Source organism: Gallinula chloropus (genome assembly GCF_964237585.1).
Source record: "Gallinula chloropus genome assembly, chromosome: 8".
In the NCBI taxonomy this organism is placed as follows: Eukaryota; Metazoa; Chordata; class Aves; order Gruiformes; family Rallidae; genus Gallinula; species Gallinula chloropus.
In genome coordinates this window covers 22,925,776-22,997,517 of record NC_140093.1, presented here as the reverse complement: position 1 = coordinate 22,997,517, position 71,742 = coordinate 22,925,776, and the positions used below count along the sequence as shown (strand labels likewise).

Sequence of the window (71,742 nt, the reverse complement as noted above, 5' to 3'; positions counted from 1 at the left end):
TATAGCCATTGTATAGGATATTAAGCATATTCTTAGCGATGTTACAATACCAAGGCACTATTTGCTGAAGGCAAGCAATACCCCTGTCAGTTCAGATCAAGACCAAGCTTATGTTGTTTGTAGATTTATTTTTCCTCACACTGACAGACTCAATTTTTTGTAATGACTGAGATATTTATGAGAGAAATGTCTTCTTTTGCTATACCTATTATTTTCAATGTAAGTTGCCTTTCAAGAATTTTTGTTCTCAGAAAGGCATAAACTTTTTTACTCCAGGTCATTATGATTATGCAAGTAGTGTGCAAGAAATCTTTCCTCTACTTAGGGTAGCAGAGATGTAGATCTTTAATTCACTGAAAAGCAAATGAGAAATGATGGCTACACAGTGTGCTTACTGATTTCAAACTGTCATGAGGAAAGGCTGAGAGAACCAGGTCTGTTTAGCCTGGGGAAGACTCAGAGGGGATCTTAATACTCATATCTAAAGGGTGGATTTCAAGAGGATGAAGCCAGACATTTTTTGATTGTGCCCTGTGACAGGACAAGAGGCAACAGACACAAACGGGAACACAGGAAGTTCCATCTCAATGAGGAAAAACTTCGTCACTTTGAGGGTGCTGTAACATTGGAACAGGCTGCCCTGAGAGGTTGTGGAGTCATCCTCTATGGAGATATTCAGAACTTGCCTGGCAATGCTGTGCAACCTGCTTGAGGTGATCCTACTTCAGCAGGACATTGTATCCTCCAGGTCCCTTCCCCACTTCACTTCTCTGTCAATCTGTGTTATTATGTGAAAAGAAAAAATAATAGAAGACATCGACATTTCTCAAGAATTCCTTCAGTACACTCTGGATTAGCAGTGAAAGAACAGTTCTCTCTCCAGCACTGCAGCCAGGAATAAAATATGGGCATTAGATGCAGGAGAAGTGTAATCTTTGGAAGTGGGAATCTTCTCTCAGCTCTACTACACAGATGAAAGGCAAAGAACTGGTTTCCTTACCACACATAATGCCTACAAAACTTATACATGACAAGTAGTCAATTTTGGCTAATTGAACCTGGGTTGGAAGAGTCTGGCTGGCTCTGAACCATAAAGCAGTGTGTGGCTAAAATCAAACCTATATTTTATTTTTATGTTTATAATTGATAGCACTCAGGGTTCCACCTGAGTTTATGTACTTCTTATGCCTAGATGTCTCACTGTTTTCTATACAGTGGTCATGGATCTCTACCTTCTGTTCAGCATTTGCTCTTATTTCTCTGCTTTTCTATAGTTGACATGACTGTAGGAGTGATGCTGAGGAACAGGAGTTTTTTCAGGTCAAAGTACCTTGTACTTTAAATCAGAAGTCAAAAGCAGACTCAGGGCTTCTCATGCTTTGTTCAAAAGGTGTTGAGTCAGATTAATGGAGATTGAAAGAATGTTTGCTCAGATTCCATCATATCTATTTGTAAAGAAGCAGATTGTAAAAGCAATTCAGTGGTTCAACTCATTGAGTACACAATATAGCCATCTTCCACAAGTCAAGAAAACGTATTTAAGAAAGAGTCTACAGTGTAGAAGATAATCAGGTAATTAAATCTAATTATTTTCAAGCAATTCCCAAGCACCCCAATAGTCTACACTAGTGACTGAGTCATAACTACCACAAAATCCTTAACTGAGATGAAAAATTTGATGCTTTAACTGATTTTCTACTAGTTGTACTCTCAAAGACTCCAAAAATTAATTTATCTGTTCAGGTTGGAAGAGAAAACATATATAGAAATACATTAAAATAATCTCTCATTATTCAATAATTGAAAAGATTTATTTCCTCGAGGTCTTCCAAGCTTCAACTCTGGAGAGAAAGGCAAATTTCATTAGTCATAGCTTTTAGCCTTTGCACTTATGAAGGAAAACTTAACTTCAGGGAAGTGTAAGTACCATACACATACACCTGTGAGGTAAAAAAAAATAATCTTTAAAAAACTGTTAAACCAGTATCATGAATTTTAGGAGAGACATGTACCTTAATTGATGTAGTTTGCCGGGGTTTGACAGTTACACATAAAGAATAATTGCTACTTTATATGCAACTGAAATGCGATTGCAGCATTAAATATGCCTGCTGCAAGTGAGCCATGGGGCCCGTTGGCCTGGATGATAGTTCAGTCAGCTTCTAGTTGCCCCAAATTGAATATTCCAGGCTGTCTTCATCTACCTCAGGATTCTTTCACTGTCTACCTCAGCTTCTGCTCTCACCTACAATTCTTGCTCCTAGCTCAGTTCTCACTGCTTTGGCTTCACTTCAGTCCAGTCTCAGCAATTTGTTCCAAGACCTGACCTATTTTGTGAGGTGTTACTCTAACCACCAGTCATGATGGTTATCCTGCTCCAGCTGTTTGCGTTGTAGTGATAAATTTCATCATGCTAGATAACGCTGTTTTGACAGTTATGTTGATAAAGATATTTTTACTTTTTAGGTTTATTCCTTCTTTTTAGGATGCAAATCAAACAAATAAGTATTAACCATATGGTGTGCATATTTCTTTTCCAAAACTATTGGTAGTTATGTTGATATTGTTTCACCTGGTTGTAGTAGCCATCTCCTTGTTCCTTTCGTCCCATCCTGGGTATCTTCAGATGAGATTTTTATAATTGAGTTCAGCTATATCATCTCACTTGTATATGTATTAAAACCCAGGAAAAATGTCAGGGAAAAGGGCAGCAGCTGCTAATAACATGCATTACTTTCAATTTTCATTTACCCACTGTAGAATTTAAACTGTGACTTTCAACCAAATCCAATAAGTTATGTCTAACAGTCATAATACAAGTATTCATTATATCAGCCTTAAACTAAACCTTAATTATCATCCTTATATTCTAATCTTTTTATAAGTAGTAATCCATTTTCCAATTTTATAATTCATTTTGTACCATAAATATTAGCATGAACTGCTCTGCAGCAGTTTCTCATTGCATCTCAGTGGCATCCTTAGAACCATTTCAGTCAGTGGATAATTTATGATTTATTAAATCTAGTGAATTTTTGATCCCTTTCTGATCTTATACATCCCAGTGAAAATTGAGAAAAAAAGGATGAATTCAGCCTGCAATGGGGTCTGGACTACAGATATAACAATACTGGGAAACCTACTTGAAAAAAAAAAGTAACTGTTCATGAGACAAAAAACTTGACCCACTCAGGAGCTTGAAACAAAGCAATACAAAGAATGTGCTAGAATAAGGAATGCAAAATAGAAGTACTTTTTCCTGGGAAATACTTTGGTTCATTGCCTACCCTGGGCAGACTGTACTGGAGAACTTACTGAACTTTCTGATAAAATTTTCAGAGTACTTTCCCCAGTAAGAATGCCAGCAACTGGTTGGGATGAAGGAGCTACTTGCAACAGTTGTCTGGACCTGGACCTCCACGAACACATTGTGATTTAATTAAATAGTGTTAATAAATTAGCAGAAAACCCAATCCTGAAACCGATGCAAAGGTGATTCTCAGAATGGAAAGAAAATAAAAAGAAGGGGTGAAAAAGTTCTTTTTCTGCTCCGTTTCTCAGAATCTTCCATGTGGTTGATACTTTAAGTATTAAAGTGCTCAGGTTCAAAGCACACCGAGGTTTTGGGTTTTTTTCAAATTCATCCATCCTTATAATTAAGACATACACATTTCTATACTTTAATTAAAGAATAGGTTTGCCCTTTAAGCCAGAAACTTTGATTTTATCATAAACATCTTACAAAGTATTTTAATCTACCGTAATAGAACAATATATCATTTTTATTGCTTGTATTGTTCAAAATGCAGTTATGAAAACCATGGTTTAATAAAACCTCCCCTGATTTTTTTCCAGGAGCTACAGGACTAATATATTAGTCAGAAATAGCATTTCTTTAGAAGTCTAGACATTTTTTTTCCCTCAGAGAGAACTACATTTTATGTTACCTGGCTATAAATCAGACCTGGAGATACCTTTAATCCACCACAGGAGATAAAATATACCCAAGAAGTGTTTAATATAAATAGTGAACAAGAACATTATTCCCCATGTTAAAAAGTCACAATTTTTTTTCAAGGCAATCCTCTTACTCAATTCAATTAGTACTTCAGAAGTAGTATAATGAATCTACCAGAAGAGAAAGGACTCCATTAATACATGGCACTGCTGAGCTGACAATGATTAACTCACATGCAAAACCACTAAAGGATGACTAACAAACCAAAACCATTTTTCAGTCTCTCAGAAGCATGTGAGATTATTTCATTTGCATACAGCACCATAATAAGATTCACTGCCAGCTGGTCAGAAATATTTATTGCAGATGGTAATGCATCTGGCACTAGGTGGACTGTCTGGGGCAAACTGTCATGGTAATATTTATTGTCCTTTTGGTAACTTTCAAGGCATTCAGTTTCAAGCAGTTGTTTATGTTATAATGTTAGTCTCCATTATGAACAAAATAAGGATGTTAAGAAGATCAGTACCACATAAAATGCAGCCAGAATATTAAACAGGAACCATCAGATGCTGTAGTTTGATACTTTGACTTTGAAATTGTCCCTTTTTAATGTCTAAACTGCAATCTATTCCTGTCTCTGCTGTCTAACAATAAAGGATAAGTCAGATTTTTACTTGTTTCTTTTGGATTCATCAGTATAATTTTCCATATTTTAAAATACTTATTTAACCTTTGCATACTCACACAGACTATAGGTTCATTACAAAAGTAACATGCCAAAATCTCTTTGATTACATGCTCATTCTAATGTGCTTATTTTCTGAAAAGGGAAATTATTCTGAGATCCTAATTTTGGTGGGTGGCTAAAATGTGTAACCCTGTAGTACACATAGTGGTGCCCTCATATGCCTCAGCTACATGACTTACACTACACACTTCGAGAAGGGAATGCCTCCCAGGCACAAGATAATAGCACTCCTGGCATCCCACAGCTTCCTGCCTGAGTGAGGTTAAAACGGCAATGCCAGTCTTAATAGCTCCTGTAGTTTCACCTTCTCAAATCAACCTGGAGATTCAGGTGATTTAACATGCCAGTATCTATTCACTACTAGTTGTGCTTACAACATTTCCACAGATAACCTGTTAAATAATTTATAATTAGTCAAAGATCCTCAAATTGAAAGTCTACTTGCACAGACTTTTTTATTGGAAACCATCTTTTTCTCTGCAAAATGTTGCTGGTACAAGCATTATTTGTGGAACCATGTTGTTGCTATTACTGCTGTTTATGTTATGTGTACACATACGTGCAGCATTTTTTAATTTTAAGTAAGAAATATTGGACTTTTCATTGTAACACACTCTACTTTTTTGGCAGGTATTGATTTTGCAACTCGTAAGATTGCAAAACACTTGAAACAAACCAAGGAGATTATTCAAGATGGAGATAATTTTAAAACAAAAACACTCAGTACTTTCAGAAACTATGAACTGAATTACACTGTGGGAGTGGAATTTGAAGAAAACACCAAAGGACTGGATAACCGGGTGGTAAAGGTAAATCATTAATACCTGACAGCTGTTTACACTACAGTCAGTGCCAGGAATGAGCAGCTCCACAAATCAGCTGAATACATGGGAAAAACCCAACACAGTATTTTACAGACATCATAGGATTTTTATAGCACACAAGTTACTTGCACCTTGAGACAGTTTTCTTTCCTGCTACAAGCATTTATTATAAATGCAAACAAGGATGGTTTGAGATGACCATCATGAGATGCATGACAATCATTGATTACACTTCTTTTTAGCAGGGGATTTTCCCAGATTTTCTAGGATACACCTTTATGTATTTAGAAAGCAGAAAACCTGTAAATTCATCTCTGCGTTTAAGACTTTCTCTGTGTCAATATAATTTTTCAGTTCTGAATGGCTAGGTTCACACTGTGCCTGTAATCTGAGCCTGCACAGCCTCTGATGGACAATTTAATGGTTGGACACTGGTAAAAATAAACCAGCACTCAGCTATTAACTTCTAGGGAACTTTGGGAAGGGACAAGAAAAAAGCGTGAGCCAAAGTTGCCACTGGTATGGGTGGCAAGCTGACAAGCAGTGGTAAATAGGCAAAGAGAACCAGCAGTGCATACTTTAGTATCTTCAGAATTCATGGAGTAACCTGAGCTCAAAATTCCCCTAGGAAACTGTGGGCCTATGTTCAGACACCTTTCAGTGAGATATGTGGACAAGTGATGTTTGGATCGAGGACCACAGTATGTGTCAGCCCATGCCTTACCTCCTACAACAGACTCAATTAATAAATCTGTTCCTATGAAGTATTCAAACAAGACTGCATCAGGGAAGTCAGCAAGGAAAATACACACAAGCCCTAATGAAATTCACTTACTGAATTCATCAGCATGTTTCTGTGTCAATACTGCTTCTGTTTTGCTCTATTCTCATCCCTAAAATAGTTACGGAAATTCTTTTAAAGGGAGAAAGACCACCAGATCTTAAGTTTCCATTGACTGTCCCCTTCAGAGTCTTGCTAATCTTGCCTTTGTCATCTCCCCCTGAATCTACCTGCACCAACTCTTCTGTCAGTTACCACAGCTTTACTCTTCCCCTCATTTCTCAGCTCTTGCTCTTCTCCAAACATATGCTGTCTTTCCCATCAGTACCTTCTCAACAAACAAGGTTTCAGAACTTGTTGCCAAACTCTCGGGAAGCTGAGATTAAAGCTGGCTGTCAACAAGAACTGTTTTGGGTTGGCAATTGCCACAGGAAACAGGCAGTGTAAAGGACATATTTATGTTTGAACTCATATCATCCTTCACTGGAGTGGCACAAATTTAACAGAAGACATTGAAGTGATGAATAGTGAATAAACATTCTCCAACTTTGTGCAGTGTAATTCCCTATGACTTTTTCCAAATTAATTCTCATTCACAGCCCAGCAAGCTATCCAACAAGGCCCATGTTCATCCAGTTCCTTGAACATCCCTACCTCTAAGTTTTCTTCCTATCACTTTCTCCAGTGAGCACTGGCTACAACATGTTCCTGTGACTGTTTATGCTTAAAGCATTGATCCCATATCTATGAACCAGCTGAAAGCACCACATACTAAAGATTTAAGGATTCATTAGGTGCATCACTCAGGGAGGAAGGACAGACTGGGACAATTATTACAACCCTACCTGGTTTAATTTTTTTGTCTAATACCCTTTTCTGAACCAATTTTATAATTTGTTTCTAACAAGAAGAGAAAGAAAAAGAAAGTATCTCATGACATTATCCTCTGGATTGCTATAAAAGAATTCTCTGGTCATTTTATTACCAAAACAATGCCTCAAACACATTGAAGGTAGATTAAGGTAATAAAACTGCTAGGCAACATTTAAATGTAAAGAGGGCATGGATAATTTAAAGAGCATGTAGCTTAAAAACACAGTAAATAAGAAAGTTAAGTGAAATGGAATGAATTTAGTCTTGTTATTAATAGAAAGCTCCCTTGTAAGAGAAATAAATCATCTAGTGCTGAACTAGAAAATGAATTAAGCTCCCCTAGTCTTGGAGCTTTTTAATAACTGAACTTCCACTAACTGGTCTCTGATGAGGATTTGCCTTTGATACATGGTTAAATGTCTCCCAAAAGTACAATGGTCCAAATCTAGAACAATTCAAACAAAGTTACTTGGCATTTACTCTAGTGTATCTGAGAAGGGAAATCAGTGTGTAAAGAGAACATTACCTTACACATATGGTCGTTCTACTCCTGGACAAGAACCAGCATATCCAATACCCTGCTTATTAATGACACACTGAATCACACTGATTCATGAAATGGTTGAAAATGAAAGGGACCTCGAGAACACCTAGTCCACACCTCTGCGCTGTCAGGGTCAGCTAAAGCACATTGTCCACCTTATGATCATATCTCAGTAAATTTTTGTGAAAGAGCATGAAAGATGCCATAAAATAAATTTATTGCATGAAATTAACACGTACTTATTCATTTTACACAGAGCTAAAAAAGTGTTAGTATGGCACTAGTTGGTATAAGGCCCCAGGTTTTCAATTATTATAGTGTTCCTATTAATGGCTTTAAAGTCTCCATATATTGTACAAATCTCTGTTCTTTCACTCAGGAATTCATTAGTTAGCATGAACACTGTATGTTCATGTATGTGAAGAAATACATGCAAATCACAACACAGGACTGTAAAAGCTTCACATAAGAAAGCTGTTGTCACCTTGAATGCATTCGGGTTTTGGTTGAATGGTTGATTTGGAGTTTTTTAGGAGGAAAATTGGCAATAGTATCTTATTATTTTTGCAATTGTGTCCTATTATTTTCATGTATTCATAACCTTCTTAACATATTTGAGTTAATTATCTGATTTACACAGACACTAGTGACCTGGGATGGTGACAAGCTGGTATGCGTTCAGAAAGGTGAAAAGAACAACAGGGGGTGGAAGCACTGGATTGAAGGAGACATACTGCATCTGGTAAGGGCTGCTATACTGATACATAGCACACAACTGAAACTGCAACAGAGTACAGTTCTCCCATTTCAAAGGTTTTGTTACTTGTTCTAGTTAGAATGGTCTTTATTTAGACAGCTCTGATCTCTGAACTCTAAGGAAATCCCCCTTCTGCTACAACTCAGGAATGCTCTCTTTCTTTCCACCTGCTCCCAATTAAGTTATAACCCTGCAGTGTTATTTTGCTCCAGTCCACTGCCCTCCAGCTACTAACCCTTCCTGTTACACTGCACCTCAAACATCATCTCCTTTTCATAATCAGGGATAGGAAAAAAGAAACAAAGCAGCATGGGAAGATGACCAGAAAAATATGAATTTTGCTCTGAAAGAAGAACTATGAGATTCTGTAATACAGATCAAAAACCTCTGGATACACAAGAGAATCCTGCAAACAATCTACACTGCAATTATTTTGTGCTAGTGAAAGAAAAAAGACAAAACATTCTTAGAAATAACTTAGTAAGATGGAGCTCAAGGACAAATGAGTTCAAGAGGAGCCTGTGCAGGAAATAAAGAGTCAGCGAAGTCCAGAAAGACTTCAAAATCCTAGATACATAGTGATAACAACGCCAGGGTTTCTTGGGAGATCAGTCAAGAAATGTCCATGAACATCTTGGATGGTGCAACGTGTGGGTGCAGAGAGATTATGGAGAACTCACTATTTCTATCTCAATTTGCATCCAGATATCTACTCCTTCACAAGTTTACCCTAGAGATAGTTGGAATGGTCAACCACATTACCTCAAGTCTGTATGCTTGAAAGGTCAAAGCAATGAATTGAAACCCACTATCTACCACTTCACTAGAGGCCAACTGTCCAGCACACTTTTTAAACTCTATTTTAACACATTCAGAAGCTTACCTAACAAATTGCTACATTCTGGCACCAGAATTGAGGCCAAGATTGGTGAAACAGAGGCAAAGTAGATTTTTTACAGCAGTCTTCAGAAGCTCTATTGAGGGTTTTGATAATTGCTGGCCCCAAAGTCAGCTTCAGCTCACCTCAAAGTCTTACTTGGCACAGGAATGCTGCCTAATCCAAAGACTAACCAAACTGACTGCACTGCAAAAGCACAGGTGTGCCAACCTCTAAAGGTTAGCTGCAACACTGAGGAGTGGTGTATTGTTTTGGCCCCTGAAGATTGTCTGGGTGCATCTCTGAATGATATGTCCTCACCTTTTTTAATCATCCTCCTTTTTTTCATTTCCTTGCTTAATTGCTTCTCACGAATTATGAAGTACTGTGAATTATAAGCTATCAGCATATATTGTTTTAACAAGTAGGAAAAAGCCTTGCATTCAAGAGCTGGTTTTATGCATTTTTCATGTTTTATAGCTGAATTCAAGTGTCAATTTAAATACTGCAGCATCATACATGACTTCTGATGGGTTACATGTAACACAGTATTCTTTGTTGTCTTTTTCACAACCCTATCTTGCTAATGCAGTGGCTCAGTTGTAGTGATTTCTAGTGCAATCTGCTGTGTACGCAAAACACACTTGATCCACAACTAACTTAATACTTTTTTAATACCATAGGAACTGACATGTGAAGACCAGGTGTGCCATCAGACATTTAAGAAGAAAAACTAAATTTGACCAGAAAGCCACCCAGATCATCACTGTTATGCTGTATTGTTCAAAAAGAACCAACCCACATTTGCTATTATGTGACACTTATGTGAATGTATTTTGTGCCTGTTTAAGGAAACAAACGTTTTGTAGAATAACATCAGTTACAAACATAGTAAATGTCTTTGTCTTTCATTCAAGTTAAATAAAAGTGTTTGTCTTTAAGTAATTCTTTCTTAGATCTTTGTAATCATTTCCAGAGATATTTCCTTTAAAAACAAGGCTAAAAATTAACAGTCACAATTATCTCAACCACAATATATCTCTCCACAGTGCTGTAATATAGTATATTCAGATGACTGAGTAAAATCGGACATTCACTGGACTGTTTCTACTTAATTTAGTCCTGGATCACTAAGTCCACTGTTTCAGACAAAAGAATGGCTCAGTGAACACAACACATTGCTTTTCACATCCAGGTTATTCATTTGAATTTGGCTCAGGCCTATATTTGCTAGTAGTTATCACCAGATAAACATCTCATGGCCAATGTGAAATACTGTAGCTCCTTAATATACTCATGCTTCATTGACAATGCTACTAAACTCCAGTTAGAACTGGCACCCTACTAATAATCCCCATGGAGAAGCCCACTGTTTAAAGCAAAGTCTACCTTCAAGCATTGCTCCATGATGTGAAAACTAAGGCATACTTGCTTACAGCTATAAGAGGAAAACTGCAGATTATACAGACTGCAGGTACCCAGTTCATCAATAGTACCCAGCATGCTGCAAATTTCACCTTGTACTTACCTTTCAGAGACTTCAAAAAGAAGATCCATTTCCATGCAACTCTTCTCAGTTTTATCTAGACTTTTTCAAAAAGAATTCATGTTCTTTGCTAAAGGCAAGTTTAAGTTAACCATGGATGGTGAGTGCTACTTCAGCGGATGGAAACTGAAATTATTCAACAAAATGTGTGCACATGTTCCTCAGAACTGAAGAAATGCTTGTATGCCCAAAAGCTTATCTGTTTTTCCTCAACTATATGAATTATTCTAACAAAGTACACTGTCTTTCCTACAACCTTGCTTGAAGATATATGAAATTTATCACTATTTCAAACCCATCTTGCCCTGAAGTCCCCAACTTTTTAGTAGCGGAGGAGTGGAAATTCACTAAGTAGATCAGTTGTAGGGAATTACAGGAAAGATGTGGAGAAGAACTCTGCAGAAATGAGGGAACACATGCTTACTACCCATCCCTGCCTACTGCTTAGCCTACTAACCTTCAATATCTCAGGATAGGAAATGGGTGAGAGTTTCCCAGCTGAAAACAATGTTACATCTGCAGAACCCTAAGTCTGATTAGTATGTTACTAATACTTACACAACCATGGGCATATAAGTGCATATGTAGGGAATTTTATGAATTTAACTTTGCTGCTCCTGGTAAAAGTCAACCTGGTACTACATTTCCTCTATATTTCCACTGAGCAGTGCTCTAATGTTCATTCACATGGAAGAAACTGCACTTGGAGCTAGTAAGTTCCTTCTTTTCTTATTCAAACCTGACCTGGACTTTCCAGTAGAAGCATATTTAATTCCTATTTCTAAGTCTCTGCTAGTTACTAGGCTAAGAAGTAGCACAGTTCATTAAGCTTTCAAAATGTTATCAGAACAAAGTAATCACTGGGAAACAAAATGTGCCTGTTTAAATCAGTAGTATTTTTCATAGTTGGCTCTTGCCAGGAGTAAGGCTGCACAATGCAAGATATCATAACTTCACAGCAATTTGTAAAACAAAGGAAAAGCCTTCATATGTCACAAAGAACTATCATTAACTCACAAATGAGTTTGAAGATGGAAAGCAAGCATTGTTAATTGATTTTTTATTATGCTTACTAATTTTATCTAATGGGAAGTATATGAAATACATGATTGTGCACTTGAATAGACTTTGATTAAGGGAAAAACAGGTCTGACCTTCTTTTTGCCAATTTTGGAAATTTCAATTCCAGACTTTCTGACAGGAAGTGAGAAAGTGAGCAAGGAGGTTTTGTTGTGGGGTTTTTTCCCATGCTCCAAACCAACATTTTCTTCCTGCACATCCTGATACGTAAGAACTCTCAGCATCCTTTAGAACTGTGTGTGCAGCACTGGAGGCAGAGGAGATATTCATTATGTTGCATTACAACTACTCCCAAAGGTATGCTTGTCTGTGCCATATTTGTGACGTTAGGCTGGACTCTAAGCTGGAACAAGTCCCTTATCTCCTTGTCAGCAGACTAAATACTCACACTGAAGGAACAGGCCTCACTGGTAAATCAAAGAACATTCATTCACATTTTTCAGCCCTCTGGCATGCAGTAGTGTCTCAGCTGTTTTGAAGGATTACCATGTGCATTGATTCTTTTCCTCGTAGAGAATTAGTCAAATACAGCAACCAGGAAGGGAATTTACCAGCAACCTTCTGATCCAGAAAACAGACAAGCCTGTACCATGACAAAAGCACTTCGTAGTGAGAATAGTACTAGGCAGAGTCAGTACCATAACTTGTCACTAGACTTTTCCAATGATAATGACAAAGGTGCATGTTAGAAATGTTTATGGTGGGATTTCTTAAAATCCTCTGCCTTGAGCCATTTTTTCCTCCCTAAAAGTCAACTAGCATTTTCTTATTGACTCTAAAGAAGAAATCAACACTGCAAGCAAACACTACAGAATCATGTTGTAAATGTTCCTACCAATACTGCTCTGTGGCTACTGCCTAAGATGCTAGCTTTCTGTTAAGCTCTGGAGAGTCACCTAGGTACGATGTTCACAGAATGGCTTTCAAAATTTCCATTAATATCCTGGGTGCTCTGCTAATTTGCTGCTTGTGAAAGATGCCTACTCCACTGCCATCTGACAGAAGTTGAGTTTTCTAGCTCAGCGTTTACTTCAAGATTTGATGGAATCAAATAAATTTCACCCAAAATTTACAATTCTTTATATTATTTTTAAGCAGGGGTATCTATTTTGCCTTAGTGGGGAGGGATTGAAACAAAATATTTCTTCCAAAGGTTTTTCCCCCAGTAGAACACATTCTTTTCAGGTTTAATTTGTGATTGATTTGAAGGGCAGAGGTTGCAGATATTTTAATTTCAGCTTGCTGATTACACTTGTTATGCAGATGGTGAAGACTAGAAGAAATCATTTTGTGAAAATGAGATTTTAAATAAAATTAACTAGACAAGCATTTCAAGCAATTCATCTGCAAAATTTTTGTCAGTTTTTCTCTAAATATCACACTTGTTTAATTATAATTCACACCATGGTGCTTCAGTCATCATTAAATAGAAATGGTAACGCAATAGATGGCAGCACATATTCCAGAGTTTGTAGAGGTGGAAGAATCCATGGAAAGATTATGAGTTTTGTTTAATATGACAACAAATAGAGATTTCACTTGGCATAAGAACACAAACATGAAATGCTGCTGCTAAAGGAATGATGGTACACTGTCATCCATACCCAAACACAGGAAGAGGGCAGAACACACACAACACCACTTAGGAACCACTGAAAATTCCATCTGCCTGTTTTCATGTTGGTTCCCTGCTGGTTTTAGTTTAGGTAACAGCATCATAGAAAGGCTTTCTGAAAATCTGGTAAATACTTCATGAAGGTTCTTTCTGTCAGAATAGTTATGACTTCAGAATTAAACCATGGCATGAAAGTTAAATGGCATATCTCCCTATGAAAGCTGCAGAGTGCATTCCTTTGAACTGCTTTTACTAGCTAGTGCCCTTTCCTGCAACCTATTTCATTCACTTTGGGATTTATACATATGCACCTTTGCACACATGTAGTTACATTCAAGGGAGAGGAATTAGCATCATTGCTAAGAAAACAAAACGTAGGTGTTCACAATATTTGTTTGCTCAGCCCCTACAGCTTTTGAACCAGTGTAGACTGGTTAACGAAATCTGACAAAGGATGAAGACTAAGATATAACAGTCTTGCAATTTTTCATGAAAATTAATGGCCTGATAGAAACTGTTCAGTACACTACAGTCTACAGGCTGGACTCATGTTTATCAAGTCTCAGAAACATCACTTAGGATAAAAACATGATAAACAGCAAGGAAATTGTTTGGATGGAGATCATATCAGATGCAAATCAATTCAGCCATGGGGCAAAATCCACAGGAAACCAAACTTCAGTAGTTCTGCTGCTCACAGTTGTACCTATTGAATATCTTATAATATTCATTTTTTTGCCACTTAATTCTCTGGCCTCTTAGTTGTCTGGTATCCAAAATTCACAAGAGCACTTTAATAGCTGAAGAATAAGTATGCGTTTTTTCCCCAGAGGTGCCCTAAAGCCAAAAATTGCTTAAAATTGTTGGTGGTCAGATTAAAGCAAAGATCTTTCAACATGCCATCCAACACAGTAGTCCTAAAACTCCACTGAATACCATGTCTTTTCATCACATTGATTCGCTGACTGAATAATACCATACTCCATGGTCATACATTCTAGGTTGATCAGAGAAAGATTTTGTCACAAAAGCAAGTAAAGTGACAGTAAAATGCAGTTGGCTTGACCAGTAAGCCAAAACTATATTCTCAAAATAATTTTATCTTTTCTTTATACCTTTTAAATTAAATGTTAACTTCTGAAATAATTACAAGGGTCTCTAACTGTAGATTGGTGCTGGTTTTCTAAGTAGTTCTACTCAAGCCAGAACATTTCTGTAGAGTCAATTATTCCTTTCAGCCAGATCAGATCCCTACTCAGGTCATAGACATCTGCTGACAGCCCAGGCTACAGACTCTGAAACTGAAGGATTTACAATATTCAAAGGGTCAGTGTCAGAAAAAATGTGTATTACTATTCACTGTTATTGATACATGCTTCAAAGATTCAGCAATGAAAGAACGCAATAAATTCTCTGAATGTTTAGGAGCAAGGTTTTTAAGTTCAACATTTTTCACTCAGATGTTCAAAGCATTCAACTAAAAATAAAAGCATGTGACATATGGCAACTTTTTTGTTATCTCACAAAATATTTGAGAATTTATTTCTATGGATATATATCACATTGTGTTTTTTTAATAAAGCACCAACAACTTAATACAGATTACACTCGCATTTCCTAAACACTTTTGAGAATCCAATATCAGTAAAATAGGAATAACACCTGGAGGATGAGCTTTACTGGTTAGAGGATTAAGGCAGAGTTGAATCACTCCCTTTGTGAAATAACAGCCTTCATTCTCTAAAAACACAGATTGCTGTTTGCTACTAATGGGTGCCTTGAGTAGCATTACAGCAAATTGCTTTCCTTGATGGCATAAACTGAACACACAGAAAACGTGAGCACTTAGTTAAAATGTTAGCACATCAAAAGTCACTAAAGGAAAATAACTGTTTTCCAGAGAAGGGCTTTGTATGATCATAATTGAACTATTCCTGTTTTAGTGAACTTGTGCCATTTAAAATGGGAATCAGAACCAGATTTTCCACTGCCATGCTGATTGCATAGTCATGCAGCAGTGCAAAACATTGATGTAACTAAATCACAACGGCAGGAATAAAGTAACCATTGGCCATCAGGCTGCAGGAGGAAGTATGGTCCCCATTGGAAGTCCAGACAGCTCCAAACCTTGCCCAAATTTGGACTTCCAGATACAACATCTGCTCAGAGCAATAGGGCTATCAGACTATTTTGGTTACACCTTGTCCTACCTGACTCCTTTGCTTAGCTTGCAATGTACCTGCACTATGAGATTCTACAGGGGCAATGCAGTACAAGAGGGTAGTATTTATCAGTGGATGATTGGCTGAACTCTTTCCATTAAAGAAGTTAACTCAAAGAATTTGCCAAATATATTTTAGTATAGTAGTTTAAACTTCTGTAATGTTCCATTGACACAACATGAAGTACAAGCCAATGGAAGATCCTGGCCTGTTTGCTCAGACTTGGGTTTACAGATATTCATGAGCTGTTTTTTCACAAGGATAACCAGTATAAGTTAGGGAGTGGCTTGTTGGAAAGCAGAATAGGTGAGAGGGACCTGGGCATCCTGGTGGACAGCAGGATGACCATGAGCCAGCAGTGTGCCCTCACGGTCAAGAAGGCCAGTAGCATCCTGGGGAGTATTAGAAGGGGTGTGGTTAGTAGGTGAAGAGAGGTCCTTTTCCTCCTCTGCTATGCCCTGGTGACATCGCACCCGGAATATTGTGTCCAGTTCTGGGCCCCTCAGTTCAAGAGGGACATAGAACTCTTTGAAGGAGTCCAGCCCAGGGCCACCAGGATGATGGAGTGGAACACCTTCCTTATGGGGAAAGGCTGAGGGAGCTGGGGTTTTTTAGCTCAGAGAAGAGGAGACTGAGGGGTGACTTTATAAACATGTAAATGGCAAGAGTCAGGAGGACGGAGCCAGGCTTCTCTCAGTGATGGCAGTGACAGGACAAGGGGCAGCTGGTGCAAGCTGGAGCAGAGGAAGTTCCATGTGAATATAAGGAGGAACTTTTTCACTGTGAAGGTGATAAAGTCCTGGGACAGGCTGCCCAGGGAGATTGTGGAGTCTCTGTCTCTGGAGACATTCAAACCCCTCCTGGATGTGTTCCTGTGTGATTTAATCTGGGTGATCCTGCTCTGGCAGGGGGGTTGGACTAGATGATATTCTGAGGTCCCTTCTAACTCAATGTTCTGTGATAAGTCTCCATATACTGTTGTTAGTTTATGTTTGTCTTTGATTTCAAAGAAGAAAGTCAATTTTTCCAACAGTCATAAACAAAAAAATGTTTGGCTTACTGTAAATCTCTACATAAATAAACTATAAGTAAGGTTGTGCATGAAAACACTGTAACAACTTCTCAGATATATTTACAAAGTACATGAAAGAACTCTGCAGCTGTCTTAGTGCAAGTAATTTTTATCAGATCAGACCTAGAACATATTAGGAATCTTCCAATGAAGATCAGAACCTATTTCAGCACCTTGGAATAGGGCTAGAGAAAAGACCCAAATAATCCATCTGTCAATGCAAATTTATTTCCCAATGGAGGCAAGCACAGATTAAAATTATTTCACAGAATAAATCTGAATCACTCTATTGGCTATAACGACTGTGTAACAGCTTATCTAAAAATCTGGGCCTGCAAAATATTTAAAATCTATGGAGTCCCTTGTTAGTATCATTGGTAACCTAAGCAATCAAGACATATATATATACACACACACTCTAGATATAGTTCCTCAGTCACACATATACAGACTCAGACAGAACAGTCAGTTTCACCTTAAGCAGTTTGCAGTTCAAATTACCTTCTCAAATATCAGATCAAAGCTGGAGCACTAGGGCTGCATGTTTTAGTTGTTGTCTGGATTTTGCTTTGACTAAGGACAAAATATGGAAGCATTTCCATTAGTTGTCACATATTGTTAAAAGATTACAAGTTACCCTTCTTTCCTGACCACTCCATAGGTTTTAGTAATGAAAGCCATTACTACTTCTAGCCTTTCCTGACAGCTGCATAAGCAGTAATCTATCTCCACTGACTGAAAAGCACAAATGACTCTTTTCCCCTACATTACAGAATCACATGGTTAGAAAAGACCTTTAAGATAGAGTTCAACCGTTCCCATCCTAAGCTAAACCATCTCCGTAAGTACTTTATCTACCCTCTTTTTTAAATATACCCAGGGTCGGTGACTCAACACCCTCCCTGGGCAACCTGTTCCACATCCTGACAACTCTTCCAGGGAAGAATTTTTTCATAACATCTAATCTGAACCTGTCCTGGCACAGCTTTGCATCATTTCCCCTTGTCCTATCGCCTGTCACCTGGCTGAAGAGACCATCACCCACCTCTCTACAATCTCCCTTTAGGTAGTTGTAGGCAGTGATAAGGTCTCCCCTCAGCCTCCTCTTCTCCAGACTAAACATCCCCAGCTCCCTCAGCCACTCCTTATAGGATTTGCCTTCCAGCCCCTTCATTAGCCTGGCTGCCCTCCTCTGCACTTGTTTCAGGACCTCAGTGTCCTTCTTATGGTGAGGAGCCCAGAACTGGACCCAGCACTCGAGGTGTAGCTTCACCAATGCCGAGTACTGGGGCACAATCACCTCCCTAGACCTGCTGGCCACGCTATTTTTGATACAAGCCAGGATGCTATTGGCTTTCCTGGCCACATTGCTGACTCTCATTCATTTGGCAGTCAACCAATGATTATAGTCATTATGTATCAAAAAAGATGACAGAGAACATCTTTATGTAGGAGAAGATTCAATCTGAGAACTTCTGTATCTACTTAAATGCCAGGTCTTAAGTACCTAATCAGTATTGGTTAGAAAAAAAAACAAAGAAGAAAAACCCACCAAAAATACCACCTTGGCTTATGTAGCTCTCCTTAATGTGCAAGGCTGCAGCCACATCACTCTACGGTGCAATACGCTGCCAAGCACAGCATGCCTCTCCTATCTAATGCACACTATAGGTAAACTTGCTTAAATACTTAATACTAATATACTCCATGGGCTTTTAAGAAGTTACTTGAAACCACACAATAGTTTTCAGCATTTTACTAAGACAAATGTTTTGGTTTAGTGATAATTTTTGTAAGATATTTTAATAAAAATATTAATACGCATATTTTTTTCTAGACTATCATCTTCAGCATAGAAGTTCCTCAAAAGTCTGGTCTGCACTGCCAAGGCTTATTGCCAGAAACTTTTGTCACAAAAAGTATAAATACAAGTCTAATGCAAGCTAGCAAAGTCCAGGTTTTTACTTGTCCAAATCAAATCTACTTTCCCAAACAGCAGAATGCTCTCCTCCAACATACAGTCACCAAAAATAGGGCTGACAAGACACAGGCTCCCAACGTTATTTTACTTAAATTCCCAGCTTCTATTTGCAATCAGGGACAGTCTTCTCAGTTCCATCTCTGAGAAGTCCCTCAAACAACTGCATCACTAATTTCTGTTACATTTAACAGAGCAATATTTCTCATTTGTCATGACACAGTTCATATAAAAATGAGATAGCATTTTCATTGAAGTCCACACTGAAATAATTTTGAAGTTTCAAAGGGTGGATAGCATCTTGTCCAGTTACAAATCCATCCCATGAGGCAGGACTTTGTTAGCAAGAGAGCCAAGTACTCACCCGGACATAGCAATTTCCTATCGTACAAGATCTGTTATAGATTTTTATAAAGAATTGCCCAGTGCAGCACTTTGATACAAAAAAATTATCAAAGAAAACAGTTCTCATTGGTCAACTTGGTGCAATTATCTACCTGCAAATATCTGCACTGAAGTACTGCTCAACTCCTCATCTTCAAAAGGGAGACTGTTGTGATCTTTGTAATTAATGGCAAGAAACTGCCAGGTAGAAACACACACAGTTTACTGTGGAGCAGCTCACCCATGTTAATTTGTTATTGTATGGTAATCTTGCCTATCACAGGCTACAAAGTTCATTAGTGCAGAGACTAATAAATGATGAATAGGAACTAGAGCAATTGCCTTGATTTGTGGTTAAACAGAATATTTCAGTTTCTCTCCCTAGTATGGTCCACACAAGAATTATTTAACAATATAGACATGTCAGTACCAGGATCAGTGATAACTTTTACAAATGTATGAGCACAGATCATAAAATGGATACAGATATGCCATTATTCAAGTGCTTTACACAAGTATAGTTTATTCCCCACCACCACCCTCCTAGGTAAGGAAAAGGCTGCACCAAGTGAAGCGCATTTATACAGGCATTTATCAACACATGCTAAATGTCAGGTTGTGTAGAGTAAACTACCCTGACCTGCTTCTAATTTTAAGTTACATTTGTGAAGCAAATGGACATGAAAAACTTGAAACAAAAGCTTTAAATAATGTAAGAAGAACATCTAATTTCAAAAGGAGTTTTGTCCAAGACAAGTTATCCACATGAAGGAAGAAGAGAATCTGACCCCAAAAAACAAAAAAATTCCAAATTTCCCCCCAAAGCAGACTGGAGTTAAAAGCAGCAGTGACATTGAAATAATGTTATTTACCTCAGTAAAAGTAAAAATTATCGTTTGAGCGTATTTGCAAAGCAATCTTTCCCAACCGGATTTACTAGAGAAACAATTTCTGAGCCAGACATCCATCAGGGAAAGAAAAAAGCCATGAACAGAATCAAGGCGTCATCTTGTGGCTAATCTTTTAAACACACAGACAAGGGAGCAACCTGCACGTTTAGTGTGAGCTTCCTGCCCTCCTCACAGACTCAAAGCTACGACTATCATTAATTTTACACCACTATAGCAAATGAAACTAAATTCTCATATATGTACACATATATATTTGTGGGTTGGGTTTTGTTTAAGAACACTATTAAGACAGCGTGTGTAGTCTAAACCACATCACAACTTTACAAGTGCTTTTACTTTGAGGGAATTAAATTCCAACTACATACTAGCTATGTGTTATTAAATTTCATCAGTTTTAATATGTATAGCCATATAAAAAGAGTAAATACACATTTTTGATAGGAGAATTCAACGTGTCTCTTCATAAAAGACATAAACCCATGTGTAGGTGATAGTCATTACTAACTGGAGCCAGGGGGGAAGTGGAGTATGTATTACAGGATGGGAGCATTTCCAACAACAGCAGCATAAGATGAGTTGGTCCAGAAACCTCGGGTTAAAAGCTTGAGCTTGAACTAAGAATGCATATTGATGTTCACTCATTAACAGAATGAATTCATCCACAGGATCTGAATGCTGCAAATCCTACATTAGGTTCCATTTATGCAACATATTGACAAAGGGCAGAGAAAGAACAGGCACTCGCTGCTAAAGGCATTAATTGCTACAGTCTGAGTTTAAAAGAAATCAAGTGTTGTATGGGGATAGTTGTGATAACTTGCAGCCTTCAGGTTAGATGAAGAGGGTACATAGCACACACTTTTACTATTAAGTTACGTATACGACTATCTCTGAAAAAAATCTAACAATTCTGGTTCTAGTGGAAATAAAAAAGGAAAAGCTTGTATAGAACTGATAGATACAGGTACATTGCTACGTTTGCACTTGGCAATACATTATTTACGTGTGTTATAAAAGAGCAAGGATAAAAATATACTATATTTTTCAGCACTGCCTGCTCTCCTACACAAATAACTTGTTACTAGGCCATTGTGAAGAAAAAGCTTCAAAGACAAACATTCAGTGCTATGGAAATGCCAGACAAGTCTGTGATTGCTAATTGTTTGAACTACAATGTAAACTGCAAAATCATCTAACAACACAGCTCATATCACAAAGAGTAGTCTCAACTTTTCCCAAAACAACCCTACATATTTCAACTACTGAAAAAAAAAAAAAAATAATGTTCACAAAATCCCCAAGCCTGTTGACAGAGCCACTTGCCATTTGGTAAGCATATCCTTAGAGAATGGTTGTGGATTACAGTCATGTTTTGAGTCTCTAAAAGCTTCTTCAGACATTCTGCATCAATTAGGGTGAAAACAGAACTTAGTAGAGTTTTACGTGCTTAGTACACCCCAAGCCTGGCCTGCATTTGAGCCCATGCTGTTAACAACTATTAAACTAGAAAACATAAGACTGCTCATAGCAGAGCATTAAGGTGATGTGGAATGAGCGACTAAGCAATAACATCTCAGTAACAGGAACAACAGCTACTCTTTAACCTCTACATCCCATAAAAATAATTTTAACATCACTACTGTTCAGGTAAAACACATCGGGGTGGGTCAGCCCCAACCAGTGGCTGAGCACGACTCCCAGAGGAGAAACAGAGCCTCCATGGGTTGGGATAAGGACAATTTACTGACAAAAATCACCGTGAATGAGAACAATAACAGCCCATAGCAAATGACACTCACACCCACTAACAACCCAGAGTAACTTACCGACAGAAAGTACTGCATGATACTCAAGCTGCCCTGGAGGCACCCAGGAGCACCTCTTTCCTGAGCAGCCCCTTTTATGGGGGAGTGATGTCAGGTGATGTGGAAAACATCCCAGGCTAACTCAGCTCACCTGTGCTGGCTGCTTGGGGAGGTTAACTCTGGCCTGGCCAGAACCAGGACATATACTAATGTAGAATATTTAAATATTAACTCTATGCCATTCATTTTAAATAAATAAGTGTGCTTTGACAGTTTCATTATATTGTTATGTAGATTGTATATGCAGATACTACACCAGGGACTGAAACCTCCTCTCTGCATCTGGAAAACACACAACTATCTGATCAAGCCAAAACAATGTTGTTCATTCATGAGTTATCAATTACCAAAGTCTGGCCACTAAACTTTCACACTGACTAAGTCAGCATCCATCATGCTGTTCATAACCTTCCTTTTATTATTGCTTTATATCTGGATTAAAAAATAACTCTATGTCAGTCTTGTCTAATAGAAAATAAATATATTTTCAGTTTTTGAGAGTGATGGCAACATATCATTCTGATGGTTGGTAGTAAGAATAAACATTCCTTGCAAGCTTATGGAAAACCCTATCATTCCCCAAGCACGCTCCAACTCTGCAGTCAGCAGTGATAAGGTAATAATATATAATAGCAATTAGAAATTAAAACAAATTAATATTTTTGTCCTGAATTCATGAATATGGCAACAGAAAATCTTAAGTAGCTTTTGCACTGGTACTCCTCAGACAAGAAGAAATAATTTTGTAGGTTTTCTAGTTCATGTTATCTCAAGACAATATTCAGGGCCAACTAAACTGCTTGTTGAATCAGATCTTAGTAATAGTTTAAGAGAGAGTTTTGAGGAAGAGTGCAGAAAACGGAATAAGTTTATCTGAAGCCTCAAAACTCAATAAAAGAACATTAATACTAACATTCAGCTATAGTGGAACGTGTTGTAAATCTGATAAAAAAGAAATTACATGCTCTAAACTTGGAATACCTGGGAGGATATATAGTGCTGCCTTCCAAACCACTTCTGTGGTTTCAAGGCCTGCCCTTTTGCCACGGATCTTAATGGAAGTGGAACCATGCCAGAATTGTGACTTTGGCCTCCAGAAAATAAAACACAAAGAAGCAAGCATTCGTAAATCAGAAGCACTAGCAGGTCAATCAAGCCCATTCCTGCTAAGTGATTACATAGACGACCTGAAGATAGCACTTATCTAATGAATCAAATGGACTCAAAGTAGCTGTAGCACAAAAGGGGAAGAACTAGATCCTTTATGTACAACACATTCACACTCACTGACAACCTTTTTTCTTTTCAGAGTTCCCTGCTTATGGAGATCTCTCTCCTCATTTTCAGCTTGCTGGTAACTTACTATGCTACGACAATATTTTGTGTTATATCTTCTGCTTAAGGTAAGTTCATATGAGATGCTGCTAAAAATATTGATGGTTATCCTGTTGCTGATTTTAAGGAAGCTGGTATTTTGTGCTCCCTTGATACCTTTCTAAAATTACTAACCTTCTTACTGAAACCAGAAAATATAAGCTGACATAGGTCCCTTATTCAGATGAAGACATCCAATACAAAAAATTCTAAACCCACACAGCTGAAGTTTGGCAGAATTGTAAGCTGAAAAGGCAGGCCTGTAATGAAAGTGTCAGGTGGTATTATTTTAAGTGACTTCAAATATAAAACTTCCAATCCCTTCTTTACATACTGCTGTATCTACTTTCTCTGTATGCACCACATATATAATTGTATTTCAAGCAACAACCATTTTTTGAAACAGTTTATGCACCATCAGGCTGCTACTGGCAGGCTGCAGGCTTTGGAGAGGATGGGATTAATTTTTCTAATATGAACTCTACAGGTTTGACAGTTCTGCTAAAAATTCAGATTTCTGTACTGGCATTTTAATTCCTCGTTATCCCTGCGAGTTGAACACTCTGACCCCTGTGTGTGAGGCAGGGTGGAATCCTGTATGTTTCCAAGAGAGTGAGAAGAGGCAAAGGCTGGGCATTTAGGACTGAAAGATACAAATGGCACTCCACAATACTGCTGTATCCCTGATCTGCAATGAAATGAAATACTATAGTTTCAAGGGAGCTTTTAATTCAGATTTACAGTGGGGTTTGTCTCAGAGCTCTGCCACCTACATGTTAATAACACCTTTTCTCTAAACCCACTGCGTTCCATCAATCTTTACCATCTTCCATGTTAAGGCTGCAATAAGTTTTACTTCAGTTCACTGCACAGCAAGTATTAACTCCTGGCTATGAACAGCACTTCACATTAATTTCCTATATGAAATAAACACTTTGCAATGCTATAGAGTTGACCTAAATATATTAAAGTCTCTGTATATTCTAAAAGAAAGGAACTAATAATACAGTAACTCAGGTTCCAAGATAACTTAGGGATTTAGTGAGCCATCCATAATACTACTTCAAGATAATAAAGTCAGTCAAGCTCAGAAATGAGGGCACACTGAAACCCAGAGTGAAATGCAGTGATTCTGGGAGGTGCCATGTATCCTTGTACAGTAAATAAGGAATGGCCAGAGTCTGGAAAAACAAAGAATTTACATAAGAGTGGTGGTGTCCTGGTTAGAACAATCAAGCCAAAGAAACGCTGGACCCTCAGGACTGAGCTGCCTACTGCAACAAGCAGCAGCACACACTATATTTATTACACCAGAACACATTAAGATTTTTGCCTGACTATGAATTCCCAAGTATATGGAATGAGACACATGGATATGGCTCTTATTTCCACACTGCTGAGAGAAAAAGAAAGCGATTTATTGTTAGCCTTCCCATTCTCTGTTAAAATTCATTTGGTAAGCTATAGGTGCTTGTGATTGGTATCCCAAACAACCTTAACCATTTTCTTTGGAAGAATCACACTGTAGTATTTCTTAACACGCTATTCCACCTCCAGAAAACCTTTTATCATACAATTTCAAAACATGCCAAAAATTTCAGAGCCAAAAGGATCTAAGCTGAAATCTCAGAGAAGTAAGGTCAAATGGAGTGGCTATGCTGAGAAGCAAGAGCCTTGTCAAAAATAAATCACCAGCAGGTGGATACAGGACCACAGTTCCTTCCTCCTCACAACTGTTGTATCGCTCGCTGCAATCCCATTATACCTGATGTACTTGTAACTAAATCACCAACAATAAAAACGTGCAGAATTTTTCTATCACTGAACTCCAGTCCATTTTCTTAGTTTTATAGAATTTAATGTGTCTTCAGCTACCAGCACTTAGCTGGCCACTCGTTTAGAATACTGATTTTCTTCTTGTAAGAAAAAGAGTCCTTTCTAGTGCTTTGTGCTGAGAACTTTCAAGAGATTTGAAAGTAGTTTTGCACCTACAGGAAATGCCCACAAGAAATAAAAGTTTCCTCTGTTCTGCTACTCTGGGAGAATATGTTTTGTTGGCTTATTTTTTTACCTGAAAAATATCTTTTGGTAAACAGGCATAAAAAGAGCTTGTGGGTCACATAAAAGAACTCAAAGTAGAGATTTTGTTCTTGTTTAATGTCTGTAATGAAAGTCTTCTTAAAGACTCCCCATGGCTCCAACTACTTTGTGTGTAACCCCTGGTGAAACAGTGGCTAGTAGAGAATATATAAGAAAGATAATTAAAGGAAAACAAATCCATAATAATATTTGCTCTTTATACCCATTTAATTGCCAGTAATTAGTAGATCGTGGTCTTCTTGGCTCAGAACTGGTACTCTTGCATCTAACAGCTGTGAGGGATTTTTCTTATTATTGATTTCATTGCTTTATTTCATTGCTTCTCTACTACTGTAAGGTCAACCTTAGCTTATACCTTGTGCCTCTTTTCTGCACTCTAGTTTTTCTATTATTACAGCTTCCCAGGAGAAGTTAACAGCAAACTAATTTCCTCCTTTCCCTGCTGTTATTTTCTTGACTAACAAGCTCTATTCCTTCATCTTTCACTTACCTAGCTTGCTGTCTTTGATTTTCCTGTAATAACCTCATCTCTCTCTGGACAGGACCTTGTTGAGCTTTTCAAGGAAAAACATACAACGTGTGCTGTTCATCCTCCACTACCTACAGGGCATCCTTCCCCTACAGCTCTTCTTTCAGTGCCCCAGCCTGTTGTTCTTTCAGTGTTCTACCTCAGCTATCTAAAAATCATGAATTAGACTCAAAAGTCATGTTACTGAGATCATTACTTTTAAGCAACCTTATCCAGATTCTACATCCTGAAATTCTGCACTCAAGTGTTTTAAGCATTATTATGCCATCATTACTATAATGAAATGAAAGTAAAAAGAAAGACTTCAAGAAAGCCAAAGTCTAAACTTACCCATAACAGGTGACATCATTGTGGTTTTTTTCTTGCTACAGGTATTTATTTTCTCATTTATTTTCATCAGGCTTGTGTACTTCAAATTTTAAGTCTCTTCTGTCTTTGCTCTCTTGGAGTGAAAATAACAAGAGTTGAAGTAATGTCTGTCACTCTTTTGTTTGTTTATGTCCTTCAAACTGTAAACACTCCAGGGCAATGTAATCCTTCTTACTGTGTTGTAGGACAGAGCAGACAGGGCTCCTAATCCCCAGGTGAACCCTCGAATCAAAAGGAGTATTTTCTCTAACTGAATCCCAGTGACTATAAATATCCTCTGTGTTATTCCGCTCCATTACAGAACGAAATGTAGGGATTGCAATTTTTAATTAAAGATCAAGCCTCAATCTGGCAGCAGTGCCAGGAGAAATTTTCTCAACAGCGGCCCCCAGTGCCTTGGTGCTTCCCGAAATCCCCCACTGCCTGCAGTGCTTCTACTAGAAGCTGACTGGCATGGCAAAGGCAGGAGCTGCAGCTGACAAAAAAATTACCACGTGGAGAAACGTGTGATGTATTCTTTCACATCTCAAGGTCTGCACGGCTGACCAGGCTCACATCTTCGCTGCTGCGTGAGAGAGAAGCTGGGCTGCTCCCAGGGGCTCGCACCAGGGTCCTGTCAGACTCCCCACTGAGGCCCTGGCGCCCCCTGACCAAAGCCGCCATTTTCCACACTGAGTGGCCACGCAGAGCAGGTGAGGGGGACCAGAGGCACCTTCTCTTCTCTAGGTGGCTCTCAGCTGGGCAGAGCCTGGGAGCTCTCCACCGCCACTGTCATAAGGCTTTCACTGAGGGGTCACTGAGGCTGTGATACAGCTGCCGCCAGGCGCGCCGCCACCGCCACGCTTTTCCCGCCTCCGAGGTGAGAAGTACAACTCCCAGCATGCCCCGCGCCGCCGTGAACTACACATCCCGGCGGCGCGCGGGGCGCGCTCGCTTTCACGCGAGGCTTGGGTGTGCCGGCTGCTGCTCTCGCGAGAGCGGCGGGCCCGGAAGCTCCACGTCGGAGGGTCGGAGCCCGCCCGGGGCGCTGGGACAGCTCAGCAGTCGGTCGGCGCTGCCGCGGGGCGACGCGGCACCATGGTGAGTCCCGGAGCCGCCCCGCGAGCGAGGCCCGCGGCCTGGGCAACCCGGCCCGCAGCGGGGATCCGCAGCGGCCGGCGGGTCGGGTCGGGGGCTCCCCAGGCGGGCGCCGCGGCCGCTGATGACGGGTTGCGGCGGGGCTGGCCGAGCGCGCTGCGGGGCTTCGCGAGGTGTTTGTACGTGGTCGCGGTGGGGTGGCCCAGCCGTGCGCCCAGCAGCTGCCGCCCGGCCGGCTCCCGGGCAGCGCAGCTGGACGCGAGCTGCGGAGCGAGAGGCCCCGCAGGGTGAGGGCCTGAGCGGCCGCCCCGCCGGAACGGGCGGGCAGCCAGGCCTGGACCTAGCGGGGCCCTTCTGCACACCGCTGGCCCTGCCCGCCGCTGCTGAGTTTGGCTCTGGGCAGGGCGGGCCCGGCCAGGGATGAGCCTGTGCGGGGTCTTGTCGCGTTTGACTTGAGCTGCCTCTGCCTGTGCTGTGGGAAGGGGATGTTGTCTTGCGCTGTAATTTGAGTTAAATGCAGCAGGAAGTACTTGAAAGCCCCTTGGCATCGTGCTTGTGGTCACAGCACATCCCCTGGGCTCTGTGGGGGGTGGCATGATAATCTATCGAAAGGACCGAGCAGTTGTCAGAGGGGTCTGAGTATGTGTTGCTTTTAACTCCTGAACCTCCAGTTAACACCCAGACTGCTCTGTGCAGCTCTGGGGCCCCCAACATAAGGAAGACATAGATCTGTTAGAGTGAGTCCAGAGGAGGCCATGAAGATGATCGCAGGGCTGGACACCTCTCCTGTGCGGGCAGGCTTAGAGACTTGGCTTGCTCAGCCTAGAGAAGAGAAGGCTCCAGGGGGACTTTGTGTATAACAGCCCTTCAGTACTTAAGTGGGCCTACTTGAAAGCTGGAGAGGGACAGGTTACAAGGGCAAGGGTTTTAAGCTGAAAGAGAGAGGTTTAAATTGGATATTAGGTAGAAATCCTTCCCTGTGAGGGTGGTGAGGCCCTGACACAGGGTGCCTAGAGAAGCTGTGGCTGCCCCTGCATCCCTGGCACGGTTTAATGCCAGGCTGGATGGGCCTTTGGGCACCCTGGGCTCATGGAGGGTGTCCCTGTCCATGGCAGGGGCTGTAGGGTCTATGAGGTACCTTCTGACCCAAACCATTCTGTGATCCTTAGATCAGCCATAGTCTGGTGTTTAGTCACAGTAGATAAGAGCAGCTCTAAGGATAAGCACAGAATCACGTGCAGTTATCTTGCCTTCTTTTCTAGAATTTATGGCAGGAGACAAACTACAAGATCATTCTCTACCGTCAGATGTCACAGCAGTGAGCTATGGGTGCTATGCAGTAGCTTTTCTCTTTGCAGTGCCTAACATGTAACTGCAGGTTTTGTTAACTTTATTCCACTGCTAAACACAAGCATGTTCTCTGATCAGATGTTATCCAGGTAAGATGTCAGCAGCATTAAGTGACCCTAACAGTCTTGGAGTGTCTAAGCAAGTCTGTAATGCCTCAAATATTTTGCCACATTTCACGCTTTTTAAAAGCATTTGCCAGGGGTGAAAGTGGAAAGTCAGAGCCTTTTTTGTAAGGAGAAGACATAAAAATTTCCTTCCCCACAGTTTCTACAGTAGTGTGTTCCATTCTAAAACTTCATGTTGGAATTGTGGACAGGAAAAAACTTAAAACAGATAAATGTGTTCCACTGTGATAACTGGCCTCCCACCTGGGCTTTTAGAAGTAACAGGAAGATTCATTTTCTCTCACTTGTATGAGAAGCAAATTTGCTTTGCTTTAGTAGTTTGAGGCCACCAGGGATATGTGCAGTCCATCTTTTTTTTTCCACTCTGCTGAAGATACCTTTTTACAGTATGAACAAACTCTGAATTTCACAGCAGTAAATTAAATGGACCCGTTGTCATTGGCAGGGATGTGATGGGTCCAGAACCCTCTAAACAAATAGGCAGATGGATAGAGCCTTCTGTTTGCTTGAAAAGCAGGATTGATTCCTTTTAAGGCTTAGCTTCTGCTTGCCTTCCATTGTGTTTCTGTGCCAGTTTTAGTTTTATGTTGTATAACTTCATGTCCTGAATTCTTCCCCTCTCCAGCCTCTCCGACTTGATATCAAGCGGAAACTGACGGCCCGCTCTGACCGGGTGAAGAGTGTGGACTTGCACCCCACAGAGCCATGGATGTTGGCCAGCCTTTACAATGGCAGTGTCTGTGTGTGGAACCATGAAACACAGGTGACTATTCTGATTTTCCTTTTTTTGTGAAATCTTCATAACTGGTGGATGCACAAATTCTTTTTTCAATGTGTGGTAAGCAAGAAGAATCTTAAATAACTGCCACTAAGTGACTGTACCATACGCTGTCTTATTACAAAAGTCAGTGTAATAATAGACAAGGAATATCTTTAGCTGTGACTCAAATGATGTTTCCTTTCCTATACATTTCTTTTTTCAAGAATTATCTCCTTTGTGGATTCCTTGCAAACTAATGCCTTCTGAAAGATTAGATGCCTCTGTTTGAAGGTTGTAGGAACTGATAGACCCATACCTGTCTGTCAAGTGTAGTTGAAATAGGGCAGTAGCTCCAAAATTGAGGTGGGGTTGGGTTAAGGAAGGGAAGCCATAGGGTGATGTTAAGAGAACAGAACAGGTAAGTATCTCCCTTCTTGGACAGGTGTGTTTCTTTTAAAAGTGTGAATGTCATGTTGTGGGGTTGTGGGAGACTTGCCAAAGGCAGCATACTGGATGTTGTTGAGAAAAGATAAAGATCTGATTTCAAAACTTAGATTTTCTGTAATGCTGTAAATTTAATGTTTTAATTTTTAGACTCTGGTGAAGACTTTTGAAGTCTGTGACCTGCCAGTGAGGGCTGCCAAATTCGTGGCGAGGAAGAACTGGGTCGTTACAGGAGCTGTAAGTTATCAGTGTCTTATTTCCATATGCACTAGTACTTTCTCTAACGTTTTTCATGATTTTCCTTTGAATACCACATAAATAGGATTTGATACGAATTTGTAGGAGAGAATGATATTACTTGATGACAGTTTCCCAAAAATTTTCTCCTTAAAAGTAAGTTTAGGAACTTAAACTTTTAATTTGAAAGGAGGAGAACCTAACATCATGCCTAATTCTGCATGCAGTGCAGCACAGGTCTAGATTAACTTTCACTGTCAATCAGAACACACTCAGTATGCAGTTTTGACTAAATACTAGTAGTGCTACTTCAGCAAAGGTGAAACTGTTGGCTATGCTAGGCACGATGACTTTGAAGTTGCTTTCTACTTTTAATTCCTGGCTGTATTAAAAACCAATTTTCTAGAGTTTTATTCCTATCTAGAGAAGCAGTCTGCTTTTATTCAATGAGTCTACTTTGAGAGGAACGATTTTATTCTAGTATTGGTAACACATTTTTCTGGATGGAATTAATGTGCTTTGTCTAAATTGTGTTAATGCCTAAATTTTTTATCTCCTTTTTTTTTCCTTCTGCCCTATGTAGAGTAAAAAATTTCTTGTTGCTTCATTGACTTACGTTGCCATGACTTGATTACTTCCAAGTGCACATAAGTTAGAGCTCTTTCCCAATAAATACAACACTGCCTCTTTGGTGGCACAAGAGTTCAACCAGCTGCATGGGGACTGGATTAGCAACTGATCAAAGTTCAAATCTTCACTTTCATTTGTGTCAGTTTAATTTTACCTGGATCAGTTGCTTGATCCACTTCACTGTGCAGCTGTGTAGCTTTCCCAAGGGAGGCTGCAATGCAGTAGCAAGAAGTGGTAAGGAAAGGGAAAGACAGCTGCTTTCAGCAACAGGGCCAAGTCTTCGTGGTTGTGAGAATGTGACATTAGTCACTGCTTGTTGTGTGTGTTCCAAGTTCATGACACTGACAGGCTGCTCTCAAAATCCTAGAGCACCAGGCTGGAAGGGACTTCAGGGATCACCTGGGTCCAACCTTTCTTGGCAAAAGTTCTGTCTAGACAAGATGGCCCAGCACCCCGTCCAGCTGAATATTGGAAGGGTCCTATGCTGGGAAATCCACCAGTTGGGGAGATTATTCCAGTAGCTGATTGTTCTTGCTGTGAAAAACTTTCCTCTAACTCCTCTAATTCCTTTAAGTCAGAATTTCCCCAGGAGTAACTTGCATTTGTCCTTTTCTGCTGTTCTGGAGAGTTTTCTTGAAGGGGTGCTCCTTAAACAGGCACCTGGGCAAAAGAGAAGAGTGGAGAAGTAAATGCTTGGGACAAACCAAGCAGTGTAGAGTTCATCACTACCTTTCATTTACTCTGAAAGTCATGTTTACTTCTGAAAGCTTTACCAGTTTTAATCTTTGTCAGATAGCTCTCCAGGAATCTCTTGTAAAAAGATTTGGGAATACTGCTTTTAATAATACTGCCTCTGAAATTAAAATCTCCCCCCTCACTGAGAAAATCTCAGTTTTAAAAAATAAATTTGAAATCACCTTTCCCCTGGACTTACAAGCTACAGCTTCTTTCTTCTTGGCCCCACAGTGTTAACATCTTGCGCTGAAGAACTTTGCTTTCCATATCAAGCATTAACAACTTTGAAAAGCATTTTTGCACTTCCTTAACTTTAAATCAAAATGGTGTTTTGAGTGCATCTTTTCTAAATGGAATTTTAGTTGAAGTCTTTTCCTCTTCATAAATGCCTGGGTTAGGATTGAGAGATTCTGCAGACTTGTGAATCCAAGTGTAGTTCATGTCGTTAGCGGTGTGTCGAGAATGTATCTCACTGTTAGAGGCCCTTCAGTGGTGGAATGTGGGGGGATCTTTCTCTAGCCACCCTGCTTTGAATATAAGGTGTATTACATGGAGAGTCCTGTTTTAATGGTGGGTTTTCTTCCCTTTCATAGGATGACATGCAGATTAGAGTTTTTAACTATAACACCTTGGAAAGAGTTCACATGTTTGAAGCGCACTCAGATTACATCCGCTGCATTGCTGTGCACCCCACCCAGCCTTTCATACTCACCAGCAGCGGTAAGAGCTCTTTGGCCTGTTCTTATATCTATTAATTAGCTGTTCTTAGGCTTCTGTTTTCTGTCTAGTGAGGGATTACATGTTGTTTACTTTTCTGCCAAAATGGGAATTGTTGAGCAAGTAGCCACCAGGAGTTGTCATTTTGGGGTGGTTTTGTCCAGGTGCATTCACATTTTGTTTACTGGAATGTGAACTTTTTTGCAATTTACAATAGTTTATATTCTTGTCAGTGAAGACCAAAGAACCTTGTTGTTTAATTCCTGCTTGAGGAGAGGTTTGTATAAGCACTGATTAGCAGTTATTTGAGTTTGCTGTGCTAAAGCTTGCTAAAGTTCTGTTTAGAAAAAACCCCAACTTAATAGCATGGACTATGTTTTCAGTTGGCAGTGCAACTCCAAGTGACAGATAACTGTGTGACTTTTTTCCCAAAATACTACAAAGCCCTCTGTCATTTGAGGTGATCTGTGTTATTCAGTATCACACAGTATCCCAACAGATTGGCCCAAGAACATGTACATCATGCTGCTTGGTCCTTTTCATTCCCAGAAAGCTTTGTGATGCAGTCAGAATGCTGTAAGAGAGCTTTGAGTCTGAAGCACCATATATTTTTGTGTTGTGTGGTTGAAGCCAATACATTTGAAATAAAAGTACTAGGAAGCCAACTCTGTATCTGATTACTATTCCTTAGCGCATGTTGGAGGAGATGCTGTGGAAGAAAGCACAGGTCCAGTTACTTAATATCTATCCAATATTTAAAGATTAATAATTCAGTACATTAATATCAAGTCTTAATCTCCCTTTTAAAGTCAGATGTATTTCTTGATTGATTTTTATCACCATTTTACTGGGCAATCTTTTTGAGAAACTTGCACTCCCCATGGTCCTTCTGCAAAGAAAAAATGGTAATCTTAGACATGAAAAATACATGGAGCAGTGCCCCCTTTCAGGGAGGAAGGGATGAGTGAGCCTTTAACTTGAAATTATGAAGGGTTATGTAGTTTAAGAAAGTGGGTATCAGAATGTATTAATCTAACTGAAGCCTGTGTTGGTGGTTCTTGTTTTCTTTTTCAGATGACATGCTCATAAAACTCTGGGACTGGGATAAAAAATGGTCTTGTTCTCAGGTGTTTGAAGGACACACCCATTATGTCATGCAGATTGTCATAAACCCAAAAGACAATAATCAGTTTGCCAGTGCCTCTTTGGATAGGACAATCAAGGTAGAGAAAGTGCATTTTTGAGTTTTTAAATCATTAAGTAATCAGACATTGTTCACAAATCAGTAACACTGTATGGACAGTGGGTCAGAATTCTTGAAAACAGCTACAATCATGGATTATTTTTTTAGTGGAATAAAGACCTGAAAGTTGGTCAAGATACTATGCACCTAAGTAATTTGATAAATTTACAAGATGATCTGTCATCTCTAATCATTGAAATGGACTTTCAAGTCCTGCATTTCCGTTTGGATTGCACAGAAATATTGAGGAGGGTTAATGGTTATTTTGTCAGAGTCATTTGGGAGAATTGAAACTATATCTATACTTTGGGTAAAGCCTTTAACTCTGTGCCTTTTACAAAAAAATACAAAATTTGGATGGGAAAATCACGGTGTGTACAGCTTGACTTGATTCCTTTTGAGTCCTTACTTAGCATGAGATTTGTCATTCATTGACTGTAACTGGGAAAAGTTTAATTCAGGACAGTTGAGGACAACCTGTACATGCACAGTTGATACATTTTTCTAAAACTATCTGTTAATTTCATAAACATACTGTAACTTACATGGTTTTGTGTCTTTTAAAAAAAAGTTGAAAGAAAGCAATTCTCTTGTTTCAAGGTGTGAGCCTAGTGTGTGCAACTCTGCATGCTAACTTCTGTTTGTCTGTGGGGGGAGGATTGATGGTTTGATAAGCAGTTGTTCAGATTCTTCACCTAAGAAAGCAACTGTGTCTTCGGAATTCCATATTCTGAATCCCTGGAATTTAAATCTGAATGCCTGCTTTATCTGGGAAGGGTGACCTGCATGCAAAAGATGGGTAACTGCATGTGATTGGGTTGTTTTGTTTTCTGGGAAGGTGTGGCAGCTTGGCTCTTCTTCACCCAACTTTACTTTGGAAGGCCACGAGAAAGGAGTGAACTGCATTGACTACTACAGCGGAGGAGACAAGCCCTACCTCATCTCAGGGGCAGATGACCGGTTGGTGAAGATCTGGGACTACCAGGTATGTGCTCAGCTCCTAGTGAAATCTTGTGCAGGCTGCCACAGCTGTTAGTGAAGAAATAGAAGGAAAGGACTTGAATACACCAACCATCCTCTCTTTTCCTTGAAAGGAAGGAAGTGGGGGCGAAATATTTAATGACATGTTTTTCAATTGGGAAAAAAAAAATAACCCTTGAGAACCTGCTGTGGATTTAAATAACCTCACAGTGAATTTGTAGAACTAAATTTGATGTAAGGTTTCTATTATTAGCATCAAGGTTTTTTCTTGTAAGGTAGTAATCCCTTCCTTTTGGACTTGTTTTTAAGGTGCTCCTTGTCTATGTTGAAATGTAAACACTGTTCATACAGGATCTCTTTCCATCTTTTCACTTTGCATTCTTTCTTTCCTCTCTTATTCCCTTCCTCATGGGGTGACTTGCTTGAATGCCATACAAGAGACATTGAATCCCCAGATTCAGTTCTGTGGCTGGAACCTGGAGCTCCTAAATTCTTCCTCTGTACAAGTGTATGAATGGCCTGAAGGGCAAGAGAAAATGTGTTCAGACAGTACTTCCTGGCTGTTAAAGCGTAGTGCTCCAGAGTACATCCAAGTTCAGAAGTTAAAGCTAATGCTGTTAATTTAAGTATGTGCTGTAGTAATGACCGGTACATAACAGTGCTTGAACCTTGGCCACTGCATATAGCTGCAGACATCAGTTATGGAGTCTAATCTAGGTTGTCTCAAGCAGAGTAGACTTTTCTTTCACAAAGGTGTGAGCATTCATTACAAAGGCAATATTGGATCTGTCTTCACCTATAATTAGATTCAGATAGATGCTTTGCTTTGATTTTTTTTTTTCAGTGAACTCTGCTTTCCATCTTGCTTTGATCTGTTATGCTATCTCAGGTCTGAGAGAACTTATCTGCAAGGGGGACACCATCTGAAAACAGGAAAACTTAGTCAAGGGAAATAGTTTTTCCTCAGAAGAAAGAAGTACTTAATGCAGTTATTTTTAATCCATCTAACACTTGTTAGAGTATCTTGGAAGTAAATCTTACTAGAAGAAATCTAGAGAATTATGGGTTGGGTTTGGGGGTTTTTATTATTGCTGAAGAACTGAAAGTAAAAATGTAGTGATGTGTTTATTATCTGTACTTGTATTTCTGACTTTTTCAGGGGTTTGTGATTGTGTGTTTTCTTTTTTAGAATAAAACCTGTGTACAAACACTGGAAGGGCATGCTCAAAATGTGTCCTGTGTCAGTTTCCATCCTGAACTGCCCATCATTATCACAGGCTCAGAAGATGGTAATTTTTGGATTTTCTGATATAAAAAGGGAAGGACTTAACAGGAGAACTCTTGTGGTGTGGCTACACACCTCCTGCCCTTGCACTGAGAAGGGGTAACACAGGTGTCTCTCCTCTAGGAACCGTGCGCATCTGGCACTCGAGCACTTACCGCTTGGAAAGCACCCTCAACTACGGCATGGAGAGAGTGTGGTGTGTGGCCAGTTTGCGAGGGTCCAATAATGTGGCCTTGGGGTATGATGAAGGCAGCATTATTGTGAAGGTACAGCTAATGATTTGTAACAGAAATTGTCATTATCGCCCTCCTGTGTACAGAGCAGCTGATCTCTGATTCCGTGATAATGTGTAGAACACCAACTTCAGCATTTTAACTGCTCTTTCTGGAAAGATCCAGAGTCTTTTAGAGGTTCTACTGAAAAGAAAATCAAGAATATTTTTTTTCCATGTGCTAAATTGTTATGCTACACTTCCTAGCTTGGCCGTGAAGAACCTGCCATGTCCATGGATGCAAATGGCAAAATTATTTGGGCTAAACATTCAGAAGTCCAACAGGCTAACCTAAAAGCTATGGGAGATGCTGAAATTAAAGATGGAGAGAGACTGCCACTGGCTGTAAAGGATATGGGGAGCTGTGAAATCTATCCTCAGACAATTCAGCACAACCCGAATGGACGGTAATAGATTTTTCTAGAGCAAAATGCTTAAATATTTCTGATCTTATTTTTTTTATTTTCTGTTTTACTTGCTGTATGGAGAAAAAAATTTAGTTGCATGTGGCTGACAGCCTGTAGAGGAACAGGTTTGAGCCAGGCACTCTAAATTCAGAGCAATAGATGGGCTTTACCTCCTTGAACAGACAAGCTGGACATTTTAGGTAGGGGCAGATGTGTGCTAACAAAATATAAAAGGTAATAGCAGGAAGTGGTATTCTTCTATTGCTTATCTTGAGTTGTTAACAGATAAATCTGGCATCCTTTTTCTTTTAACTTTGAGCTGCTGAGTAGATGCCAGGAGGAAGAAGGAACAGAAGTAGCCAGCAATGTGGCAGAGAAAAGTCCCGTTCTGTGACCCTTCTAGAATGTATACAACTCTTAGTCTGTCTGTGTTTCCAGTGCTTATATTGGACTAGGAGCCTTTCCCTTTTCAGACAATGTCTACTTGATCATTCCTATTGATCTATAAAGATTTCTGATAAACCCATCTTTTCTCCTGCTCCAGGTTTGTAGTAGTGTGTGGTGATGGTGAATACATCATTTACACAGCTATGGCTTTGAGAAACAAGAGCTTTGGTTCTGCCCAGGAGTTTGTATGGGCCCATGATTCTTCAGAGTAAGTGTTGCTTGGTTTTCCCTTTGTATTAATTTACATTTGTTGCTGCTGGATCAGGCTGAATGCACAGTAAACCAGCCTGAAGACTAAAACTTGTTTGGATAATGAACTTCAACTGTGCTGCTTCACAACTTGTAGAGCTGTGCTAACTTTGGAAGATATAACAAATACAGTTGTTTTATAGCAGTGTTTGATTTCAGTAACTTGCTGTTCTGGAAGCTGAGTATTCTTCTTTTAACTGTCTTAGATATGCAATCAGGGAGAGCAACAGTGTTGTGAAGATCTTCAAAAACTTTAAAGAGAAGAAGTCATTCAAACCTGACTTTGGAGCAGAAGGTAAGTATTTACTTGGAAAATAGAGACACTGGCACACTTGTTGCACAATGTGGATTTCTTTCAAATTTTATTTTTGTGCAGGAATCTACGGTGGCTTCCTGTTGGGGGTCAGATCTGTGAATGGCTTGGCATTCTATGATTGGGAGAACACAGAACTGATTCGCAGAATTGAAATTCAGCCCAAACACGTAAGTTTCTAGATGGGACTGAAGATACTTACCTTATTTTTTTACTAGACTGATTTTTTTTTTTTACTAGACTATTTTACTTTTTTTATTTAGTAGACTGATTTTCTTGAATGAAGCCAGGCCGTCAGTCACAAAATAACTGCTTAAGTTTATCTCAGTCTTGTAGGAGAAAAAAATCCACATGTTTGTGTTGGATTCTTGAGTCCAAAAGCTGCTGTAAGAGTTAATATATTTTATACATCCTCCTCTCTTACCCTGGGGTTGCTAAAACAATGCTGCTATTGATTCTGATGTGACAGATTTTCTGGTCTGACTCGGGCGAACTTGTCTGCATTGCTACAGAAGAGTCATTCTTCATTCTGAAGTATCTGTCAGAAAAAGTTGCAGCAGCCCAAGAAACACATGAAGGTGTCACTGAAGATGGAATTGAGGATGCTTTTGAGGTAACTTGTGTTTTAAAAGTGGAATAGGAGTAGAGATCACTGAAGCAAGTCTTCCCAGAGTGTAGCAAACTTAGTCTGTGCCGTAGCCCTGTTAAATTGTAGTTTTGGGAATGCTGATTGCCACACCGTACTCATCTGCCTGAGGAACACTGATCAATCCTTTTCTTTGGGTTCCCTGTGAAGAGTATCCCTGTTTGAATCCTGGTGTGACAGACCTTGTGATGCCTACATGTCACTTCAGACATCTGTCTCTTGGTGTTATAGAGGTTATTTTTAAAGCACACGTTTGGGTGGTATGTTTCCAGAGCTTAAACTACTTGTGCATTTTTTAAGTTTTGAACTGTTACTCAAGTCTGAGAACAAGTAAATAAACCTTACTCTGTTAAGTGTTGGGAACAAAAATTGCCTGGAGGAAGTTGTCTTTGATTATCTTAATGCTTTGTTTACTTGTTTCTTAGGTTTATATTTAGATTAGTAAAGAATTAATGTAAAGATTTCATGTGCTACAGCACTTTTGTAAAGCTGAAGGCATTGTTTTCTGTACCTTCAATCTGTGGCCAAACTTACTTTTGGGACTTGCCCAACTATTTACTTGAGTATAGAATATTAATTTAAAAAGGGAGTCCTGTTGCTGCTCAAAAGCCTCCTATCTAATTAACCTTAATTTGCAGGTTCTTGGTGAGATTCAAGAGATTGTAAAAACAGGCTTGTGGGTCGGAGACTGCTTTATTTACACCAGTTCTGTGAACAGACTCAACTACTATGTTGGAGGAGAAATTGTCACTATTGCCCATTTAGACAGGTAGGTTGCTGTGTTGGGTTGTAAGGTTCTTTCAGGGGTGTTTGGGACAGGGTGAACCTTGTCACCCGCTTGTTGTATGTTACTATATTTTCTTCCATATGATGCTATGGCACTTCCTGTGGCAGCAATGTACAGTCACATAATGTGTAGTAAAAGTAGAACCTTCCATGTGAGTGTTCCTGCCACCATGAGAACTGTTGGATCTACTAAAGATGAATGTTCTTTGTCTTGTTTCAGGACAATGTATCTTTTGGGGTATATCCCAAAGGACAACCGACTTTATCTGGGTGATAAGGAGCTAAACATCGTTAGCTACTCCTTGCTGGTCTCAGTGCTTGAATATCAAACTGCTGTCATGAGAAGAGACTTTGGGATGGCTGACAAAGTTCTTCCCACAATCCCAAAAGAACAGAGAACCAGAGTTGCACACTTTCTTGAAAAACAGGCAAGAAAACTACTACTTAATAATAAAAAACTTAATAAATGAGTTTATTCATATATATATGTAATGGAATTTGCTAAACAAAACCCAGTCATGTTATCTGTAAGTGTAAACTCCTGTTTATCATCCGTTTGAGAGTACTGTAACCTCCTGTTCAGAGGGCTTTTGCTAGAATGTTTAGGATGCTGTTTGACCTGACAGATCAGCCTTACTTCTAGGTTTTTATTTTAGGGTTTCAAACAACAAGCTCTTGCAGTATCTACCGATCCAGAGCATCGCTTTGAACTTGCTCTTCAACTCGGAGAACTAAAAATAGCATATCAGCTTGCAGTGGAAGCAGAGGTAACTATATGTTTGGTGATTCATATCTGAGTATTAGCATGGAATTAATAGAGAGGAGGAATGGCAGGACTGAAGTCTCCAGGCCTTTGTACCCACCCTGGGAACTCACTCATGCACTAGAAAGACTGACAGGCCATGATTTGTCCCATTACTCAGAGGATTGATCTCACAGTTCCTGTTGTAAAAATAATGCAATCGTGATAATGAACCTTAACTCACAGACATAAATCCCTTTCTTACATTCTGAAGGTTCTTTGGAGCTTTCTTCAATGTAATGTTACTGTTTAAATTTACAAAGCTATTTGTACCTCCTCCCTCCCTGTTTAATGAAACATGCTTTGGTTTAGCTGTGTAATGATCTGGCTGTAACTCTGAGTCCTGCTGTGAAGCTGCAGCAGTCATAGCATCTCAGAAGTATAAGGATGAGCTATATACCCTCACAAGTAAACTTGCTTTTTTTTTTTTTTTTAGTGAATGCTCAAAAAAATCTTTAAATGCTGTGAAATGAGGGTTATTTTTGTTTGTTTTTTCTTTCCCTCCCTCTTCCCTTTTTGTGTCATTAGTCAGAACAGAAGTGGAAGCAGCTTGCTGAGCTTGCCATTAGTAAATGCCAGTTTGGCTTAGCCCAGGAGTGTCTTCACCATGCACAAGACTACGGAGGGCTGTTGCTCCTTGCCACGGCTTCAGGGAATGCCAGCATGGTCAATAAGTTGGCTGAAGGGGCAGAAAAAGATGGCAAGAACAATGTTGCATTTATGAGCTACTTCCTGCAGGGAAAGTAAGTAGCAAGCAAGAGCTCCAGATTGTTCTGCTTTCTGACATGCAGAGAACCTCAGGTTCTTTGAAGGGTTAATTACAGCTTGCATGGAACTTCAGAGGGAGACTGGGGCGTGTGCCTTTTCAGAAAATCTGATTTTAGCTTATGATGGCTGCTACTTTTAAAATCTGAAGAGAAGGTGCTGTAATGTAATAGAAAACAGCTAATCTACTGTAAAGAGTCTTTTTAATATACTGGTTAAAATCACATTTTAAAATCTTCTAGGCTTGATTCGTGTTTGGAACTCCTGATTAAAACTGGACGTCTCCCAGAAGCCGCTTTTCTTGCTCGGACATACTTACCAAGCCAGGTTTCAAGGTAAATTCCAAGTGCGTGTTGGGCATGGGTAGCGATGTCAGAATGAGCTGTGTGTAACACGTGGGTTTGTATCCTCAGGGTGGTTAAGCTGTGGCGGGAGAATCTCTCTAAAGTCAATCAAAAAGCTGCGGAGTCCCTTGCTGATCCTACAGAATATGAAAACCTTTTCCCTGGATTAAAGGAGGCTTTTGTTGCTGAAGAGTATGTTAAACAGAGTCTGGCTGACTTGCGGCCAGCCAGGGAGTACCCCCTTGTCACTGTAAGTAGCACGTGGGAGTTCTTGTCTCTAGGAGAAATATACTTGGTGCTGTGTAAAACCAGCTTTCAGCAAGTCAACTCAAACACTCCATGAACAAGCCTTGCTGTTCTTGTGGGTTTCTTACTGTGTTGGTTTGGTTTTTTTTTAACTTTTAGCCAAATGAAGAAAGAAACTTACTTGAAGAAGCAAAAGGATTTCAGCCTTCTGGAGTAACAGCACCTCAGGTCAGTGTTACTACTAAATAAAGGAGGCAACTCTGCTGTTGTACAGTGACATCTGGTCTGGAGAATATTTCACCAGTAATGAAATTACTGCCCTTACTGGCTTGACTGTAAGCACTGCAGCTGCTTCCCATGTTCTCTTGCTTCAGACTCTTCTTAATCTACATGTGTAACTACTAATGACTTGAACAAAGTAGTTCTTGTGTGTTGTTTCTTATCTGGGGTATCTCTGAGCGTGAGTAACTGTAGGATCTTGTCACTGAATTCATCCTGCAGAGAAGTAACATCAGTTGTGCCAACAGATACTGCCTCAGCTGTTGCTGGTCTGTTGAAGGGTGGGTAGCTGCAACCTGGAGACACTGGCATGTTTCAGCAGTCAGATGCTTTCTGTTCTTTGCTGGTGTGTATGGTTACAGAATAAGACTGTGCTGTAACTAACCAGGAATCCTGCCCAAGTAGTTGAAATTACTTCCAATATTGATTAGAATGTAACTCAAATGGATTTAAATTTTTACCACCTCAGTTGTCCAAATATTACACAGAAGCCACATGACGTGTATACACATTACACTTGAAATAAACACTTAAAATGCTTTTCAGAGCTTAAACAGAAGGTAATATCTAGTTCTTGCTCATGTCAAATACACTTTACACTTGAACACAATAATCAGAATGCATGACTTGTTAAAGACAGTTAATGGTGATACAGTTCTGATATTATAAACTTCTACAAACTGCAGTGGAAACTAAGGAAGAAACTGTCACAGCTCTCCACTGTCTGTTTTCCCCTCACAAGAGATGCACTGCATATGTCACTGACCATTTAGAGAAGCAAGCTTATTGTCAAGTAGATGTAGTGACTGTTTGCTCTTTGTGTCTCAAAGCAAGTAGCATGAAAGCGAAATCCAACCTGTGTGCACGTTTGTCAAAGAAGGTATAGAAACAGCCTTGGAAATGTTACCTAAAACACATTTCAACTCTCTCGCCTTAGAAACTGAAAACAAGACCACAGCTGTTACAGGTGTCTTTGCATGTGGTTCATGATTGCATAGCAGTCCTGAAGCAGAGTACAGGAAGTTTTGTAGGAGATTACTCTGTAATTAATATGAATAATAGTACTGTTTCACTAGCTGTATTAGTAGCAATTAATCAGCTAAGAGACTTGTGCAGCAGTGAAGAAAGAAGGCGAAGGGTTAAACCATTACAGGGTATGGAACACCAAGCCCAGCAGCACTAGGATTGACTGCCTTTGCTGAAACTTCTGTGGCAGGCTCAAGTGACCTCACTTACTGGCTGTGCCAGTGTGGCTTGAGGATGATTGAGGGAAACCTTGGGAGAGAACCACTGGGGAGGGGAGCTATAGGTCTGCTGTTTAACTTGATTTTGTTGGAAGAGTAAAAACTTAAGGAATCTCTCTTTAATTAGAAGAAGGGTGAAGAACCAGTTCCGTCTCCTAAACAAGAAGTGATGAAGACAGTTTTGCAGAATTCTGATCAAAAGGTACTAGAATGTATTTTTATATATATGTATATTTATGAAGGCAGGTACTAAGCTTGTCGAAGACTTCACCTAATAATGCAACTCAGCCAAGCTATTGGAACCTCGCTTTCTGTATTGAGAGACCCAGCCCACCTGGGCCTGGTACAGTGTACAGATTCCTCCCCATAGTACACAGAAACTGCACACAGTAGTACAAACTGGTTCCTACAGCCTTGTGGATTTACAAGGAACAAAGGGTGAAGTCCCCACAGCTGGTTAGGACATGGTAAAACACTGTAACTCGGAGATGCTTTCTTACCAGGAGAGTAGCTTTTCTCTTTCCCCTGCTTACTGTAACAGAGATGCTCCACCTGCCTGCCTCAGCTTGGTGTTTGTGTAATGTACTTGCACATCATTCAAATCACTCATAGAACAACAGCACTATTCTCCCCTTAATCTAGTCTTGTCTCTTCCTAGACACTGCTGGACTTGGAAGATGACTTGGATAACTTGGATCTGGAGGATATTGATACCACAGACATCAATCTGGATGAAGAGATCTTAGATGAGTGAAGATAGTCTCTCAGATAAGCCAGTCAATTACTCCAAAGCAAGCAATGAAGTGCTGTGGACTATGTGCTCAAAGTTAATTTGATTTTTATACTTTAAGTGGACCATGTACCTGTAGAAAGAAGGGTAGACCCTGTATCTGTAAAAAAGAATCAGCTGCAAGTATGTTGAAATTCAAGATGTATACTAAAGTATGTACTTAAGTGCTTACTAAAATGTTTTCACTTAATTCAATAAACCCTTTTAAACATTCTATTTGTCAGTTCTCCATCTTGTAGTATCCTAACTATTTTTAACCTATCTTCAACAGGGTCAATTGCAGGCCTTAGCTCAGTGGTAGCAGTTCAACCTTTGTTTTGTAGCATATACACTTAAGTGGCTTCTTCACTGTGCTTTTTACCTGGTAGCTGTTTCCAAGCAGGAGCCTTGTTCTTTCATACACCACTTAGCTAAAAGCTCTCTAACAGAACTGTACTAAGCTGCAAGGGTGTGATGTAGGATTATATACTTTCCTCAGGTGAAATGCAGCGTGAGTGATCCTTTAGATTCAGGCTCTAACAGCAGAGGAATTAAACTCAGGGTATTTGACCACCTCAAACCAGAATTTCTGCAAGTAAGAAGCAGCTGTAGTGATCATTAACTATTTTAGTGAAAACTCATCTGGAACAATCAGTTGGGTGAAGTATTTATTGTGGAATCCCCTTGAGAGAATGTTTATAAACACACTTAGTTCATCACAAGTTTTAAGACTTATTTCATGAAGCTGTAGAAGTAGCTGTTGCTTCTTCGTAAGCCTGGAGAGCCAGTTGTATGTAGCCTTCTCTCTGGGACTCGGTCTTCACAAATACCTGCAAACATGGCAGCGAAGAGATTAATGTACAATTAAGAGCAAAACTGGATGATAAAATTTCACCATCCCAGGGTAGATCACCCAGCTACAACAAATCCTGATGCAGTCATACATAGTTTACAAAAAGAAATAACCACCAAAACCTGGCATGCACAACACTTCTAGTAAAGTATCTGCTACTTAATTTAAGAAATTTCAGCTACCAAGGAGGCTTGCACTGTTGGTAAGCTTCCTCTCCTATAGTTAAATAGCCAGAAAAGCATACCTTGATCAGATCAACTCCTTGAAGTTTCTGCTCTTTAGCTGCATTGGCTGATTGGGATTCAGGATGAATCATATGATACAATGTAATTAAACTTGTGGCATCATCCAACCTAAAAATAAAGGCTCAGTTGTAGCAATTATTTATAACATTTACAGTATTTAGAGCATACTTTTTAAGCTTTTATAAACTCCTGCTTTCACTGAGTATATGATAATTTGAATATAGAGCTAAAGAGGCAGCATCTATTGCAATGGCCGCCTCATGAAGAGAAGGAAAGCCAGAAGCTCATGAACCAGGTAAGGTCCATCCTTGTCCCTACTGCAGTTTAAGCCCGACGTATGGCCAAAACTTACCTGCTGTGACAAGTGTGTTTTACAGAAGCAGGATGAGGCATCTTGTGCTCCCAGCCAAATCCAAAACAAACGTGTTTTACCTAAGTATATTCATAAGCCTCAAAGTGGGTGAGTGGCAGGTAAAGATCCTCCAACCCGGTAATTTAAATTGTCTGATTAATTTTCCCTTTAACAATTTGATTGCAAAACTGGAACCTTCATTTCTTCATATCCTCAGGTTTAAAAGTAAGATCTGCCCCTTTGGTGAATGTTTCTAACTTCAACAGTAGGAAACAAATGCCACCATCACTGCAACTTGGGAGTTCCAAATGTTTGCTTTTTCCTGAGCTCTAGTGACATTCTGAGCAATTAAATATCATTTTCTGTGGGGAATTTTGAGTAAGTTTAACAATGTAATGTTATGGAGTTCCATCCATCCATTTAAAATTAAAGAAGTGTATCTCTACTCCTAAGACTTGAGAATTTAACTAAACCCCCAATGCATCCATAGTAAAAGCTAAAATTGAGCTCAGCGGTGTAAAACTGGTGGGCAATACTAACAGGCTAGAGCTGGAACTGTACTGACCATTACATGGGAAACAAAAAATTCCCAACAAGTACACAAGGCTAATTTCTGCAGAAACCCAGCTTAACATCCTGCAGCTTCATGGACTGTAGTTAGTGCTTCCACGCAGCATCTATAGCAAAAAGTTACAGACTGCCTAAACCTTCATCCAAATGAAAACATGCATCTTAAAGAAATAAATACTGTTTGTCTTTCTTTTCAAACAGTGGTACTTGTTTGCTGTTTGCTTGGACATGCAGAAAGAGTAAGTGACAAACACCACTTACAAGTCTCTGTGGATCATATCTATCAGCAAGCCATCGGTTCTCTTTCTGTTTACCAGGTACCACACCATGCCTCCAAAGTGTCTTGTGGAACGGAGCAGATCATATTTGGCATGTTTCTCGATGTCGTCGTATGTCCGATGATGAACCTACGCACAGAAAAGGCTTCAGGCTCATCAGCGTAACTGGAGCATGGAAACTTTCTTCCCTCTACCTCACACTTAAATTTTTCAATCTATTTTCAGACCTCCCTGAAGTCCAGGAGTAAGCCACAGGCTGAACACACCACCTTAAACCTGTTGTAATTCAGGCTAACAGTGGGATAACCCAGTTCTCAGTACTCAGCACAGACAACTCAGTGTTAAGAGAAAGCTAAACATTAGGTACATACTGAATATTTGGGGAGGGAGAGACATAACCTTAACCTCTGAGCCTTCACTTCACTGTTGTCCAGTTGTAATCTATTATTTAAAAAGAAAAATGCTAGACCAAAGACATGAATCACAGAATCACAAGGCTGGAACAGACCTTTGAAAATCAAGTCCAACCATTCCCATCCTATGCTAAACCCTAAGTACCTCATCTACCCTTTTTTTGAACACATCCAGGGAAGGTGACTCAACCCCCTCCCTGGGCAGCCTGTTCCAGGCCCTCACAACTCTTTCAGTAAAAAATTTTTTTCTAATGTCCAATCTAAACCTGCCCTGGCCCAGCTTCATGCCATTTCCCCTTGTTCTATCTTCTGTCACCTGGCTGAAGAGACCATCGCCCACCTCTCTGCAACCTCCCTTCATGTAGTTGTAGGTGGTGATAAGGTCTCCCCTCAGACTCCTCTTCTCCAGGCTAAACATCCCCAGCTCCCTCAGCCGTTCCCTTCCCCAGCCTGGTTGCCCTTCTCTGCACTTGCTCAAGGACCTCAATGTCCTTTTTATGGTGGGGAGCCCAGAACTGCACACAGTACTCAAGGTGTGGCCTCACCAATGCCCAGTACAGGGGCACAATTACCTCCCTAGACCTACTGGCCCCACTGATTTTGGTAGAAGCCAAGATGCCATTGGCTTTCTTGGCCGCCCGGGCACAGTGCTGACTAATATTCAGCCTGCAGTCACCCAACACCTCCAGGTCCTTCTCTTCCTGACAGCTCTACAGCCAGTCTGCCCCAAGCCTGTAGCACTGCATGGGGTTGTTATGTCCCATGTGCAGCACTCTACACTTGGCCATGTTAAACTTCATCCCGTTGGTCTCAGCCCATCGGTCCAGTCTGTTCAGATCCCTCTGAAAAGCCTCCCTACCCTCAGGCAGATCAACACTTCCTCCTAGTTTAGCGTCATCTGCAAACTTACTGAGGGAGCATTCAATCCCTTCATCCAGGTCATTGATAAAGATGTTGAATAAGACTGGACCCAGGACTGAGCCCTGGGGGAAGGAGTTTCACATTGAAGAAAAGGTACTTGACGAGGTGCCCAGTAGAACTTATATTCTCAGTGGATGGAACAATTATTAAGGCAAGCGCTGACACATTCACCAGTACCTACAGTTACTAAATTTAAATATTTCCTTTAGAAATATATTTTTATATCTGCCCTTTGACAAAAATAGTATTTGTACAGTGCTCTCAGTTGCACTGCACCACTTACATACTCGGTCCTTTCAAATGCTAACATCGCAGTTAGCATGACTTTATAGCACAGCTCTGGCTGGGCTTTATCATCAATCCTGGCTTAATACCAAAACACCTGTGTAAAGACTATTTTAGTGCATCTGTAGTTCTATCTATACAGCTGGAAATTACTTAAAACAGAATCCTGGTTTACTTTTCTACAAGGAAAAAACCCAGGGAATTCATCAGAAGGATAACAGTTACTCTAATGGAGGGGGGAGGACCAGGGAAGAACATCTATGAAAACCACCTCTGATCCCCAGACACTACTTGTGTTTACAAAACAAACCCTAAAGCTCTTCACTATTTTTTCACTGAAAAAAATGGCAAGTCAACTTACTCTGATATAGTCAGGTGAATCAGGCTCAAACTGAGCGATGCACATGTTAAGGATGTCCTCATGACGATCCTGCTGAAACACAGTCTAAGAGAACAGGTCAAATTTAGTAATGGGTTCTGTGTCACAACATTCCAACTCCCCAAAACCTAACCAGCAGCCACCATGTTTCATCTCTGGGCACTGCTTCCAGCAAGTATCCTTTTAATCACAAGAGAAAACGGATACAAGTGCAGGGACTGCCTCGATGGCATTGGCGCAGTGGTTCTCAATTTTTGATTCTGAAACACCAGTTCACATTTTCACATTAAGCATACAATTTCATCAACATATAACAATTAAACTGGTTTTATAGTATTCCAGAATATTTACCATTAGGATTCTCCTGGTGCCAAACTGGAACTGTATTATAAATATTTGAAATAAGTTACAATGATAAGCAACTGTTCAAAACAGCATTCAAGCACCTTAAAACATCACAGCAGCCCGGTTTATTTAGATCCATTCCGCCGGTGTACCACAGTTTCACTATCAGAGCACAATTAAGAAAGAAATACTAGTTTACAAAATAACAAGGTCCTACCACAAGTTGTTCATCCTTGAATATCACCGGGGGAATAACTCTGCGCCCTTCTTTTGGGAAGAATATCTGTATCATTCTGTCTCGCTCCTCCCAGGTGGCTTTGCGTAATACCCCGCTCGGTTCTCTAACGACAATGAAACGTTCCTGACAAGAAGGTAAAAAGAAAAAAAGCCTTATTTACAAAAGTCATTCCTCCTTGTTGCCAGAACCACTGTAGAGAAGATTCCTATCTTCGAAACCTACAGTAATAATGCCGGTTTCTTTCTGGTCATCGCTATGTGCTCCACTCTTCGCTTCTCCCTCGGTACATGCTAATTATGTGTTACATTTGCACCTTAATTTTTCTCTATGATGTAGCTGTACATATGCCTGCACTGAACGCTACAGCCTTGTGAAGTTTTGGCAGGTAACATAACTAGCACCCAAAGCAAGTTGCTGCTAGCCTGATTTTATGCATTTAGCAACACTTATTTAAGAATGCAAGTGTCTTCCACTTTTTTGTTTCAGAGGCTGATATTAGAATCAATTAAGGGCAAATGCAAAACAAGGAATAAATAAAATAATATACTCAGATCTGTTCACAAGTATATTTGACTTAGGCTGCAGCCAGGAAAGAGGAAGTTTTCAATACACTGAGGCAGAAAATAGAGGGTTCCTGGAGAAAGATCCCAGGTGAAGCAATAGATTGAAGATCTGGGAATTCATTTCACAGGATCATCACTATATGCATGTTTCAACTATGGAGACTTCTTAGCATCATAACTACTGTTAAGGATTTTTCCAGCTTTTTATTTCTGGCACTAATGACAATCTAGGTTTTTGATTATACAAACAAATCTAGTTGTCATCTTTATCCTTGTACTCCACGATTTTATTTGACAATTGCTTCTTCACAGATTTTCCACAAATTCATTTATCATTTACTCACTCTTCCACCAGATCTTTGCAACTGTGAAGTAGCTCCATGTTTTGGTCTATGCACAGGACTAAGTAATCCAACTCCAGAGAAGGCTTCTAGGAGGTACAGAAGAGCTCAGCACTCCTCACAAATCACAAGCATATGCTTTCACAGGCCCCCCGCCTGGTTTTGAGCACCAGAATTAACTTAGCATTATAAGTCAGAAGCCAGTATTTATTAATACATGTGCTTGTATTGCCTGGTGCCAGACTGAATTTACAACTCCTCAAGCTTCTGGCAGGCTGCTATAACTACATTTTATTAAAACCTAAATCTTATTTTGAAATTAAGATTGAGAAGTCCTTAAAATAAATTAATATATTGTCACTTACACGATGTGGAACAGAGTAAGTTAAGTCTGTAAACACGTATTTTGTAGCTTCCATTCCTTCCAGGAATCTGTCTTCTGCTAAGACATCGTCAATTGGCTCTCGTTCATCCAGAACAGGGGGCATGATCAGTTTTTCTTTAGCTTGCTCGATGGCTTTTTTTGTGGCCTCAAAAGAAAAGTTTCATTTTACAATTTAAAAAATTATCCTGTTGGAAAGCTAACACATCATTTAGGGACAAATATTTTAATTTAAGGAAAAACTTCTATTTTTTTTCTTATGCAGTCAAGAAGACATGAGACACTAATTCAATTTCAAGGTAGAATAATTGTGTATGAACAACAGACCACTACTACAAGTTGGTCTAATTGCTGGAAGAAGGTTCAAAACTAAAATATACATCTACATATAACTGCAAATACCAAGTCTATTTCAGGTATTTTTGCAAGGTAAATTTCATCCAAAGCATAAACCACCATAAAGAGTTTATATATTGCTGAGAGCACAGTTACAGAAGAACTGGTTCAAGTCAGGTCCCTGCATCATCCCGGACCATGATCAGACAACAAGAAAAAACAGTAGTAAAAGGATTTAATAATTTAAGTATCAGGATAAAGGCACTTAACACAACTAGGCAGCATAAGGAAAGGCAATAATGAGAACCTTTCAATCAAAAATAAGGGAAAAAATTAACCTATTTCCTCTTATGTTCCATAAAAATCAGGAATGAGTGGATAAATAAAAGTCACCGTTTAAACTGAAGAAACACTGAGCTACCCTAATTTAGGAGATGACCTGAAGCAAAGGCAAGAAACGAAATGTTTTCAGCAGCATTAAAGGAAGCAGAGGTACGGGCTGCCACAGACTTTCAGCTCAACCCAGGACCTCTTTCAAAAGGAAGCAGAGCAGCCTAACCTCTTCCAGCTGAGCTTCTGTCATCAGCTTGTACTTGGGCGGTTTAAGATCCATTTTCACCGGCCTAAAAACCTTCTGCAGGTCGAGCCCTGTCATTTTGTAGAGCAGGTTCTGAACCGCTTCGTCCGCGAAGGCAGGCTTGGTGGCTCTTCCTTCTGCGGGAGGATTTCACGCACGGCTCACCCGGGTGGCGGGAAGCCGCTGCCTGCACGGGGCGAGGGGACGGCCGCGCTCACGCCACCCGCTCCCCTCAGGCGAAGCGCCGGCGGCAGCGCCCCACGCTCCCCGCCGCCGCCCTCATAGAACCCCCTCCGAGCCAGCACGCACACCCACCCCGTCCCGCTTCACACACGCGCACCCCGGGGTCAGCGGGCACCCTCCACAAAGGGCGCACGGGCATTTGCGAGCTATTAAGGCCAGGCAGGGTCTATCCACTCCGCGCCCCATCTCACGTACCGTTCTCGGCCCCGGCGTCCTGCCCCAGGCACCGCCGTACGTGCCAGCCCCAAAGCGTCCGCGCCACGCGCGATAGCCGCCCTGGCACGGCCGCGGAGCCCCACGCTCCGAGAGCCGCCATCTTACACACGCCCCACCCAGACCCGCCGGCGGCGCGCGCACCGGATCGCCTCATAAGGCAGGGCGGGAAATGGAGTTCTCTCTCGCCTCAGCAGCCTAAGTGGCGCCCCTGGGGGCGAGCGGCGGCCTCGGGCGGTGAGTCCGGTTCAGTGAGAAAGAAACGCTGTTCCCTGGGCCGGCCGCCTGGAAGGAAAAAGCAAAAAGCCCCGTTCCTAGTGCGTTTGTGTACGAAGCGTCTCTGAGGCGGAGGTGAGGCGCGGGGTAGAGTAGGAGCCTATTCTGCCGCACCGGGGGCGGGATGAGGGACAAGCAATAGGGGCCGCTTGCTCCCTCAGCCGGCAAGAGTATGGAGCAGGGCTGCAGGCTGGCAGGTTTCCTTCATTAGCGGAGGGGCAAAGTAGCAGGGGGGGGGGAAAAAAAAGCGCAAAATTAAGGCCATGGTGCACGCTGACGGGATTAAACCCCTCCTAAACCACAGCTGCCCCGAGAGTAGAAAAGGTGTGAGGCGGCAGGTGGCTGCGCTTTGTCAGGTGATGTCCCTCTAGTCGCTCAGCAGGCAGGCAGGCAGCTACCTGCCCTGTTCCTCAGGGATGACCTTGAGAAGGAGAAATACTGTGGTAATTTATACTACTTTAAAAGCTTCTTTTGGCTCCCTTTGGTACTTGCACGGTGACTTGAAAAGGCTGTATCATCAGGTAGCAAATTTTACATTTGTCCCATAACTTGAGGAAACTCTCAAGGTCACAGGGAGTAAAGTGTGAGTATTCATACTCAAGGAGTACCTGTGCCTCCGGTGCGTGGATTTCCTCAGCCTGATAAAAAGAATCATTGTCATTGGGACTGATGAGTTTAGTCTTGTGCTTTGGGAGCTTTAGCACTCCGTAAAGGAGATAAATAATTGTATTCAAGCATAAGACCAAAATGAAATTTTATACCTGATATAAAGGCAAATCAGATCTAATGACTGGAGAGAGGTTATGCAGTTGAAACGAAGATATTATTTCATTAAAACAACATCTGACTTCTTGTAACTGAGTCTATTTCAACAGGTAAAAAGTTTATTTTTACTTCAAGTTTATTTTCTTTAGCTGGTTTGTATCTTCCACTGTGAATTTCAGTCTTACCGGCTGTGGTTAGGGGTGTATGAAACAGAAAGAAAACCTATTGCCAGCAGGCAAGTCTCTGTGCAGCGGTCCTGAATGCTTCAAATTTTAATGTGTTCAAAGCCACACATTGAAGCAAGCTGACTGATGACTTCCTGTTGAAGTAGGAAATATTTTATCGCCAGGAGGGAAGATATGGAAACACAAGTAATGTGCTTAAATTCTGTAATTTCCAGCACTTTTAATGTTTAGTGGGTCACTTGTTGCTTTGCTAAATCAAAACCTAAATTATGTTGCATTTGAAAATGGAGGTTGAAGTCTTGGAGAAAAAGTAAGTCTTTATAGCATATATTGGTTTTCATTAGAGTAAAGTTAAGCATAAGATGAGAAATATATTTGTTTCTAATAATGGAACTTCATTGCATTGGGGAATATTCCTGTTTTCCTCAGCCTTATTCGGTATCCAAACACATGTGCTGAGTTGCATTTTATATTCAAGCTTTTCAATATCCTGGCCTTTGCACTGTCAACGAGGTCGCAGGAAGGCATAGTCTTCTCATTTTTGTATTGTCACAAATAAGTTGAAGGTTTTGAGAATTGAAGAGTGCAAATGAGTCCTTAAAATTTTTTTAATATAATATTGTGCTTAATTTATTTAAATAATGCTAAGAAATTGAAAAATAATTTTGAGGAAAGGGAGAAGATGTCGTTTTTCAGTTCTTGCTTGGGAGATCTCTGGAGTGAGACCTATACCCTATAAGGGAATTGGAAAGTTATTTGGCGACTTGCCTAAAAGCCACTTCAGACCTGTTCATGAATTTGGATGGCAAGCCAACGTCTATTTTAATTCACAGAAGTGCTTAGAAAAACAACAGAATTTATTAGGCTATATCCAGGAGAGGTTAAATTCACATTTGTTCTGTACTGGAGTAGTAACAGCTGCTGTGAGGATTAGCCTTTTGGCTGGTGGGATGAAGGGAAATATTAACTGACTATACTGTAGATGGAAGTACAGCAGGTTATCATAATGTATTAAATGCTATCAATTTATATTGGATAGGTTGATTGTATTTGTACTGAAGTAACCATTTGAAGTAGAATGTTTTGTATTGGTATACTTAAAAATACAGCACCAGCTTGAAGAGCCAATTGTGTAAGAATTGATAATGAAATAAAGAATCTTGCTTAGCTCTTGTTATTATTTTGAATGCATCCCAGGACATTTGCTGTTAGAAAATTACAACCACCTGATGACGGGTGGATATCCCCTGTGAAACACCTTGGAGGTCTAAGTCTGGATTCTATTGGAAAAGTGTCAATACAAAATCACCTCTGTGATTGGCATTAATTTCCTTTTTGTTGGTAGTTTCAAGAGGGCAAAAGGATCAGATGGCTGCTGAGAGTGAACCAGCTTAGTTCAGGTCTCAGGGAAAAAGGTGGCGAATGGGGAGGTTAATAACTTGTATTTTTGCTTTGCCTATTTGATAGAATAAGTGGCTGTTGTTTACCAGAATTTCTGCATAACAAATATGTGGAATTAGTAGTAAGAAGTTGTTAGAAAGGAAGAATTCTTTCTTAGAAAAAATACTGTGAAAAATACAAAATATAAATTTTGGTAACAGTGCATCCAGCTGCTGTAAGAAGTGGACCCAGTAAGGTTGTGTACATGTCCATGGTTGATGACATGACCTGTTTAAAAATAATGGTTGGTTCTCTTGTTCCTGATAAGAAAGAATCTGGCAATTCTGAGGAACATTCTTCTGAGGGACACAATGGACCATGTTGAAAGCTGAGTGGATTAGTCTGAAGAGAAGGCAGAAAGTGCTGATGTAAAAGAGATGACACAAACCATATTATATCATCAAAATAGCCTTCAAAGAAATACTATATTAGATGTGGTTGGTTTTGTTTCCCCATGTACACAGATGGAGTGGGGTATTTGCTAAAATTATCGGGGTGGTTGGTTGTAGTCTGATTGTTTTCAGGCATGTTACCTGCAGGCATCTTATTTGCCAGTTTCTTTTCTTTAAGGGTAAGAGTATTATTTTTCTCTATAATTGTCTCTTGAAGTCTATAGCCGTGGATTTGCATTGCCATCCAGTGCCCTGAGTAGATTTTTGGTGATGGTGGTGGTGATGAGGGTGCATCAGCCTTTGTTAATATATCGCAGTGGCTATTTTCTATCTTAAAGACCATCTGAGTATCTGGAGCTGGTTTATTTTCCAATTTCTTTTTGATACTTGGCAGCAGGGACAGATGAGCGTGGCTGTAGAAGTCTAGCCCAGGCTGCTGGGCCAAACTGACACCTGAGAGCAGAGTTAAGGTTTGCCTGTTTTTACACATAACTGAAACTAAATCGAGCTCCACTGTACCCATTATCATCCTGTGTCAACAGCTACTTCCTGTTGCCCAAATAAATAATCCCTAATGAGAGGGAATGGGTGAAACATTATGCAAAAGTCTTCCAAGCTTGTTCCTTTGGTGCTGCCAGTTTATGGCAAGTGCTAATAGTAAGCCAATAGTAAGCATAGGCTGAAGAGCAAAGGTCCTGCTTTCTTTAGTTGTTGGTTTGTGCCTTGTCTATTTGACGTTTGTATTTCAAATCTGAAGAAAAAATACAAAAAGGATTATATGTGCTGTGTATTAGAAATTCTCAGCCCAGTTTCAGGCGAATTTACACTATTCACGTGTGCTATATTCCTTTGGGCCACGGGGGGGCAAGATTGGGATTTAAACCTGAAGAATGAAAGTGCCTGAGTAGTTACGGTGGATAATGTAAATAAACTGTGTTCAGTAATTACCCAGATTTGCCTGTGTCTCACATAAAGCTGCCATAATCTCACTTTAATAATGATAAATTAGATATATACAAACACTGTCTCCAGTAATTGAGATTACATACATTATTTATGGTAGGGATATAAATCCCGCTTCAGTTTATATTGTTTTCTTTGCTACACTACAAGGGTTTGAGCCAAAGCCCATTAAAGCCATTGGAAGTCCTTCTCTGACTTCAGCAAGTTCTGAATTAAGTCCATATTTTTCAAATTAATTTTATTCTTCCTTTCTGTTCTTGTAATATTTATCTTTTTTTAAAAAATAGAGAAAAATATTAAATATTCAGTATTATTCAGAGTAAGGTAGGATTTGAGTAATTGTTTTCCACCTTCTCAGTTTTTAACTTCCCTCTCCTTCATCGCTATTTGAAGTCCTGTGCATCAGAATCCAAGCACTTGCCAGGGCACTGTGAACTAAATCTGGTGTCCAGCACAAATTATGTGTGGGCAGGATGGGACATATCAGATACCTTTATCTCCATGGCAGAAGGACAGAGCAAAGATCCTGGCAGATTTGTTGGCTTGCTTAATTTTCTGAGGACAGGAATGTTTGGAGGGGATGGCATAGTCCAGTTCAAAGGGTAATTATAATTTTACCTATCTCTCCTGCTGCTAACACAAGAAGTCAGTGCCTTTCTTTTATAATGGTACTTTTATTTGGTTTTCATTGAAACCTGACAGGATATTTTGAAATCTACACTATCTGGATTGAACCTAGGTGTCTACTACGTGTATCGCCTGAGATGTTGTGAAAGGCTTCATAAAAATCTAAGTCAGCCTATGTCTACTAGTTGCACTTCGTTTTCACTCTTCCAAAGTAGCCCTGGTCCATCAGGGCTATTGTATCATTTTATGTTACATTTAATTATTCTATCAATGAATATTAATTTACCTGACACTTATCATCCTAGTTATAAACTGTTCTCATACCTATTCCATGGTAACTGCAAAATGTTGGGGTTTTTCTATGATCATTTTTAAAATATTTTTTCCCAGTTTAAAGAGCAGTTACATCACAACCAGCCGTCTTGTTGCTTAGTGATGCCAAGAAACCACTCTTAGCCACATGCCATTCTCTTCTCATGTTCCTTTTGCCTCTGATACTCCATCTGTCTCTGGGGTTCTTTCACAAGTTCCCTTTTTCTGATTTGTGATTTATTTTTTTTTAAATCTCCTAATTGTTCTTCACATCACCCCTAAACCTTCCTGTTTTCATCTTGTATTACTTTGAATTAATCTGGATTTATTAGGATTTATTTTGTCACCTAGTTTTCTTTCATCCTTCAGAAAATTAATTTTTCATTGTAATAAACTGTAGTTTCCTAATTTAACAGTGTGTATTTTTTTATTTATGTTATTGTTGGTAAGGGCAATGCATACCTTTTGCTTCCTATTATATATTTAAATAGGCTATGTGATAAGGGCAACTTTTTAAGCCAAATTCGTACCTATACCGGAATAAAGGACTTTTTTTACACTATTTAAAAAAAAAAATCTTCTCTCTTCTGAAGGGTGGTACTGGAGGAGGTTGGGGGGGAGGAGGGGGGGGGAGTGTTCTGGGTTTGGGGTTTTTCTTTCCTTTGGACCCAGAATGTAATACAAATTACGTTTTCTTAGGCAAAGCCACTCTGCATTTAAAAAGTCATTATAAAGACAGGATCCTGGGGGTCTGACAGAAAAGCTAAACCAGCTGTGCTTTCCAGTACAAACAACACATAAATCTACGGTATCTTCTCTTCATGATCAAGCAAGTGAAAGAAAAGGCTCAGAAAGAAAAAGATATTTTTATCTCACAGAAGCAGAGCTAAAAGTATTTAGTGCCAGTTTAAATCTCAGCCATTACAGTTAGGCTGTCAAAATCTGACATTTTTTTCATTTGTCTTAAGCAGAAGCATTTTGATTTGCTAACTGAACAACTCTACTTACCTGTTTGATATGAAGGTTGTCTTTAGGGCCAAGGTTAAAGGGTTCTTCAGCTGTTTAGTGGAGACCATACCTCACAAGAAAAGTTTCCAGTTGTGTTTATTCTTGTTGGTGTCTATGCAAGCACACAGCCCTAAACAAAAATGGACATAGAATTAGTTCGGTCAAATAGTTATCAGATTGTTTATACCCTTTATTTCCAATAACCACTTGGCATTTATTAGGTTGCCACTAGAATTAATAGGAAGATTCCTATCTATTTTTTGACAACCTGAGTTGAGTATGAGATGTCATTAGATAACTTCCAGAGCAGCGTGGACAAAAATGATTCAGCTGGTGATATATCTTCTTAATCTAGGGTTATATATATAATGAGAGAGATATAGATAGATTTGGTAGAGTTATGTATATGGGTTTATATGTATATTCTTCACAAACTGTTTTAAAGATATGTGCTGAATGAATAATTGCTTTTATGCTGCTATTGATTTCCTCAGAGTATGTATATGGGTAGAAACCTGTACACTGTGTTACCGCAGCTCTTTCTCTTGTGTATCCATAATCCCTGTATGCTTAGCCATGCCATTCTGCAATACATGATATGATCATTAACATATGTCAATGTTTGTACGTTTGGACTAGAGTAAGTGCTTGGATCTTTATGAAGGCACATATTACATATCTAAATAAATAATGAAGCCGGGCAGCTGGAGGGATCTGGTAGTGGCTTTATAAAATGTTTCAAGGGGGAAAAAAGCAGCAGACAGCCCAGCATGCCAGGAGAAATATTAGTGGCAGAACATAAAAAACACAGGCCTAACTCTGCCCCATGCACTGTATGCAGTGTGCCCCCATTTGTCAGAGGGATGAGTGTATGAGACACAAAGTCAAAGCATGGAATTCTTTCCTTCTTGGTGAAGGGGATGAAAAACAACCTTCCAGCAAGCAAGTAGACTCAAGATTGAGATGAAAAGCTAAAAGTGCTAGAACTCCAAATGTTTGTATCTGCTTAGTTTTTTGTTTTTTTTTTTAACAACTGCATAGCAAAAAGGGAATGTTTTGGTCCTCCTTTTTATGCACACTTTTCTGGGCTGTCTGATTCCAAATCCTTCCCTTAAACCTACTCCTTGCCCACACATCATACCTTTTTATAAAGGGTCTCAGTTTATTATCCAAGTTGAAACAATGAACAACTTTCTTTCAGGTTATTGAGCTGAATCAAGTCAGAGGGGTCTAATGAGCAACAAAGCCTCTGAGGGGAAAAAGAATGGAAGTAGAATCTTCTCGTTTCATTAGCAGCAAGCCTCCAGATTATGTCACAGTGTTTCAGGTAACTGTAGCCTCAAGATGCAGTTTTATAACTGGCCAAAACTGATCTAAGACTATCCTGCTCCCCCTAATCAAGCCCTCCCTTGGGCTGTTTTGCTTGCTGGAAACATTTTGGTCATGAATGACAGTAAACAGCATGAATGATTTTCTTCTGAATTGTGATTAAAAGCACAATAACTTGGGCCATGTACAAATGCAGGATCTGACTCTGAAAAGGAACTTATGCATGGTTTGGAAAAGCAAATCAGATTCTGTCCCCACTGTGTGTCTCTGTAACAGCACAAAGATTTCTTCAACCTTACAAGGTATTATTGAGATACAGCCAATCCACGCAATATTTTATAGTAGAATGCTGCAGCACTGAGATCACTTATTTTTTCTTGTGTGCTCCAGTGCAGCAGACTTACTTCCAACCCAAGTACTATTTACTTTGTAAGTAGGGAGTGAAATTTTTGATTGGTACTTAATTTTTAAGTAAGCTATTGCTTGGATTGTTTTAGTCTAGATCCAAAAATGTTGAGGAAGCAGAAAATCAGGTCTGATCCTGTGTGCAACAGAGCAGTGTGAGACCAATACCATGTAATTTTGGGTAACTGTGTCTCAAATTAACTGTGCATTTGCTGTGCATATTTCAGCCTTAAGGGCTGGTTATTTCACCTTAAAGCAAAGTGTTTTAATTAGTTGTTTACTTTCTCACTCTCATGTCTCTTTTTTTTTTTTTTAATGGTATACCAAATCAAACTACATCAAACTACTTCTAAATGCTGGTACAATATGAGATTCTGTGCAGTATGCTATATGCTTTAAATACGGTTATATGTCCTGCTGATGACAGTTAAATGATGCTTATTTCATAGTCATTCTTTTGCTTTCCCCTAATTTCCTCCACACTACTCAAAAAAAAAAAAAAGAATGGTAGCTCAGAATATGATCTGCCTTGTCAAGTATTAGATGTGATTGTTTTATCACGTGTGCTGTACATTGTCAAAAACATAACTAATCCGTGTTTATTACTGTGAAATGACGTGGAATATCCTTTCGAAGTTCTCGTTATTCCCTGTACGGCCACAGAACACTAGATGGCACTGCGTGGCTGCGTGTCATACACGGGAATGACGGTAGCAAAAGTTTCAACACATGAAAGAATCTTCATCTTTCAAAAATATTTTTAATATTGCCTTTTTATTATTTAAACAATTGAAACGTTCCGTAGTGAGGAGCATACTGATGATATCAGGAACTGAAAATTCTCCCCATGGGTGGATTAATCAATTGGAGAGCTTTACAGTAGACAAAAAAAAAAAGCAACCGTACTCACTGGTCTATCTCATTAAGAAATGTTCATGATGTAATTATAATGCAGAAAAAAGGAGGTTTGCAATGTTTTTGGAGTGTAAAAATTGAGCATGATCTTACACAGATAATGCTTTAAAATGCCCTTTCCTTGCATAGCATCTTCAGGAAAAGGATTGAGGTTTTTTTGTAATGTAGTTAAATCACATGTGTGGTGTTATTTTTCTGTGTCATATCCTACCTCTGTTTCACTGTTTTGGCGGTCTCTTCCCTGGTCGATGTGGTTCACTTCTCATCAAGACAAAACCAATCCCTGGCTAGAAGTTAGGTTCTGTTATTAAGTGCCACAGACTTGGTGACTCGGGGCACTTTCTGATTTTGGGTTTAATTCCCTTAGCTTTAAAAAAAAGATGGCTTGAATGGATAGTAAAAATCAACTCATTTATTTTAGCCTCAGTGAAATATATTAATTTAAACAAAATATTCAAGTGTTTCATGACTAATTGTTGTGTAAGATTGAGGGGTTTTGACTAGGTATTGTTTTAATTTCTAGTAGAATTTTGCATTAACTTTCCAGTATCTTTTAAACAGCCCAACTTTTTAAAATGCTGCCTCTTTATCCAGCAAGTCTTCCTCTTTCCTGTTTGGCAAAGATAATTATCTCATATAACAGAAATAATTAGGGTAGGTAGAAATAATTTTTGGGAGAATGAGACAGTGCCTCTCTACAGCTTTGCATATAGAGTATTACTGTTGTACAAACAAGAGGGAGGTTTTTAATGGTGAGTACCCACCAAGAGTATTACCGATTGACATTATGCCTAAGGCATCACAGAACGTTGCATTCCCTTTGCCCCTTGTGTATTCTCTCTGTAGGGTAGGAAGGCTGTGTATCTGCTTCTTGGGACAGGGATTAAAAGGCTCCAGCAAAACTGACTGATGGACTGTCCATGGCTTGTAGTTCCTGATGGATCACAGGACTCAGTGAAGATAGGATGAATGTGGTCTGTCTCATTCTTTCTCTTCTTATAGGCAATGCTGCTTTCTATGCTAAAAAGGAGACGTGTAGCATGGAACAGCCATCTTATTTCCAGTTCCTCCCCATTGTCTTTTTTATTCTTCTGCAGCAACCAGTTTGTCTTTTGACAAACACCAGCAGTTGTTCCATTTTGGAAACATGGCTAACTGAAGGGAGGGAGAAAAGAGAATGTGGGGAAGAGGAAGCCTGCATGGGGAAAAATGTTTAGGGCTAACAAAAATAAGATCTTTAGGGCTTTTATTAATGACTCTTCTCCACCCTGTTTCCTTTTTGCTATTGGGTTCTCTGTTCCATGTTTCCCACTGGTGCTTTATTTTGACATTTTTTTACCCTCTGTGCGTTTTCTTTTTTTCTACCCATTATCCTTTTCTCTCCTCCATTTCTTTTCCTAGTAGAAGTGCATACCCCTCAGTGTTCAGTTTGGTTTGGGTATGATACCTGTCCCCTCTAAGATTTCTTTTTCGGCACTCATAACCACTGTGTGTAAGTATAAACTGTTACCTCTGGTGGTTACACTCCTGTATTTCCAAATGATGAAAGAATATTCCTGAGGTTTGAACTCTTTTTTTTCAATAATGCAAAATAAATCAGAATCCAAACTAGCCACAGAGCTGCCTCCATCCTCTTACAAAGCAGCCAATCTCTTAAAAAAAGCAAATATATATTATGAACAGATGCAAAGCCCAAATTATGTCCCCAGTACTTTAGAAGCCAAGGATATCTGGTTCTTCCCTCCAACAAGGGAGAAGAATGCATATCCCTTGCTGAGTTAGAGAATGATGAAGCCCACCTGCTCTGTCCGACCAGGTCACTCAGAAACACTGCTGCTTTCTGCAGCCGGCCAGGTCAGGGGAGGAACTCCAGCCCACCCGCTCTGCTGGAACACCACTGCCAGGAGACCAGGAGGCCTGGCTAGGCTGCGTTCTGGTTTGGATGGAGAGACAACTAGGGAGACAGATATTGCTTGGGAACAACGGCTGTATTTCAAGATTATCTTGATGACCAGAATGCATCCCATCATTACAGAACAAGTTGTTTCCCCATCATTCCCATATACAACACCAGAACAGAGGACACTAAACTAAGTGTGCTGTGTCTGAGGAGATATCCATGCCTCAGGATTCCCAGCTGGTGGAGAAAAAACCCTTCAAAAAACCCTTTTCAAATCAGATTGTTTTAATAATAGCAAGACCAAATGCTGTCAAATCTGCTACTTATGTTTTCAATGAGAAAATGGCCAAGCAATAGCCAAAGCCCCTCACAGAAACAGGACATCCTGACCTGTGGCAGATGGACTTCCTTTACAGAGCTTTAATGAAAGTTTTCAACAATAGGTCTGTGTATGTGCTTGGGGGTTAGCGTGTCTACACACGGTGCAATGCTACACAAGCTTTTTAAAATATATAAAATAGTACGGGATCTGTATGTTTTGCTGGGAGAAACATTTTATAAAAAGTGTGTGGGTATTTATACACATACTTACTCTGTTATGGCATAAGGCAGGATTAGGTAGAGAGGAAACTTCAGGATGTATGTGGCCACAGTTGAAGGTCTTACACTGAGTGTTCAGTCAAATATCTTTGGAACATAAAATAAATGAAGAATAAACTTCACCAATGTTTCAGTGAACATAAACAAATCTTGATGCTAAGTAAATATTCAGAGGAAGCCAAAGTGCAATAATTAGAAAGGGATCTTAGAATCACAGATTCATAGGAATATCAGGTTGGAAGGGACCTCAAGGATCATCTGACTGATTGTTCTCATTGTGGAAACTTTTCCTCTAGAGTCTAGCTGGAATCTCCTCAGGAGTAACTTGTATCCTTTGCCCCTCTTTTCCATATGACTCCTCGTAAAAAGGGATTCTTCATATTCTTCTTCTTTGTAGCCACCCTTTATGTACTTGAGCACAGCGATGATGTCTCCCCTAAGCCTTCTTTTCTCAAGGCTGAACAAACCCAAATCTCTCAGCCTTTCCTCACATGGCAGGCTTCCCAGTCCTTTGATCACGCTGGTGGCCCTCCTCTGGACCCTCTCCAGCCTGTCCACATCTTTTCTTGTACAGTGGGGACCAAAACTGAACACAGTAGATAATTATGCTTTCTCTCCTTTCTAGAAGAGGTGGGTTATCTTTTTTTGTGATTTCCTAAATACATAGCAAAAATAGCTAGTGTGAGATGCTAGTGAAAGATGACAAACCTCTGATGAAATTTGATATACAAGAATCTAGCTAGAAGCCTGTTCCATGGTAATAGAGACAGAGTAAAAGAAAAATGTAGACGTTTACCTGCTGTCACATATTAAAAAGTCACATTTAGTAAAGCAAAACAATTACTATTTTGTAATTTAGACAGGAATGGTGGTAACACACGTTATCCAAAGTTTTCTGAAATTGTCATGAAAGCTCATAGCTTTTTAACAAAAAATGTGTTGCAAAAATGCAAGAGGAAAAGATGGTACATGAATAAAGTTTTGCAAAGTTTTCATTTGTGCTCCAGCTCAGACATTGTTGATTACCTGTGCCTGGGTTTCTTTGACACAGAAAGCTAGGAGTGCACTTTCCTAAGGCATGTAGTCAGCCATTGCAGCAAAAGTATGGCTTCTGATGCAAGCAGAGCGTCTGAGTGTCTGGGTTTGTGTCACTAAATTATCAAAATGGTGCTTATCTTTCCTCAGATCTTACTGGTTTTATCACCATCAAGAAAAGGTACAAAACAGTGAACAATTGGAAATTATGGCAATATGTCATGGGCAATACATACTGCACTTAAATGCAAGGTAAATGCTTATAAGAAAGGTGATTTTTAGAAATTTTCATAGAAGGAAGTGATTTTCATTAGGGAAGTGATTGTGTCCTTGTACTCCACATTGCTGAGGCTGCACCTCGAGTACTGTGTGCAGTTCTGGGCTTCTCACCACAAAAAGGACATAGAGGTCCTCAAGTGAGTCCAGAGAAGGGCAACCAGGCTGGGGAAGGGGCTGGAGAGAAAATCATATGAGGAACAGCTGAGGGAGCTGAGGCTGTTTAGCTTTGAGAAGAGGAGGCTGAGGGGAGACCTTATCACCACCTACAACTACCTGAAGGGAGGTTGTAGAGAGGTGGGCTATGGTCTCTTCAGCCAGGTGACAGATGATAGAACAAGGGGAAATGGCATGAAGCTGTGTCAGGGCAGGTTTAGATTAGATATGGAAAAAAAATTTTTACTGAAGGAGTTGTCAGGGCCTGGAAGAGGCTGCCCCGGGACATGGTTGAGTCACCTTCCCTGGATTTGTTTAAAAATGGGTAGATGAGGTACTTAGGGATATGGTTTAGCTTAGGATGGGAATGGTTGGACTTGATGATTTTCAAAGGTCTCTTCCAACCTTGTGATTCTGTGAAATATTCTGAGATGAGTAAAAAGAAAAAGAAAGATTTATTTTATTCTACCCTTCGCCCAGTTCCAGATAATTTGACTTTGTAGTGTTTCACATGAAGTAGTCACAGTTCAAAACATCTGTCTTAAGCAGCAACCTCCATGGTACCATAAAGTGCTTCTGGCTGAGCGTAGCTGTTGGTTATTGACCTGGAGGTGAACACTAAAGAAATGAAAACCCCTTTAAGATAAGTTCAGATAGAAATAATGTTTAAATGTTGGGGTACCAACCCACACATATACTAGTTGTATGTCAGTACTTACTGGAACAAAATTAAATTGACAGTGCCCGTCTCAGTGGTCAGATAATAAAGCCCCAATAAACAAATTCTATTGAAGGAATCAATATGTGAGTTTTCATGGTTTATTAATTTTGTATTTTTGTTAATAAATAGTAGGTTGATTTGTGATAAGCATATCTTCTTCCTTTTTGAAGAAGAATAATTATTCTATTTTGTCTAGTGGTATTTGAGACTGTCTTACAAATATATATAAGCTCTCTCCTGTTTAGCATATAAACTTGCAGGAATTACTTTCCTCTTCTCATAGCTTAGAAAAAGCACACAACCTTGTTAGAGAAACCTATGTTAAATACCAATTAAGAGAATTCAGGAAGGTGAAATGTAATTCAACTGGAATTTAGCCAGAACCTAACTGCCTATGAGTAGACCTTAGTTTCTTACATTAATTAAGATATTTCTGTACCCATATCCACCCTGACTCAATATAAAAACTGAGACGGAGAGTTGAACGTATTGTCTGAGACACAGGCATCCTTAAATAACTGCCCTTAGGATTCTAGGGACATGCTATTGGCATGTAGAGGAATAGCATGTTTGGAGGAGATTTTAGCTTTTAATGTTTGTGAGTGTTAACTTTAGCTCATTTCTGAGGTGCCAGTTTTCTAGAAAGAACAGCAGATGGACACTGTTCTGACATCAGTTATCTGGTATAGCTCCGCACAGCTCAAGAGAGTTTAGATTTTCATGGAATGTTGTGAGATAATATACTATTCTTATGATACTTTAACAAAACATTGTTGTCAAAATCCAGTAACAGCATGAAAAAATATGTATTAAAAGCTCTTTGCTTTTCTTTGTACAGTAAACATTCTGGTCTTTAAATCCCTTTTGGATGAGTTTAGGCTCATGCCCATGCTTAGAATACCCGACTCATAACCACAGTGGCACCTTCGTTCTATTCTTTCACTTTTGTTGTACTGTATTTCCATAAATCTGTCAGAATTGGGGGCCCAATTTGCTGTAAAAAGACATGCCCCAAACTCAATACTAATTGCAAATCTTATGAGGAGTGGCTGAGGGAGCTGGGTTTGTTTAGTTTGGAGGAGACTGAGGGGACCTTATCACTGTCTACAATTACGTGAAAGGAGGTTGTAGAAAGGTGGGCAGTGGTCTCTTCATCCAAGTGACAGGTGACAGGACAAGGGGAAATGGCCTTAAGCTGCCCCAGGGCTGGGTCAGATCAGATGTTAGGAAAAAGGTCACTTAAAGAGTTGTTGGGATATGGAATAGGCTGCCCAGGGAGGTGGTTGAGTCACTGACCCTGGGTGTATTTAAAAAAAAAAAGGTAGATGAGGTGCTCAGGGATATGGTTTAGCAGAGGACAGGAACAGTTGGACTCGATCTCAAAGGTCTTTTCCAACCTTGTGATTCTGTGGTTCTGCAATTGAGAGCCTCTTCTCTTGTTCCTATCATCACAGTATATAGAAGCCCTCCACTGCACTTGTATCCAGGGTAACAGCACAGTGGGGCTTATCCAGAGATCTCAGAGTGACCAGGAGAGAGAGGCTGCACCTCCACACTTCCCAAGATGCTTTAGACAGGATGAAGAAGGCTAAAAAAGAACAGTGCTGAATGGAATGCTTGATTTAGAATTTTTGTGTCATTATTGAAACTACAATGAGGTAAAGACTTTTTGGGTTTCTTCTCTTAAATAAAGATGTGAAAAGTCTTTCCTTTTTCTATTTGCAAACTGGAACCTGGCTTTTATATTTCTGGGAGGCAATGAAATGTGGGCAGGAAGTGTTTATTCTTTGAGGAAAAATGCTGTGGTGTGCCAGATGAGTTGGAATGCCAAAGCCCTGAAAGTATAAAACTGTAAATTCTGCTGAGTGCAGGTCAACAAGGCCAGCCCCAGGTAGGTTACAGTTGCATTTAATGCACAATGATCTAAAGTACTAGAAGTAGAAAGAAATATTTCCTTATCTTTTACTTACGAGTTAATTTTTGTTGAGGTTTTACTCATTTGCATCTTTTAAAAACAAGGGGTGTTTTCCCATAAATTTCCTGCAATCTGGGAAGATTCATAATTTTCCCCCGATGTTCTATTAGAATCTTTAGTTGGAACAATTAAGGACCTCTTTAGAGTTACTATGATTGGGATGACTGTCACCTGAAAGTTGGTTGAGCTTTTGCCTGGGGCTGCACATGGGGCTGAGGAGGAAGAGAAGGATGAGTTTGAGCAGACAGCCACAACCATTGCAATGCAATGAAAGAATTTGTAGGGATGTGTTTTGCTTCCATGCCAAGAGGAGGACACTTACAGTGGACAAAAGGAATGTGTGGCCCTGTATACTGAGCTATTATACAATAAACTTTGATTTTGAGATTTGCATTTACCTCTCTTCAAATCTGATTGTATTCTGAGGTCCAGCATTACAAGCTCTGGACTCCTGATTATTTTTTTTTTTGGAGTTGTACTGTTTATGGGCAGATTAGAAGCAGCATTCACTTGTTTCCAGTTAGGACTGTCAGTGAAACGATTTTTTTCACAATTGCCCAGCAGATCCAGTTGAGAGCAGTTTTGGAAGAATAGCAACTGTATCTCTTGGAGAAACCAGGTGCTTTGTTTTCACTGGTTAAGTGAGGTCTGAGGTCTCCCAGAAATTTAATCAGTCTATAAAGACAGTTTGTTAACAAAAGTTGCGATTCAGGATTATGTTGATGCAGCCATATGTTGTCACATCTTTGATTTCTTTAGGAAGATTTAGGAGATTGGGATTAATTGTTACATTATGACCTGGAGTCTGATTCCAGTCTTCTCTTTTGCTCAAACTTTCATTTTTGAGTCATTCTTCAGTTTGATTTGATGCAAATACTAAAATAAATTACTTGAAGTTTGGTCTTTTTTTTTTTTTAACACAAACCAGATTGAAAATAAGGCTTTTCTAGACTGCTTTTTGCTTTCTACAAAATAATGGGGTTTATAACTATGAATAAGGAAAATTATAATTGCATTAAGTGCTCTGTTAGCATCCAAGCGCCTCTTAGCATCACGGAAGCAAGTAAAAATACTCACTGTGACTTAATAACTGTATTGGCTAGCTGGTAGGAAATTCAGTTGACTAACACTTTGTTCAAGATGTGTTCCACTGAACCTGAGACCAGCACTGAGCTGTCTCCTTGAGGTATTATTTCCCTTGTAGGTACAAACAAAATAGCTTAGAACATAGGAGATAAAAATGGGTCATCTGAGAGCACTGGGCGAGTGACCTAAAACACAAGATGGTTTATTGCTATGGGTTAATTTTTTTAATGATGGGCTAGCCCTCAGAGAATGGGTGGAACCCTCTCTCCAGCCAGAAGAACCCAAAAGGTTATGAGCTCACAACAGCAACATGTGGGATTTATTGTGTTTTGCTCAAATCTGAGACATTAAGCCACACAGGCCTGATAAATAAAACTGACCTGTTGGAATGACCGTAATACTTTGTGTAACTGAAATCACTCTGATAATTTTGGGAAGTATGTGAAAATATCTTATAGAAGAATTAATATCTTGAATCGCAAACACCGGAGGCTGGATTTTATAAGGACACTCTGCTGTATGTGAAAAATGGAAAGGAGATATAGTTTAACCTGAGTTTTCCTTTAGTCGTTGTTCTTGTAAGGAAACAGGGAAATGGAGTGTTGGCTCCCAGTGAAAATAAGTTGCTGCTTCCAGATTTCACCTTTGTAACCCCTGTGCCAGTCAGTGGTTGGAGCGCATGCTCCTTTTAATCCTTCCCCACTGGCTCCTAGAAAGGGTTATATGGCCTTGTATTCATACTTTCATTGCTTAGCCTGCTTTTGATCATATTGTTTCACCTGCATTAAATCCTGAATTTGCTGTTGCACATGTACAAAAGTTGCACTGGTAACATCTTACCTTTTGTGTTAATTAGCTCACACTACAGAAAGATTGTCAAGATATGTCTACAAGCTGCTCGCAGAGGAAAGAAAGCCTCATGGCTGAAGTTAACCCCACAGGACTTTCTCAAAGCCACACAGGAAATCTGTGACAGATCCCAGAATAAATCCCAGATTTCCTGTCTCTTCCACTTGTGCTGTATCTACAGGGCCCATAATTTCTTAGCTGAGGAAAGAGTTGTCCAATATTATCTCTATTTTTCTGGTATACTGTTGCTTCACATTACTAGCAGTTGCCATATATTATGCTGTGGCAGTTCATCCCTGCGACTCTCTTTTGTGGAATATTCATACATATCATAAGGGGAACAGTATTAATTATTAATATCAGCATTTAAGCAAATAAAGCCCAATAAAGAAAGGTATAAAGAGTTAACCATGGAGTATTTGCAGGTACAGATTATTTATTGCCTGATTCCCTCTTCCAAATAAAGTGCTTGTACTTCTAGTCTAAATAGCATTCAGAGGAGCTGTGTTGGCATATATCAAATGATAGTTGCCTATGCTATCATTTAAAAATAAAAATAATACATTTTTATAGAATTAAATTATTTGAGTAGATTTTTTGGTTTTGCATATGCTACTTGGTACTTTACAAAATTGATGCATTCTGTCATTCTTTGGCACCCTTTAATGAATTATCTTTTGGCACTCTTTAATGAATTATAAATTAATAGATGCAGAATTATCTTATAAAGTAATTCATTGTGGATCTGTAACAATGGGATGCACTTAAGATTTTATGACTTCTATTATGACTTGATAAATGGAAGTTAGAATACTTTGGTGTGCTAAGTAGATGTCTTAGATGTTCATGCATTCAGATCTATTGCTGAATATCTAATCCTAATCTTTTTTTAGATACTTTGCCGCTAGGTTAAACTTTAATAGTTTTCATTCTGTACTGCTCAATTTGCCCTCATATGGTTCTTTTTTAGATAACATTACTTGTACAAATTCCAACTGAGGCAGAACCAGTAATCTTCAGCCAGTCTTGACAGCATTTCTAATGCAGTGCAGCTATGGAATTTCATTCTATCTTCTTGTTTTCTAATTTATATCCAAATAACTGAACAGAAACATAGGGACAAATGAACTTTGCTAAACACCCTCTTAATTAAAAGGATGACATTTAGAGCATTTATTAAATGTTTTTGCTGAATGCAAAACATTTGTACTACAGTGAGAAATTCCACAAGTAGTAAGCTGAAGGTTCTTGATTTAACAATGCTTAAAAGTGAAAATTAACTTCCAGGGTATTTTTAAGTGTAAAAATTATAGCTTGCTTTCTCAAATAAAAGAAAGAAAATTCATCCCACGTCAGCCATCATCATGAGCTGCATCTGTCTTTAGAAGTAAAGATTCAAAATTCTCTTTCTGTCCAGTCATGTCAAAGCCAGTGTTATTAAATTTGATGCAAGGAAGACTGGGTCCTAGAGCCTGCTTCTTAGTAAGGTCCTTAGGTATGCCGCAAACTTGCAGCATATGTGTAGTCTGCTTGAAGTGATGATACTGTACAAAAGATAAAAGTTGCACATACATCCAGGTCCCAAATAACAGGTACTTAACACAAAACAGGCTGCAAAAACATTCTGGAGGAGAAAAAAGGACACTGGGTTTAGAATAAATAGAATCATGAAGCAGCTGTAGCTTCTAAAATCAGTTTAACTGTGAAGCATAGTGGTACGATATTAGCATGTTAAAATCAGAACAGTATCATTGGATTTGACAGATATGTGAGATGTAGAAGACCCACAGAAACCTGAGCAGCCTTTTGGGGAGTGGGGATCTAAAAACTCAGCGATGCTGGACCAGAGCACATGATAAGCAGAGCAAAGACTGGCTCAGGGAGCTGCTCTAGGTGTAACCTAACTAGTGCTAAGCCAGAGAAACACCCAAAGAGAGCTGACTGGCCATCTGTGCACTCTCTCCAGTATTTGGGGTCCCAAAAAGCTTGTCTGTGAGGCAAACAGGGTTCCACAGGATAGCTTCCATGTTCCCTGGTTCCTTTTCTAACCAGGAGCAATAAGTGCAGAGAGACTCTTTACTCTGCAGCAGTCATTTCAAACCCAGAGGGACTACTTACCTCCAACTCACCATTATCCCTGTTGGATCTAGACCAGCTCCTCACAGCTGTCTCTACATCATGCAGTCTGGTAACCATTTTGCCATGTTTTTACCATGACTTTTACTGTCCTAATTCCCATTTCAGTGGTTAATGGAGAGCCAGCTGCATTACCGTTGTTTTAATGTAAGATTAATTGTTCTTTGTGGTGAGAAGAGTTACTCTTTGGGATAGGTGCCACCACTGGTGGCAACATGTATATTGATTCTGCACATGTTGCCTTGCAAAATAAAACAGAAGATATCAAATTAAGGAAGGACAGTGCTCACTTGAGCCCATCACAGAGGCAGAAGGATAATGAAGACTTGGAGGATGATGGTGTTCGGTTTTCCCACAGACAGAGCTTTGAACATGAAAGTGAAATGGCACAGATCCAGATATTGAACTCCAGATGAAATCAGAGTAAAGAGGGAGGCTCTTAAGCCAGGTGGTTATCACATTATTAGAGTGTAACAAAGCATTAAGAGAGTTATCATAGAAAAGATAAAACTTTAGCCTGACTATGCTTTTGAGAAAGAACACACTGTGGTTCTTAATTTTTCATAAAATGAGAAAGAAATCTGTTGATATCCTCCTACCTGTCGGCTCCTGACCAGTACTCTATATTGATCTCAGTATTTGCTATTCATGGTGTATAAGGGAGGATAATAGTTCACAGCAGACTCCAAATAAGGTGTGTGTGAACTGGCACTCAGCCTTTGAAATATTTTCCACAGCTGCTTTATTTTTGAGCTGGGGATGCTAGACTACATGAGCTACCAGCCTAAATCCTAATGGGCATGGAAATAACCATATTAGCCTTTCAGGCACTGTTGTTAACGCTACCTAAGAAGTCAGTGCTGAACGAAGGCATGGTTTAGAACTTCTGAGTAGGTGTTTCTGTACACTGGGAAGCCTACAACCTAAAATATTTAAGGTGGGTGCAGTTGGGAGAGGAATCTGATAATAGATTAAGAAACTATGTACTTTCCGCTTAGAGGGAAAGATGTTTTCTTCGTCTTTCCTTCATCTCTCACCCCTGATTTCTGATTATTTTTACAGTAATATATAGAAAATAGGATATAGTAGCCCTAGGAAAGGATAGAGTAGTGCCAAAAGCAAGGTCTGCTTCTGTGGGAGGAGTTCATCTTGGGCAGAATCTAGAAAGTGTTCCCTGGTAGCTGGGACAGATCAGTACTGTAAGCAACAGAGTCTTCCCAATAACAAAACTGAAGGTATGTGTCTCCCAGGTGCTGATGCTCAGTACCTCTCAGACCTTGGGCAGTCAGTCTAGC

General features: G+C 39.8%; 3 protein-coding genes across 4 annotated transcripts in view; 2 read left to right on the top strand and 1 right to left on the bottom strand.

Annotated features, from left to right (window-relative positions):
- The window catches only part of RBP2 (retinol binding protein 2), a gene marked incomplete at its 5' end in the record, with an annotated part of 10,931 nt that extends 767 nt beyond the window's left edge, over positions 1–10,164 (top strand). Inside the window, 3 exons of the mRNA XM_084267275.1 lie at positions 5,340–5,518; positions 8,372–8,473; positions 10,049–10,164. Coding sequence (XP_084123401.1) covers positions 5,340–5,518; positions 8,372–8,473; positions 10,049–10,102 — 335 coding nt within the window. The 3' untranslated portion in view covers positions 10,103–10,164. The remainder of the gene's footprint in view (positions 1–5,339; positions 5,519–8,371; positions 8,474–10,048) is intronic.
- A 17,262-nt stretch (positions 10,165–27,426) lies between these two features.
- COPB2 (COPI coat complex subunit beta 2) lies at positions 27,427–43,793 on the top strand. 2 transcript variants are annotated; one of them, XM_084267515.1, is made up of 22 exons: positions 27,427–27,490; positions 29,588–29,725; positions 30,317–30,403; positions 32,362–32,488; positions 33,560–33,708; positions 34,567–34,713; positions 35,899–35,998; positions 36,118–36,260; positions 36,473–36,672; positions 37,217–37,327; positions 37,575–37,663; positions 37,745–37,851; positions 38,151–38,294; positions 38,966–39,096; positions 39,334–39,541; positions 39,770–39,880; positions 40,444–40,658; positions 40,923–41,015; positions 41,094–41,274; positions 41,430–41,498; positions 42,924–42,995; positions 43,452–43,793. In XM_084267515.1, exons 1-22 carry the CDS (start codon positions 27,488–27,490, stop codon positions 43,545–43,547), a joined length of 2,721 nt encoding a protein of 906 aa, XP_084123641.1. In that variant the 5' UTR covers positions 27,427–27,487; the 3' UTR covers positions 43,548–43,793. The 2 variants fall into 2 exon arrangements, with proteins under 2 accessions (XP_084123641.1, XP_084123640.1); XM_084267514.1 differs by having other exon boundaries at positions 42,921–42,995.
- Positions 43,794–44,225: 432 nt separating this feature from the next.
- Positions 44,226–51,208, bottom strand: MRPS22 (mitochondrial ribosomal protein S22). The gene is made up of 8 exons (XM_084267210.1): positions 51,079–51,208; positions 50,623–50,777; positions 49,711–49,875; positions 48,421–48,564; positions 47,841–47,924; positions 45,844–45,989; positions 44,660–44,768; positions 44,226–44,392 (listed from the first exon to the last, which is right to left on the bottom strand). Exons 1-8 carry the CDS (start codon positions 51,197–51,199, stop codon positions 44,300–44,302), a joined length of 1,017 nt encoding a protein of 338 aa, XP_084123336.1. The 5' UTR covers positions 51,200–51,208; the 3' UTR covers positions 44,226–44,299.
- Positions 51,209–71,742: the final 20,534 nt, after the last annotated feature.

What these genes read in the sequence shown, in the direction of transcription:
- COPB2 (XM_084267514.1), top strand. An exon ending in TGAAGATCTGGGACTACCAG is followed by an intron (nt 34,714 to 35,898) that starts GTATGTGCTCAG and finishes TTTCTTTTTTAG; the next exon opens with AATAAAACCTGTGTACAAAC. An exon ending in TATCACAGGCTCAGAAGATG is followed by an intron (nt 35,999 to 36,117) that starts GTAATTTTTGGA and finishes TCTCTCCTCTAG; the next exon opens with GAACCGTGCGCATCTGGCAC.
- MRPS22 (XM_084267210.1), bottom strand. Translation starts at nt 51,199, where the DNA reads ATGGCGGCTCTCGGAGCGTGGGGCTCCGCGGCCGTGCCAGGGCGGCTA. An exon ending in CAGAAGCTCAGCTGGAAGAG is followed by an intron (nt 49,876 to 50,622) that starts GTTAGGCTGCTC and finishes TTTTCTTTTGAG; the next exon opens with GCCACAAAAAAAGCCATCGA. An exon ending in ATTCACCTGACTATATCAGA is followed by an intron (nt 45,990 to 47,840) that starts GTAAGTTGACTT and finishes TTCTGTGCGTAG; the next exon opens with GTTCATCATCGGACATACGA.